We start from the raw sequence: 72,089 nt of genomic DNA, 5'->3' as shown, positions 1-72,089 counted from the left end.
ACAATAACAAACTACAAAATCCTACGAGATTTAAGGCACCAACCCCAACAATACAATAAATCAAGTCCCTATCGGGCTAGTGCGAGGGTGAGTACCCTTTGTTCAAGACTTGAAATCAGCATTTAGAGACAGAAATCATCTACTTAACCTAAAGGCGAGAAAGAGTAAATTTCATCTTGTATAGCTATGTTACCAGCTCCCTATTTGAACATGTCCTGAAAATGGTAGGCTTATTGAGTTGGCGACTCGGGCCACTCTCACATACAAATCAAAGGACGAACCTATAGATAAGAGTCCATAACTCACTTAGGATTGAGATCGAGTTACATGGTTATCCTATAAAATATTAATCTCTTCAGTCAACAGTGTTACATAAAAAGATTAAGTATTTTGCGATCCGGTCTTATCCAATCTCGTTGTATAAGATACCCCCACTTGCATGTCTCCACGTGAACGATTCGGATCACATTGTTTGTAACTATTACAAAGTGAGTCATATTCATAGTGTTAACAAGATAAGGCACCCGACCTTATCCATATACTACAGACCCATTAGGTTTTATTTGAGCATGATCCACTTGTACGTCCACTACATACTATTCAAGTTTTCATGAAATAGCGTTGGATTTTTCCCGTAATGGAAAATTCATTATTGCATATTTTAAATAATCAATAACAAATTAACTACGAGGCTTTAGGTCATAATCTCAATATATACAAGCTCTAAGGATTCCTTGGCTATATAACCCTTTTCAGTAAAAGGTTTTCTAGTCATTATGTCATCAAGGCATGACTCACATACTGATAAAGTGTCTATTTATAACTCATTTAGAAGTTCACTCTTTACCAATCTCTTAATCCTATTGAGATTAATGTGACCTAATCTTAGATGTCAAATATAGCTATCATCTTTAAGAGAAAATTCATCTTTTAGTCTTTGATGTTGTTGTTTTAAACAATTCAGTATTAAGAAGTGACTTATATACTAATGACCTTAGCACATACAAGTTATTTTCTAAGTTAGCTGAACAGATCTCAAATCCATTTCTTGAAACAAGCACTTTATTATTAACAAATGAAATACTAAAAGATTGTTCGATTAGGCAAGAAACTAAAATAAGGTTCCTCTCAATTTTAGGAACCAAATAAATACTATATAATAATAAAATAACAACTTTTGCTATAAAAAAAAATAACGACACTTCCTACCGCAACAATTGAGCCAACCTCCCCGTCCCGACTTTCATGGTCATCTCTCCAGCCTCCAACTACCTCCAAGAATCAGTTTTCTAAAATGAAGAACAAACATGGAGAGTGGCTCGTAAATCAAGTATCTAGGCAGAATCATCATTCTTCATTAAACATGTTTCCAGTTTACCTATTTTAGCCTTCTTCTTTTCAATCAAGGACTCTTCTATGATAGCTCCATTCCTTTCAGTAAAATTGATGTGAATCATCATACTAAGAACATGTTCCCGAAAATATGTTCTTTCTTCCATTCCTGCATTGTGAATGTGCTTGAGCACCTCATGTTTGATCTGAATAAAGGGTTGACCAAACATTTCGTACAACGATTCCATCATCTCATGAGTAGTCTGTTAAGGTTTATGCCCTAAATCTCATGGTTGATTGAATAAAACAATGAGTTATTTTATTCGATATTTAGACTTGTATAACTTAATCCAATGAACTAAGATCCAAGATTATTTAGATTATTTCATGTAACTTGAATTGTATGTGATTGACACACAAGTGGATCATGTTCAAGTGATAATCTAAATAGTCTATATTATATTGATAAGGTTGGATATGTTATCTTAGTAACACTATAGATATGGCCCATTTTGTAATCGTTACAAAAAATTTGATCCAATTCGTTGTAGAGACATGCAAGTGGAGGTATCCTGTAGAAAGAGTTTGTATAAGACCGGGTCGAAAAATAATTAATCTCTTTGTGCAATACTGTTGATTGAAGAGATTAATATTTCATAGAATGACCATATGTAACTCAATCTCAATCCTGAGTGAGTTATGGACTTCTGCCTATGAGAGCTTGCCCTTTGACTTATATGGGCGAAAGTGGTCCATGTCGCCAACTCAATAAGCCTATTGTTTCAGGGGAAAGAACCATGTGGGGAGCTAGGAACATAGCTATATAAGATGAAATTCACTTCTTTCTGACTTTAAGGTAAGAAGATCTGTTGTTCCTTTAAATGCTAACTCGAGGTCTTGAACAATCAGCCTCTTCTCTCATTGGCCCAAGAGGGATTTTGTTTATGGTAGAACCATAAACAAGTTGTTCATTAGAGGATCAGTGAGACTTAAGGAACAAGAGGTAATTATAAGGATAAAATGGTAATTTGACCCATTGCAATTATGAATGACTCGTGAAGGATCGACTTACTGGTAATCGTTATATTCATGGACAGAAATATTCTACAATGCGAAGAATGCAACTATGAGACTTTAGCGGAGCGACCATAGTTAATTAATGTTGAATAATTTAATTAAAGAGTTTAATTAATTAATCTCAAATCATTGAAGCTTCCAATCTGTAGGTCCATTAGGTCCCCTAGCTAGCTCGCTAAAGATAAAATAAGGATTAATTAGTTTTGGAAGAATTTGAATAGTTCAAATTATAAGGGAATATATGTTAATTGTATGTGATACAATAATATAACATATATAGATATATTATATTATAAAGTTAATTTTGAATTAGATTCAAAATTAAACTATAGAATATGAGAGAATAATGTATTTGAATAAGATTCAAATATTAAATAATATGAATGGGGTTCATATTAAAACTATAGGCTAAATTTAATGTGAATGGGATACACATTAAAATTATAGGTTATGAGAGGGAAATAAATTTGAATATGATTCAAATGTAATATTAATTAAATATATGATATTTAATTAATTAATATTAATTAATAATTATTTAATTTAATTAATTTAAGTTTGAATTAATTTAATTTAAAAGACTTTGAATAAAGTTCCACTGCAGTTATAGGGGAGTTGAAGAGAGTAGGATGAGAGAAGTTAACTCCCTTCTCTCATGCTATGTAGAGAACACTCTGTATTTTTTAAACAAATTAGTAAATTCTCCAGGTCTCTCTCAATCAACTCTCCCACTCTCTCACTCTCTCAATACTCTCATACAACTATTACGAAATCGACAATTAAATAATACAAAAGAAACGTAAAGAAATGTCGACATATAGATATATATGGTTCACTAACAGTGTGTAGCTACGTCCACGGGACAGAGAAAGAACAATACTATTAGAGAGAATATTTTCTGAATATAAAACAACGCCACTAGGGTTAGAGAGTTTATATAGCGCACTTCTATAAACCCTAAAGTCATAATAGTAAATATCCATTAATTAAATATGTTAAATATGAATTTTGAATAGGTTGTTCGAAGCGCCAGCTAATAAATTCAAGGCATTCCAACAACAACAGAGAAAGTGTTTTTCTGCAAAAATAATTCATCCCTTAGTCTTCCTGAAGGTGGTTCCCACAACCAAGTCCTTTCCGGAGAATAGCGAAGAAACCCTTGTGGTGGTGTCCTATTCGAGATCCAAGAAGAGAAGAGAGCTCGTGTTGTTTTGTAGAATTGGAGAAGGTTTGAAAAGTTGTCTTCAAAGGTAATCATTTTTCTTTGTAGTTCTCCTCCGTAAAAAGCATGCTTAAGTTTTTTGTTTCCCTTTTCTGTATTTTTTATTTCTTAATCAAAATTAATGACAGACGATCAATCGCTTCCGCTGGAATTCGATTCCTTCATAGTCTGCATAGGCTCAAGCTTCTTGATCAATACTAGATATACTTGCCAAGAAGTAGACTCGGGTTTTTTTGTTAGCCTTCATCCATTTTTCATAAACCTCATGAACATTTTGTATGATATTCGGACTAGGGGTCTAAAGATATTCTTCAGATAAGACGAACTTCATATTGTTAACCACTAAGATCATATTAATGATATTTTATCATGTCGTATAATTTTCACTGATTAATTTATCGGTGGCTAAAAAAGAAATTATGGAACTTGACATAATCGTTGAAACTAAACAAAACTATTTATATTAGATATCTTGTATAACTCTTAAATACTAATCAAATCATGTTTTAGCAAAAAAAAAATAATGAACCTTAATATCATTCATTTTGCAATGATACTTTAGTGATTTATAATAACAATCATCATAGCGCAATCAGTTACTTCTTCACTTAATTGAGAAATTCTCAACCAAATATTACACCAGAATAACTTTTTTTCCTATAATATTTAGTTACCATTATTTTTATTAGAATATCATTAACAAACTTAATGAATTATTGTAAGTGTAGCCCATCATTTTGGAAGTTATAATTTTTGCACCAACAAGTCTGTCATGGGGAAGGATAATATTGAGAACAAAAATTATAATCCTATCTTTGTCAAGATTTAACCTGATATCAACATGCAAACACCTTCCATAAGGGGACACTCCTATGGTATCACGAGACCAAGCATGAATCTCACGTTGTTAACTAATGATGAAGATCATGATACACATCCCTCTCCCACTTACTATAAATATTTTTTCTAATTCACCTTGATATTGATCCATGCAAACACCTTCCATAGGGGCTCCAAGGACGCCACGAGGCCAAGCATGAATCTCATTAAGTGAATTACCCAAGAACATAGAAGAACAGACATATCATATATAGCATTTTGTCCCATTAAGTATTTTAAAACCTAGGGTTTATTACTTAGGTAAATTAGGCTAATTCATTTATCTAAGTTTGTTTGTTTGCGTAACATAACACTTATGTTGGATAGTTGAACAATATTTGATTAATATTCATTACACTTTTAATACATTTAATCACATCATTGCTTACTTTAAAAAAAATGTTGACTAATTCAACTCCTAAGTCAGTTCCCAAGTAGAGGTGTTCCCTTATGGGTCAACTTAAGTACTCCAATCTTAGACAGAACCTTCCTACTAGCCAATATTTTATAATTAATCTTTTATTCTCTTATTTTAAACCTATTTTAAAAAAAAAAAAAAGTTTTCTATTTCTAATCTCACTATAAATTTTTAACACAAAGTTTTAAATACTAAATTTTAAACACTTCAAAATTCAATTAGAACCTTATGTTAGTATGCAACACTTTACTATAAGTTTTAATTTCTACATCACTAAATATATAACTCTTATATTTTTTAATGATATTAAAACCTATAACTTGCATCTAATGATATTATGAATATAAATTTTATATTTAATCTTAATTAATGTCATGCTTCATGCATTATTCATTTTCATTAAATGATAAAATATTTATATTATAACTAATAAAAATCATACACATACCATCATACAATATAACAATTATATTTTAATGTGATACAGGATCATGCTTAATTAACATGCAATCATATAACATAACATTTATATTTAAATATGATGCATGATTATGTTTAACCTAAGGTGGAATTTTATTATATGGCATACATTATGCAACATATAATTAAAACATTACTTTATATATATATTTACATCCAATGCATAATAAATTAAATACAAAAGTATATCTAATTTTGGCATTCCTTAAAAATTTAATTAAATTAATATAATAAAATTATATTAATTTAGTTAATAAAAAAACCCAAAAATTTCTATGCCATGAACCCACAAACACGCGCATCTGCCATCCAAAACTGAAGCGTCGCACCGCTGCTGTACATTTGTCAAAGCACAAGACTGCACTACAAAATAGCACAGTAGTGCTGGTCATGAAACCCTTTGCAGCACTATGCCACAACGTTGTGGCATTGTGGCCTTGCGCAACGAGGTATTGTGGCGCTATTGCAGAACCAGCATCTACAACTTTTGTTCTTTATTTTTCTTCACCAATCTAATCAGCCTTTCATAGCAAACACTTCGTCAGGAACGACCCAAACTTACGGACTCGATTACAGAATTAAAATGCCCAAAACAATTGTCCCTTACATTGATGATATGAATGAAAAACTGAATCTAAATGCCAAAATTCGAAAACGCCTATTTTGTAGACCCACATACATTATGCAGTAAAGAACTGATCTTCTCTGTTTTTCAATCCAAAACGAAATAGCACAATATGGCTCTAATATCAGCGGAAAGTTTTGAATTCTAACGGAAGCGATTGATGGTTGTACCATTAATTTGATTAAGAACTCCAAAATAAAGATAAGACAAACATAAAACTTAAGCATGCTTTTTATAGAAGAGAACTACAAGGAAAAGGGATTACCTTTGAAAACAACTTTTCAAACCTTCTTCAATCCTACAAAATAGCATGAGCTCTCATTCTCTTCTTTGATCTCTAACAGGATACTACTACAAAGGTTTTCCCACCATTCTCCAGCGAAGACTTGGTTTGTGGAAACCACCTTTTAGAAGACTAAGGGAATAAATTATTTTTGCAGAGAAACAATTCCTTTATTATATGAGAATATTGAGAGAGTGAGAGAGTTGATTGAGAGATAGCAGGAGAATTTCACTAATATGGTAAAAGAATACAGAGTGTTCTCTGCATAGCAAGAGAGATGGGAGCTAACTCCTCTCACCCCACTCTCTTCAAGTCCCCTATAATTGCAGGAGAATTGTATTTAATTTAATTTTAGATTAAATCAAATTTAATTTGATTTAATTTAATTAAATTAATCAACATTCATTAACTAAGGGTCACTCCCCTCAAGACCTATAGTTGTACACTTCGTACAGGAGAATATTTCTACGTCCATAGATATAACCATTACCAGTAAATTGATCCTTCACAAGTAGATCATAGTTACAGCTAATTCAAATTACAGTTTTACCTCTATAATTACCTTTTGTTCTTTAAGTTCCATTGATCTTCTAATAAACAACATGTTTATGGTCCTACCATAAACAAAATACCTTATAGGCCAATGAGAGGAGGGGCCCAATTGTTCAAGACCTGGAGTCAGCACTTAAGGGAACAACTCGTCTACTTACTTTAAAGTCGGGAGAAACAATGAATTTCATCTTGTGTAGCTATGTTCTCAACTCCTCACTCGATCATGTCCCCAAAATAATAGGCTTATTGAGTCGATGACACGGGTCATTCTCACCCATACAAGTGAAAGGACAAGCTCTCACAGGTAGGAGTCCATAACTCACTTAGGATGAAAATCGAGTTACATATGGTCATCCTATGAAATATTAATTTCTTGAGTCAATGGTGTTACAAAGAGAGATTAATTATTTTGCAATCTGATCTTATACAAACTCTTTATATAGGATATTCCCACTCGCAAGTCTCTACATGAACGTGGATCAAATTTGTAACGATTATAAAATGAGTCATATCCATAGTTTTATCAAGATAAGGTACCCTACCTTATCCACATACTATAGACCATTTAGATTATTACTTCGAACATGATCTACCTGTATGTCAACCATATATTGTTCAAGTTATATGAAATAATCCTGGATCCTAGTTTCTTAGATTGAGTTACACGTATAACTATCGAATAAAATAACTCCTTATTTTATTAAATATATGAATTTTGTTTAAACATTACAAACCACGAGATTTTATAAAGGAATCCCAACAGTTATATCTCTTAATATTTCTCCTTCTATTGTTAAATCAAATCTATAATCCCTAAACTTCTCTTTCTGTCGTCAATATGCCACACTTCTGTTTTATTAACCACTAATTTTGCCTTATTTTTGCTTTATGCCCAGTTTTGAATCAATAAACATGGGGTTTACATAATATTTGACACCTCAACCATCCACATTTTAATTTTTCGATGTCATATAAGTTTAAGTTAAAGATTAACCGTCCACATCAGATTTTTGTGTTGTTAACGTTGAGGATAGTTTTGAACCGTTTTAAAAGTTCTAAAGTATTTTTAAAACTATTCAAAGTTCATGAGTAAACATAAAACCCAAAATTTAGAAATATTTCTAATAATTTAGCCTAATTCTTTTAGTCAAATATCTGACTTCTAGAAAAAGAATGAATATTAATAACAGTTAAACTAACTCAATTTCACCCAGAGTTATTTTTGCCATAACAAGCACAAGTCTTCGAATTTAAATGCATCTGTTGAATGAGAAATTTTGGACCAATCACAAGTTGTCACATCATTTACTAAATTAATGACGAAATTCCAAATCATTAAATTTAGACTCAATTAGGAGTTGACATATGTCCTGAATTGAGGTTGAAGACAAATTTCAATGACGCTCCGTGGTTTTATCATGACCGTTGAATCAGATAAGATTAATTTGGTCCAATTTGATATTATTATTTGGGTCAAAATCCCCAAAAATAGGCTGAATTTGACTCAAATGTCAAATCAGGCTAAATCCGATTAATTGGGCCCAAATGCCAGACCCATGAACCAATCAAGCCCAAGTCCAACTAATTGGGCCCAAAGGCCAAGCCCATGGATCAACCAAGTCCAAGCCCACTTGTGAACTCTATAAATAGAGAAGCTCTCCTCATTTGGAGGGGTCAGCAATTCTATACTCCAAAGAGCTTATAGGAAATTTTTTACAATCAAAAGACTCCTTGACTCTTGAAGCTAACCACGCCTGAAGACTAAAGTCCACTGAAGTCCTTCGAAGATACAAGCAATCTGAAGACTGGAGTCCTTTAAAGATGCAAGCATCCTGAAAATTGAAGTCCTTTGAAGATACAAGCATTCTGACCACGCTTAAAGAATGAAATCCTTTGAAGATACAAACATTCTGAAGACTGAAGAAGTCCTTTGAAGATACAAGCAATTCTACATTCAGAGAGTCCAGAGAGAATTCATCAACAAGCAGAAGACTCCAAAACTCCAGAAGTTGCACTCCTAGAAGACAGAAGACCCTTGAAGACACAAACACTCTTCCAAGACTTCTACTTCAAAAACGTTCGGTGCTTTTCTTCTTCAAGACAAGAACATCCACCCAACCGAGAGAGAATCAGAGGATCAAGTACTAAAGATCGAACCACATCACATCAAATCAACCTCAACATCAACACAAACTCAAGTTCAACTCCATGAAACAAGTTTCTCCAGAAACCTCATATGAACACTAATCTTCTAAGAAAATCAAAGCCCACGATCGTCCAAGAAGGTCAACAAGCCAAGGTCAATCATCTAAGAAGATCAACAAGCCCAAAGGTCGATCATCCAAGAAGATCAACAAGCCCAAGGTCGATCATCTAAGAAGATTATCAAGCTCAAAGGCCGATCATCCAAGAAGATCAACAAGCCCAAAGGCCGATCATCCAAGAAGATCAACAAGCCTAAAGGCCGATCATTCAAGAAGATCAACCAGCTTAAAGATTATAGTTTATTTTGAAAGCATCAAAATACTATGTATTAAAGATTGTACTCAAAATATGTATTATAAATTGTACTCACTTTCCATAAAATTAATACAAATACAAAGTTCAAGTTCCATGAAATAAATTTCTCTTGAAATCTCGTGGGAATAAATTGGCACGCCCAGTGGAACCTCTCTACCTCTCATCTTTCTCTCGTCATCCAAGTCAATAAACCTACAAATGGCACCAAAAAAAGTTGTATCCAAAGCTACCGTCGTAAGCTACATAAGCTCTGTCATCTCAGAAAAACTAATGGAATCTACTAAAGGCGGGATCGTTATTAGAGAAAATCCCTTGTTCGACGGCTATATTTCTTCTACTGATCCATCAAATAAAGAATCCTACTTTGATGTAGTATCTGTCATGGTGACTAACGTAACGGCTTAGTCAGCCATGGCAAAGATGGAAAGGAAGATAAATTTCCTAACTAAAGCTATTGAAGAGTGAGATCATGAAATCGCTGCTTTAAGAGATCAAATACATGCTCGAGAAAGCGTCGAGTCGAGTCAATCTTCAACTACAAAAGCCAATGACAAAGGAAAGACTGTCTTGCAAGAAGACCAGTCGCAACAATCTACCTTTGTCGCCACTCTGTCAATTCAACAGTTGCAGGATATGATCACAAACTCCATAAGGGCTCAACACGAAAAACCCTCACAGTCCTCCTTTATGTACTTCAAGCCATACACCAAGAGAATCGACAACCTAAGAATGCCAACTGGGTATCAACCTTTAAAGTTCCAGCAGTTCGATGGAAAGGGCAATCCAAAACAATATGTTGCACACTTCATTGAAACCTACGAAAATGCAGGAACCAAATGAGATCAGCTAGTCAAGCAGTTTGTCCGTAACTTGAAAAGAAATGCTTTCAATTGGAATACTGACTTGGAGCCAGAAGAGATTGACAGTTGAGAATAGCTAGAAACGGATTTCTTGAACCGCTTCTACAGTACTGTAACTTGTAAAGACATAGAGATATATATCTTCTATTGCCATAAATGTATTCTAATCGACTCCATCTTCAAGTTCATGGTTGGTGTGCATGGCTCGACTCCATCTTCAAATGTCTCCATCTTCAAAGTCTGGTGTGGCTTGCTTCATCTCCAAAGTCTGGCATGGCCCGCTTCATCTCCAAAGTCTGGCGTGGCCCGCTTCATCTCTAAAGCTCCAAAGTCTCGCGCGTGGCCCGCTTCATCTCCAAAATCTGGCGTGGCCCGCTTCATCTCCAAAGTCTGGCGTGGCTCGCTTCATCTCCAAAGTCTGGCGTGGCCCGCTTCACCTCCATAGTCTGGCGTGGCCCGCTTCACCACCATAGTTTGGCGTGGCTCGCTTAATCACAATAGTATGGCGTGGCTCACTTCATCTCCATATTAAGGTGCGACTTCACTTCACCTTCACAAGTCAAGGCACGGCTTCGCTTCACCTTCACAAGTCAAGACGCAGCTTCCCTTCACCTTCACAAGTCAAGACGCGACTTCGCTTCATCTTCACAAGTCAAGGCGCGACTTCGCTTATCTCCACAAGTCTAGCGTGGCTTTGCTTCATCTCCCAAGTCAAGTGTGGCTTCGCTTATCTCCAAAGGTCAAGTGCGGCTTCACTTCATCTTCAAAAGTCAAGTGCGACTTCGCTTCATCTCCAAAATTCAAGTGCAGCTTCGCTTCATCTCCAAAATTCAAGTGCGGTTTCGCTTGGAAGAAAAAAAAAAGGAAGTTAAAAAAAATGAAACAGAAAAGATCAAAAGAAATAAAATAAAAGGAAAATAAAATAAAAGAAAGAAGGAAAGAAAAAAAAAAGAAATTAAAAGGTGAAATTAAAAGATTAAAAAAAAAAAAAAAAGAAAGAAAACGTTGGGAGAAGAATAGAAAATGAGAGAAGAAAGTAGAAGAAAAGGAGGGGATGAAGATAATGAAGGAGTTTAGGGTCCAGGTTCCCTAGGTTCCATAACAAATTAGGAAATCCAAATCAAATAAAGGTTTGATTCAAAATATCATATTTTTTATTAAATTTCCTAATTTGATTCTATCCTAATTTCAAATTTAAAAAAATTAAATTAAACAAATTCTCTATCTAATTTAATTTTGTCTTTAAATTTATCTTCAAAATTTGGATGTATTCCAAATTTTATTCAATCAAATTTAAATTGTGGATAAAATCACAAATTAAAATTTGGACACATTCCAAATTTTATTCGAAATCAAATTGTTCCTTAGATTATAAATAAAATCTCAAATTAAAATTTGGCCATATTTCAAATTTTATACCAAATCCAAATCTTTTATCCTCAAACCAAATTATTAAGTATAAAATCTCAAATTAAAATTTGGGCATATTCCAAATTGTATCCCAAATCTAAATCACCAGACTTTTATCCTCAAGACAAATTATTAAGGATAAAATCTCAAATTAAAATTTGGACATCTTCCAAATTTTATATCAAATTTATCTAAACTTAGGTTCTTATCTCTATTTCCAAATCAAGTGGGAAAACTTTAAAACTCATCCCAAATTAAAATTTGGCCATATTCCAAATTCAAGTATCCTATTGAGTTTTTGTCTTCAATCAAAATAAATTATAGATAAGAAAAAAAATCTCAATTGATCTTTTATTAAAATTTGGGGATATCTCAAAATTTATCTTAAATACAAATCAAATTAAATTAGGACAAAGCTCAAAATTTTTCGTAAATTTGGCGATATTCCAAATTTTATCCCAAATTCAAGTTAAACTTATGTACTAAATTCATAGTTTGACTGAACATCAATTGAGGTCAAATTCAAGAACAAATATATTTGGATTTTTATTCCAACTTTATATTTTTCGAGATTCATCCACCCATATATGTGCATAAATCTCGAAGGGGCATTTGTTGAATGAGAAATTTTGGACCAATCACAAGTCATTTACTAAATTAATGACAGAATTCCAAATCATTAAATTTGAATGATACCCCGTGGTTTTATCATGACCATTGAATCAGATAAGATTAATTTGACTCAACTTGATATCATTATTTGGGTCAAGGTCCAACTAAGCCCAAAAATAGGCTAAATTTGACACAAATGTCAAATCAGGCCTAAATCCGATTAATTGGGCCCAAATGCCAGACCCATGGACCGACCAAGTCCAAGTCCAACTAATTGGGCCCAAAGGTCAAGCTCATGGATCAACCAAGCCCAAGCCCACCTGTGAACTCTATAAATAGATAGGCTCTCCTCATTTGGAGGGGTCAACAATTCTATACTCGAGAGAGTTTATAAAAAATTGAAGCTGACCACGCTTGAAAACTGAAGTCAAGACTGAAGTTCTTTAAAGATGCAAGACTCTGAAGCTACACTCCTAGAAGACAGAAGACAGAAGACCCAGACTTCTACTTCAAGAACGTTTGGTGTCTTTCTTCTTCAAGTCAAGAACATCCCGAGAGAGAATCAGAGGATCAAGTACTAGAGATCGATCAACAAGCCAAGGTCGTTCATCTAAGAAGATCAACAAGCCCAAAAGTCGATCATCCAAGAAGATCAACAAGCCCAAGGTCGGTCGATTATCCAAGAAGATCATCAAGCCCAAAAATCAACAAGCTCAACCAACTTAAAGATTATAGCTTATTTTAAAATCTGAAATACTATATATTAGAGATTATACTCAAAATACTATGTATTATAGATTGTACTCACTTTCCACGAAATTAATACAAATATAAATAAATTTCTCTTGAAATCTCGTGCGAACAACGTCGATTCAACTTCAAACCTTAATTAATTTATTTTGCTGATTTGGTAGATGGAAAAATAGCTACCACTAATGAAATAAAAATCTTAGCTAAAGTAAAATTTCAACACATCAAACGTAAGGGAAATCTTATTTACCTCTAGAAAAAACACAACCATTTTGTTTGACTAAGGCTATTGTTCAAACCCCATTTGCAATAGTAAAAAGTGATTGGGAAAAGATCTTAACTATAAAAGTAACTGTAGAAAAATCTTACTTGCCTTCACTTGCCTTCAACATTCGGTAAATCAAATCACTTTTTTAAATTGTAGTAATACATTTTAAATTCAGCTTTTCTAAAAATCTACTATCATCATAATCATTTAAATAAATATATTATAATAATATCATTATTTATTGATAAATTTTTCACATATAATTTCAAATATTAGTTGATTCAATTTTTTATAACAATTATTTTTTAATAACTTAAATAAACAAAATTAGTTGAAATTCAAGTCGTAAAATTTAAAAATGAACCGAGTTGTTTACAATAGATATGGATTATACCAATATATATATATATATATATATATATATATATATATATATATATATATATTACAATAGATATGGATTGTTTTTCAATTAGAGAAAATTGAACCAATTTATTACAAATAATTATTTATTATTCAAATACAAGAAAATTAATTATTAATATAAAAAATTAAAATAATAATCTACTTTCCTTCATATAATTAAATTATACCAATTTAGTATTAATTTATCTGACACTATAACTAATTTTTTCGATTTAAAATTAAAATTTATCAAACACCATTTTTCTTCTTTTCACAACCGATTCTCATAAAATAAAGCTAATAACAATTATTTGAAAAGCTACCACAGTCATTCCCCATATTTCCCTCTGTTACGAAACAACCCATCATTTTCATTCAAAATAGTCCTTTTCCCTAAATTCAAACTTTTCCCAAATCAATAATAAAATCAAGCTAGGTAAGTATGTGATGTTGGAAGAACACATGCAAAGCTGTTTATAAAGTTTAAAATAAACGTTTAGTCTCACTAAACTTCCAAATTAAGTTTGAATTTACTCCCTTTTCTAGATATATATGTCTTGTATATACATTATATACATATATAAAACAGTGCAACCGTAATCAACTGGACGATTTCTAACTCCCAAACCAAAAATCTAAACTGACTAAAATCTATCAACCAAAGCAATATTAGACACAAAAAATAAAAGATAAAAATCCCAATTAGAACCATTAATAATTTGTGATGAGGAATTCAAAGCATAGATATTGGTTAATAGCTCTCCATAAGAATATAATTAGAAACAGAATCAAAATTAGAATAGTCTTTCCTCTAAAGCAGCATTCATAAACAATCATACATTGCTCTCTTTTCACTTATTTAAAGGGGAAAAGAAAAAGCTGCCGCCATACACTATATATGCCAAACTGGCAACCGATCATGTATACATTTTTCACAGTCCATAACATCAATAATATTTCACAGCTCTTCTCAATGGTGTTATAAAAGGACAAAAAGAAAAAAGAAAAAGTAATAATAACATTAATAAACATGCAAAGACCAAAAAAAAAAAAAAACAAGAGTCGAATTATAAATTACCCGACGGCCGATGAAATGGGAATTCTCCAAAATATCAGCTCTTGTTGCCGGTGCCAATGCTCTCGTAGAATAAGATGTAGCCATGATCAGTATTACTAGAATATTCCTGTGCAGATCCAAAGAATGTCTGCACGACAGACTCATCAATCATTTCCACATTTTCGTCGTCAAAAAATAACCAGTGGTTATGGCTTTTCACAAGGCTAACATAGTGTCCATGGTTGGGTCCACTTCCAACATGGACCACAACAGCAAACAATGAGTACTCAGAATCTGCATCCTCCATCGTGTTGCTAAGCTTCAGCTCGAGAGGGAAAACAACTCTGTATAACAGCTTTTTATAGCGCCCAAGCTGCTCGATGTATTTAAACCGCTTCAGATGAATAACAAGGATATGAGGTGGTTTCTTAATCTTCATCCTCTTCTGTGCTTCTTGCAAACTGCACATCAAAACAAGTCCATCTTTCAGCACTCCCTTTTTTTGGCTTTTGTTGCTTAGTCTTTTGGGTTTTAAATGGTTAGTTCTTAATATTTTTGTAGTTTAGTTAGTACCATACCATTATTAGTATATTACCACACTGTTTTTAATGATTATGGGTGGGTTTTAAATGGTTAGTTCTTAATATTTTATAGTATAGTTAGTACCATACTATTACTCACATTCAATATTTTTCTTATAAGAATAGCATACTAAATACACTAGTTTTACATTATTCACATCCAATATAAAAATATGGATCCACGCACCACAAATAATAGTATGCTTGCGGCTGAGAAGATAATGAAGACAAAAAAAAAACATTAGAATAAGGCAAATTGTCTAGCTGTAAAGAATTAAGTGAGCCTACAATAGATTTTAATTCCATTGCTTCGCTAGGATCAAATAAGCGGGGGCACACTTGGCTTCTTTGGAAACTTCCTCCATAAAGAAATGGACATAAATGACAATTCCTGACCTAAAACATGCAACTAGAGGCAACATAGAATCATGTATACCAACCTACCTGCAGCACTTGTCGCAGAAAAACTTGTCCTCGGCATTCAATGTCTCAGTGGAACTGAAATTTTTTAAACAGCTAGTTATTGAACTGTTCTGTTCAATATCAAGGCTCAAGTCTAGAAAAGTTTCATCCCTTGCTGTAACTGTCTCACACCGCAAACACCTTGTCTCGTTAGTTAGTAAACCCTGAAATACAGATTGCAAGTCACTTCGGCTGCAATTAAACATTTTTCATGCACAGAACAAAGTTACTTCTGAAGGCTCAAACACTAATTTGGCATGGCCTGGACGAAGAACTCTATAGGGATCGTCCTAGAAAATAGACTTCTATTGGAAGGGATTGGGTCTTTAACAGACTTTATGGTTTGCTTAAAAGAGGATTGACAATCTCCACACTTCCCAACAGACACTTTTATATTTGATGGTGAAGTCTTTAACTCATAAAGAAAAAAGGTATAGTCTTTAACAACAAATTTACTTGGCATCGTCAAATGTCTAATATTCGCAAGGGTGCAATGCATTCATTAGTGGAAACATCCAGACGGTCAGGTGAGCCTACAAGTAGGTTTCTAACTCTCTTTTGAAGGTCAGAACAAAACAATTCTCTTATATTTTCTAAGAAGGGAAGAGTTAGGCTGAGAAGAGCAGGTGAGAGGGCCATACTAGATTCGCTTATGGGTTTTTCACTAAAAAACTAAAAATTTAAATATAAAAAGGGAGAAAAAGAAAAAGAAAAATATACAACAATGACGAAAACATAAGTTAATGTTATCCACATGAACAGCTGTCTTTTAACATATTTTTTATGTACTAGCAAGCAAGGGCTGAAATAACATTTATCTAGTTAATATTTCTAAACAACAAACAAATTCCATCCCATAGCAGAGAAGAAACAAAATACTAAGTTGGATAGGGAGTATATAATCAAAATGGCTAACCAAATCACCTGAAAATTTTTATGCACCCAAGTCACAAACGGCTCTTTTTGAGCACCATTTGCCTGTCCAGTGTTGGGACCATTTGAAATTTTTTCAGACGGCGATGAACTTTCTGCATCACTTTTAGTAGCATGTGCCTCTTTCTCCAGTATGTCAACAAGTTCGTTGAGCAAAAAGTTCAAAAATTCATGAGCATCCTACATCAGCAGTTCCCAAATAAGATAAAAATAGAAGTAGGTGAAATTTGAATACCATTTTTTTAATTAATTACAATATCGACTTGATGAGTATGGATAGAAATTTGCATTTCATACATGAACTGGAAAGGAAAGGAAAACGAACCGAAATAAAACTAGGAAAATGAGTCCATGTTAATGTAAGAATCAAAGTGGGGATATTCAGAAACTAAATTCAAAACATACTTGGTGCATGTAGCTACGAAAAATCTCATTCTGCTTTTTCAATCTCTGAACAAAGCGCTTTGGAGCAATGACGCCAGTTTTTTTCTTTTGGGAACTAATCTGCAATCAGAGATGGAATAAATGACTATTATATTCCGACCTAGCCATGAAAACAGTTCCTCTTTAAGGTCATAAAGAGAGAAATATCTTGAAAACCAAATAAGATAAAAACATGAAACTTCAATGAGGATTCACGAAAGGATATGTAAAAAAAAAATCTAAAGACAATTTTAATCATTTGGTAAATTGCAGTCTGTATAGAATTCTTCAAGAAGACATAGCCAATGACCTGAAGTGGAAGAAAATATAGATATATGTACAGGACTCACAACATCACCTCTTTTTTGTTTTATCTCCTATCAGTGAAGAAAAGAAACTATATGTCAACCAAAGTAGATCTCTTAAGAAGGAAGAACATACAAACTTTATTTAAATTTCGTTGTCTAAGTGAAAGAATACCAATTGACCTTTCTTCTTTTCTTCTTTTCTTCTTTTTTTCTTTTTTTTGGTGGGGTGGGGTGGTTAAACCAACATAAAAGGAGCGTAAACAAGACTCTAAAACTAAAGTTTACAAAAAGATTCCAGTTGCTAGAAATAGAAGACAATAAAAGAAAACAAACTGACCATACAAAAAAGTCTATTATGAAAGGAGGCTAAACAAAAACTGGGAAGAGTTCATAAAAAACGCTCCATATAAGAGAGGAATACCAACAGAACTCTAATTCACATAGAGAGGTATTGGACCCAGCTAAAGACTCTCAACATCTCTAAAATTTCTTCAATTCCTCTCGAGCAAAATATTCCACACGCAAGTGCACACACAATGGGACAATTAAACCTCATTGCTTTCCATGAAGGTTCGTAACTTGTTAAGGTGTATATATTTTATACATAGTGTACTCACAAGAATTAATAACTATTATGCTAGGTTCATAAACAATAAAGGCACAACGAAGCAGAAATAACACAATTCTGTCGGGTAAGGACATGCAATGAACCCAAGTAAAACACACACCACTTTACTCCCCCATAAAATTACCTGGGTGAACAAATCTGCTAAGCATGTTAAGAGGTTTTCTTCCGCATCTCCAATACTTTTGTTATTTGAGTAATAATCTAACAATTGCTCACGAAAAGGAACACAAAAATACAGTGCCTGAGTATTAAAGAAAAATGGTGAGTATGATACAATTGACAATTGAGAGAGTTATTTGACAAATCAAAGAAAATATCAAACTGGATATTGAGCAGATGCATTAGGATCCAACATAAACACAAGGATAGATGATAATAAATAAGACTAAAATGTCATTTGTTGCATCAGTAAACTATGGAAACTCATAAAATTCATGAACATAAGTACCATCTACGGTTAACACTCCTAATATCCCGCTATTGGATCTAAACTTCTGAATAAGAGAACATAGTTTTTTTCTGAAATTGTAAAAAATTAGCAGAAGATGATCTTTCTACTTTTCACAGTGAACATACTGCATTTGAATAAAGTGAATTCATACAAGTTAACAGCAATATAGTAAATCACTGCAAGTATAAAGCAAAACAGAAAATAAAATAAAATAAAATTTGGACATCCACAAATGATAAACTTTCAACCAAAGGTTAGTGTAGTTCTTCACAGGAGGATGATCCGTCTAATCCATGAATAGTCATTTACAAAATAAGCCAGAGGGAAGTACCCACTTAAATATAATCCTATAACTAACGCAACTCTGAAAAGAACAACACCATAGACCCATAAAATACATCCAAAAGAGAACAAAAAAGAAAATTTGGTAGGAAAAAAGTAAGACATACACGTTTATAAGAAAATCAAAACGTGAAATGATTAATCAACTTCTCACAATTGAGTATATCTAATTGTAAACCCATTGAACAACACATGCATGCTGCATGCAAATTAAAAGGAAGAGATATATAAATATATAACCAAAAATTTCAAAGATGGTGTGAAATCAAAAAAATTGTTAAAGTGTGCACTTTGTAAAACATGTGTAAAACAAAATGAGATTAAGATGTACTCGTGATATATATAAAATAATACAGAATTTCAAAAGATAAGAGGCAATGAATGCATAATACAAAATTTCACAACCGTATTCTTGTCCCCCCAATACTACAAATATGAGCGTGGATTCCAAGACAGCCAACAGATAATTCCACAAGGAAAAGTTATAAGGAAAGGTAGAGAAATCTTACCCTGCAGACGAAGAACCTATACTACTACTTTTAGGTTAAAATTCCTCGTAGTACATACTACAAGTTAGAAATGCAATTACTTGATTGATGAAGAATGTTTACACCAGGATCATTATCCAATCAAATGAATAATCAACAAAAACATATACAGCAAAGGCTCGCAAATCCAATCCATCGACCACCATTCTAGCCTTAAAATAGCGTTGGATGCATCGGAAAATAAACAAAACCCTAGCACAAACTAAATAAGATCCTAGGAGAGGGAACAATAAAATTGAAGGTAGAAGCATCATGCATCCCGTAGACAAGGAGCAAACCTGCAAGACGCTGTTACAGTAGCAAGTATTGCCAAAATTTTCAAGGCCGAAGTAGCGTTCGCCTTCAGGGAACTGGTCACCGAGAGCCTTCTCGAGCTTTGAGCCCGTAGCACCCATCCGCGTGGTCGAATGAAAGAATGAAACGCGACTCAGATCTTAATCAGGAAACTGGTCGCCATATAAAAGAAGAAAACCAAAGAAATCTCTCGGTTCAGAGACTGGTGGGTTTGTCGATAGTTTGAATGGAAATTCTAGGGTTTTTGCGAGCGTGATTGAGTTCAGTTCGTGATTTGTTCGTCGTTAATTGTGGTTGCAGAGAGTGAAGGAAGATGGAAACGAGGGTTTGGATGAAGAAGAAGAAGCAGAAGAAGAAGAAAGGGAGACGAAGGAAAAGACGGGAAGGTCTGGTTTGGAATTAAATCAATCGATGGCTTCTCTTCTCAAAAACGGAGAGCAACATTTTCATGCCACGTGGATCGAACTAAACTCCAACAATCAAAATTTAATTGCCTTTTTCGGATTTCCCTTTCCGCTTTTTTCCCCTTTTTAATTTTTCCTCTTTTTTAATTAAAAAATACTATTTAGTCCTCGTAATTTTTTTTTTTTAATTTTAGTCACTACATTCTATTAAATTTTGATCGACGTATCAATATCTTCATGGAGAATTAGAGGATATAATAAAATTTAGGATTTTATTCTGAAAAATGATAAAATAGGCCAATAATAAGATTTATGATAACTCATGTCATATGCACATGGTCATAAATTTTCAAATTTCTAATATGTGCTTGTCTGGTTTGTAGTTGTTGTTATTGATGAAATTACAAATAGATAGTAACGGTAGAAGGTAATTGTTAGTTTTTCTCAAGAACAATTACCATTCTTCAAGAATAATCGACCTTCTGATTTTTCTTTAGTTTAATCCGCATATTTTATTATTAATTTAGGTTCTGTTTAATTCACTTTTCAAATTAATCTCACTCAATCAAATATCCAGATTTACCCAATTTATATTTTAAATTTTCATATATTATCAAATTTCATTTTATCTAATCAAATTTCAAATTTATTCTAATCTTTGAATTCTTTTTCATTACTTTATACATATTTAAATTTATTCAAATCTTTGAATTATTTTTCATAATTTTATATATTTTTTTAATAAATTAGCTAAATTTTTTTCATATCCTTGAAGGTTTAAATTGTTTGATATTATTAGATTTTTATATTATTTTAATGATTTGGAAAAAAAACATCCACAACTATCACAAAAAATAGTCATCACTTTTGTTACTCACGCGAAGTGTTTATTGATTTAGGTTTTGTTGTGGTTCTTTTTTAACAAGCTATTGTTTTTGCAATGGATTAGTCTTCTCTTTTCCTTTTTTCCTCTTTCTATATATCTATCGATTTTCCTCTTTTCCTTTTCATTTGTTCGTGTATGACTTGTTCTTGTATGACGATTCAATCTTTTTTGTTTCATTATTATAATCAACTTTCTTTGTTTTTCAGCCAAAGAAGATGAAATCTTGTTCATCGGAGAAAATCAAGGTTAGACACTACAATAAATCGAGACTTCTTCGGTTGCGGGAAACACCAAAAATTGGAGTTATGATTTTTTTTCGTGGTGGTTGACTATTTTCTAATGTACCTATGAATCTTGCAAACATACTGTATATTTGAATAACAATTCAGCAGAAATAAACACATTTTCTTCAATCTCGTGAGTACATTATTGTTAATTTTGGTTTATCTAACTATTTTTCAAAATGTAATATAAAGTTAAACATATTTCCATTTTGTCCTCGATAGGACCTAAAAATTAACTAATTTACATTTACAAATACAGTGTAATTGTAAGTCATCCGATTTAACTTTCATTTTTTGTGTTTATGGATTTAAATTAGAGATTCTCCCTAATTTGTCTATTCAAATCTACCTTTTGTTATCATATTATGTTTTATTTCTTTTATTATTTGTTTATGCATTCCATTATTAAATTAATTTTTTGTGTATATTATTACTATTTATATAGTTTATATATTTTAAAATGTAATCTAATGATATAACAATATATCATTGGTATATAAAATATATTTATATACCTATTTATTATCTTGATAAGATTTGTTTTTATATTGGTTTATTTAAAATAAAAAAAATCTAATCCTTATTTTCAAAATTTGTGTGAAAAAAAAAATTAAGCACTTTCCTTCCTACATATTTAAAAATATATTTTTTTTTTTTAAAAAAAAAACCTAATTCTATCTTACCTCCCTTTTATCCCATCATTTTCTCTCTCTTTCCTATTTTCCGCAGTCAGCTTTAGCCATAACATCTCTACACCTTTTAATTTATGCTAGCACCCTCTCATGGGTCACTTTCTTTACAACCTTCATTTCTTTCTTGCATGACTGTCAAATTTTCTTTTGCTAATCATCATCTGGTTTTCTAAGTAGCCGCATGCCATTTTCGGTGATTATCGCACCACAAACACACCATCATGATTGTCCATTGAAGAATCCGTTGCCAATTGTTTCTTGATGAGGACCATATTGACAAACTTTTAGATTTTCGAACCGTTACTATGATTTTGACCCAGCTATATGTTTTTAAGTTTTTGGTTGAGATTGTAGTATATATATATATTGCTTCTAAAAGTTTAGATAATGCAGTTTTCTAGTTGTTTTTGAAGCATTGTCTATTTGTACTTAATTTGTTAGTTTTTGGGTAGTTTGGTCATTTACCAATTTGTATTTTCTATTATTTAAATTTGTTTTGCTATTTTTACAATTTTGAAACCTTTTTGCCATTTTTATAAATGAAACGTTAACATTTTCTATTTCTCTTGTCAACTCTATCTTCATGGAAGTTGAATTAATACTTCTATTATATCATAAAAATTTAATGAATTTTATAAAAAGAATAATAAAATATCATTAATATAAATATAATATAAATAATAGACATATTAATTTATTTATAAATCATAAAATATTTATTTACTCATTTAAAATTTATTCTCAGCAATTGGTGCTACCCTTGCTTGAGTTTGGGTAAAGCCTTTTAACTTCTTTTGAATTTCTTTTATAATTTTTCAGGAATTTACGTTGTCATCAATATTTTGTCGATATTTTCATCTTCATCAAAATTTTAAACCTTGACTATACTTTCAATTATATAATTTTAATCTCTATATTTTCCATAAATTTCAAAATCACTCCAAATATATTTTTAAGAAAATTAATTAAATAATATTTCTATGTAAAAAATACAATATAGGAATATATTTTTAAAATTTATATTTAAAATGTTAGGTAATAAAAAAAAATTAAAAATCCAACCATGAAATAATAGTTTAATTAAATTTAAAATTTATTGGAAATAGAAGAATTAAAATTGAACAAACTAAATATAAAAAAAAATAATAGAAAAAATAAGGACTTCATGGTTTTTTTGCTTTGACATTTTCGAATTTGATATTATCTATAAAATTTGTTTTGAAAACTTAAAAAAGGGTTTAATTTTGATTTGGTCGGTTGATAATTAATTACATTTTTTCTATTAAATAATTATATATCCGCCTCTAGACTTTTTCTATAAAAATAAATAAATAAAAATCCGTTTGTAGACCTAAGCTTCGATCCCAATTCGACTTAAAAGTCAAATGTATGATCGATTTTTTTTTCTTTAGTTCAATGTATGGAATTGGAACACATTATATAATAAGACTAAATTATCTATTTTGAAGTTAAATTATTTGGCTTAAGTTTAATCAATTGCTTAAGTTCATTGATTTGATCTTCTTATTATTTAAGTTATATCAAGTCGATTAATATTTCTCATATCTATTAAAAATAAAAAGGTAAAAGATACACTTGAGTATAATTCAATTAATTGAAACTATGCTTACCATCAATAAATCAGAGATTTGGATCGCATCACGGTGAAATTTTAGAAAATAAATTTTATAAAGATTTTTTTATTACTTATTTAACTGGTGAGATATTTTAACAATATATTTATTTTTTTTATTTTGGAAACGTATTTTAACACTTTTCTTCTATAATTCTAAGACTCCATTCATATATTGGTTTTATGTTTTATATTTTTTAATTTTAACTTATAAAAACTAATTATTTTATGTCTTCCAATGACAATTTCGATTTTTTTTTCCGAAACATAAGTTTGTTTTCATGTTACAAATAGGAAAAAAAGGTTTTTTTTTTTTAAAAAAAAAAATATATATATATATATATCTTTTTTAATCTAAAAGATAATCTAGTAGGATTTGTTAAATGAAAAGGATAAAAGAATATTTATCTTTCTATTTATTTAAATTAAAAAAAATAGTTAGGATTTTGAAGTATGGTTTTCTTTATAAAGATCGCTTAGCCCTAACTCTATTTTCAAAAAGCTTTTGACAGTAAAGAAAAAAGAGAACAAGTGCTTGATTTTTCCTCTAAAAAAAATATAGTAAGTTTTGCTTTCAATTTGACTATTAAAATTTTTGTTAAAGGTAATTATGGGTTCTAATTATTTTGTTAATTGGATTTGAATAATTTTTCATATTTTCTCTAAAGAGTTTTATTGTAGTTTTGTCTATTTTTTCTGGATCAAAGTTTATTCTTCTAGGTGATTAAAGTGTTAAAAAATGTGGGTTTTTTCAGAATTTACAGCTTTAAATTTCTTGCAATTTAGGGACTGTTTTAGCATTTAAATTGGATCTTTTTGCACAAAAATTATCAAACAACTTCAACATTAAAGGTTAACTTTAGTTCTTAGTTTTGCTTTTAAAAGGTTGTTTTTGCACTGTCTTACAACAATTTAAATGGGTTTTATAAATCTGATATTGGGTTTAAAAGTGTCAATTATTTAGTTAAATGTTTGTAATCTTGGGATAAATCTTTTATGGAAACCAAAATTTTCATAATTAATTTTTCCTTAATTTATGAATGTTTTTAAGGGTTTTGAAAAGTTGAATTGGAAAATTAAGTGGTAAGTGTGGAGCATTAACTCGTTTTTAAGGTTTTAAGAGAATTTAAACCCATAATGTTTAGTGCTTGTTTTTTTATGGTTCGAAAGTCTTATTTTCCAAAACTCATTACGTAGAAAATTACTTAAAGTGGGAAGAATAATAGATAGGTAAGACTAGTTATCTTGGAATTAGTTTTAGATCCGTTAAGACATGATGTTAGTTTCTAATTAGTAAGTTTGGATACGTTTAGGCGTTTACAAAGTTACCATTCAATTGTTTGAATTTGAAATTTTGGAATGAGATCGTGGGATTGGTAATTGAGATAAGTAGTTTCTACATCCTTTCCAAAATATAAATTTTGACTATTGTGGTTTGATGAATTTTGAAATATGTCTGAAAGCACATTTGAAGCATATTTTTTGTGATGTGAGATTTAACTGAATGTAATTTACATATTTTTAGTTGATTTTATAAAATAAAAGTAAATGAATGTTTCGATGATTGAAAATGTTTTTGACTAATCTTGAATTGGAAGGGTTACTGTTTTGGTTTTGGTTGCTTCTGAAAAAAATTTGAAAATTTTGAACGATTTGATTTGACGAGGTTTACTATTGAAATTGGTATTTAAAACTACCTATTTTATTTCAAATATTTATGACTAATATGATTTGGGCTATTTGAGTATGTCAGTTTTGTGTTATGGGAATTGTACGGTAATTTTATTGGAGGTTTTGTGTTATGGGAATTGTATGGTAATTTATTGGCTCAGTTTTGTGTTTTAAGGATTGTATGGTAATTTGTTTTAGCCAATTTGAAATTGATAGTTTTCTGTTCTGACTAAGGCTTATTTGCAAGAAGGTGCAATTTTGTGGTTTGACATTCTTCGAAATGAAGATTCATGTGTATGTTACACTCACATGGCCTCACACTTCATAATTTTTGTTCTGATTGGTTGCCAACCAATATTTCTATTGTTTCTAGTCAGTTGTTAATCGAAAAATTCGGTTGTTCTGATCGATTGATATTTGATGTTTCTGACTGGTGTTACGTAACCATTTCTACTGGGCTCTGATTATACATCTTTCTTTTGAAAGTTCTGAATGATTGAAAGTTGTTTGATTTGAAAAGCATGGATTGATTGAAAATTCTATTCGATTGAACGTATTGACCAACTGAAAATATTTAAAGTATTGAAAGATTTGTGTTTTAGAAATGTACGAATGTTCTGTTTATTAAAGTTTTGAAAGCTTACTTGAATGTTTAGGTTAGTACTGCAAGACTTTGATTAAAAACTAAAAAAAAAAAAGAAAAAAAATTGTTTGAATGTTTAAATTAAACTTCTATGTTTCAATACGTTTTGTTTTTTTATTAAAAAAAAAAAATGTGAACTTAATGTGGAAGTTGCTTATTGAGTATTTTTGTACTCATTTTTGTTTTCCAAAATACTTATGAAAGTGCAAGTAATAGTTCTGACAGTGAATAAAAAATTAGCATTCTGGTATAACACAAGAAGCTAACTCTTGACTTCGGAGTATAGGCTTCTGTTGAATCTTTGATAGTCATAATTGTTCTTAGTTGTTAGTCTTAGTGATTTCTAATTATTTTTTCTTCAGACATTGGTTAAGTACATGTATAAATTGTTAATTTTGGCTTGTGATCTCAAGCAATAGTGTTAAATTGTTAATGAGATTCTTTCCTCTAGTCTTGGTTATGTTTTATGCATTTTTGTTATTATAGTTGTATTTGAAAATATGGGTTGTTACATTTCACCTAATTTATTTAATATGGTTTTTCATTTTTTTTTAAAATTAACATTTGAAGTTTTAATTAAATCCTAGAAGTAAGATAAGTATTTAAAAAGAATTAATTTTCAAGTTAAAATATTTTAGAAAGTTGATAATAAAATAAATAAACTTAAACAAATAAATTTAAGAAAATACTTTCGAAATGTAGTATTTATAAACTATTACTTTTAAGAAACTAAAAACTAACAATCAAGACTCCGTTTGGTAACCATTTGATTTTTTGTTTTCGTTTTTGAAAATTAAACATATTTTATCATATTTCTTAGAATGATTTGCATTTTTTTAAGTACAATGGTTGAATTCTTACCAAAAACAAAAAAACAATTTTTTGAAAGTTATTTTTTTTAGTTCTCAAAATTTGACTTGGTTTTTTAAACCATTGGTGAGAAGTAATAACAAAAAAAGAAATTTAGAGTTAGAAGTAATATCCATAGGCTTAATTTTTTTAAAAAAAAAGAAAAAAAAGAAAAGATGATTACCAAATGGGACTCAAATGATGTATTACCAATTTGATTTAGATGCTTATTAAAAAACAATTTGATTGAGATATTTAGAATATTTAAAATTTAATGCCAGCAATTCATTTTAGCACATAAGATTATTTTAATTTCAATAAAAATGATAATAGACAAGATCAAGTATAAACTATTATCATTATTGTTATATTTGAAATATGAAATTTATATTAGGATAAATAAATTTTAAAATAATTCTCAACTATCTCACATGATAATACAACGAAGATAAAAATAAACCAAACTCGAAAAAAAAAAAGTATTGTCCAAAGTAAGAGACAAAGCCCCATGGGTGGGCCCAAGCCCAAAGGGTATCCAGAAAAGAGCATAGGAGAACGTGTGTCCCAAAAGGAAAATATCAATGCCTCATGATTTGGAGCGACCAGCTGAGCCAATAAAGATATATCAACTAGGAAATAAACAATCCAAGATCGGATTGTCACCTTGCAACCTCTAGCACCTGAAAAGTCCCAGACACCTTTTACTATCACATGCAATATTAGGCATGTGTTAGAGGATAAACATATAAATAGTCTCATTTGACCATCCCAAAAGGAAGAAGTAAATACTCTCATAAGAAGAGAGTCGAACTCAAATATTTTAATACTTAGTTGAATTATTCACTTTTTGTACTAACTTAGGCATCAGAGTATAGTAGGCTCAGCACCACAACATTTCGAGGATCTTTCATGCAAGTCACAGCTTGGATAAAATCGATACAGACGAGGAGAAAGTGAGTCAAAGGTCAAGGTCATCAGGTACCCGCTAGACAATTCGAAGCAAACGAGATCCAAGCACCGACAAAAAGAAAAAAGAAAAAGATAATGATAAATCACATTACAATGCATATAGTATTAAAACTATCAATTACAGAGTTTGTGTAAAATTGCCTAACATTCTAACTCTTCATATAGTAAATAATAGATGATCTAAAAGATGATAAAAATAATAATAAATAATAATAGTGGTACTCAAAAAAAGATAAGATAAAAGATCTATGTTTGTATATTTAAATTTTATTTTATTTCTTAAATTAGTATAGATAGTCATATTCACATTTAAAATCTGAAGATCGTCAATGTTTTAGATATTTAAATCCTCTAAATTTTAAAGTATGTAAAGTGTAGCACGAAATGTTTTTGACGTACCTTTGACTAATGAATCCTATTGCTTATATAGGCTTACTTTTATGTAACTGACACTCGCAAAAGTTGTTACTTTTGGGTGGTTACAGTACCATTACTCGAAAATAGTAGTTGATGCCTCACCTGCTAGGCTTTCCACTAACTCCTTTATGAATTATTCATTATGAACTTGGACCACTACCATTTGGCCTAGTACAAAGGTCCAAAAGTCTTATTTGGCACCCTTATGTTGTTTCGCTGGGGTATGTTTATTGGCTAAAGTGGTGTGATATAATATATTGATCAAGCAATTTCCTCCATAAGGACACAAGTATAAACCCTTGAAGGAACAAGTAATACTTGGTGAGGAATTAAGGTTGAACACAAGAATTCTTGAATGACTCAATATGAAATTGGCAAATACTCAATGTAATGCGAACTGAAGTGTCATGCAGAATCAAGATTATGTTGTCAACATCAACAAGTAATAGAAGAAAGTGTAAAGATGAAATGATAACTAGGTAAACGATAGGGGCCAAGACGTTATCACCAAACTTTCTTTCAATTTGATCCTAAAGAATTAATTCACTTAATTAAGTAAGACATCTTTTCTTCTATTACCCATTCTTTTCAGACAAGATTCCACCACTACCATATTTCAATGGTTTTGTGGGAATATCTTATACTCGTGAGAGATTCCTTTATGTCTAGAAGAATCTAGCGGGTACCATCTTCACTTTGCTCATGTCTTTCCACAATTCCTCCCTTTTTTGAATTATGTAATTGCTACCAACTTCCTCGGTTGGCCAATAGGTCTTGTAAAATATTATCTTTTCTATGATAAAACCCTAAATTCTATCATAATTGTTTGTTTAAAATGTCTATTTTTGTAGGTAAGCTCTAATCCCAACTCAACAAAACTATTTCGGAAGATTTAGAGCTAATTCAAGCAACACCAAAAGATTACTTAACAAGAAGATCTATGATAAATTACCACTTTGCCCCTCAAGAGGAATAATTTAACCCTCTTCAGCAATGCTTGCAGCATCGCGATGCTCCTTATAACACTGAGCCTGACACTAGCTCGATGCTTGAAGACAGAATGCATCTATTTGCTGCAAAATAGGGCAGCGTCGCAACGCTTGACCCAGGTCGCAATGCTCAGAATATTCACAGAACAGTCCACGTGCACACTTTGCGTAACCAAGCGTCAGCACAATGTTGCAATGTTAGCCCAACACTTCTTGGCTTTTTTACAATTTAGTGTTGCAACGCGACGCTATGCCTGTTTATATAAATTTTGTTGTTTCATTTTCATCGAAGGAGGGAAGAAAAACTTAAACTTTTAGAAAGAGACTTTAGATTTACAGAGCTATTCTTGTAAATGTTGGAGAGATTCAATCAATTTATATTCAATCCTTGTACAAAATATACAACTATCAATGGATTTCTTGAAGAATTTCATCATCCATGAGTAGGTAATCTATTTGTAGGTCTCTACATACTTGTTTAAATTACATAAAATAATCTAGTATCTTAATTTATTGGATTGAATATATGCTTATAAAATAACACTTATTTTCATAAAATAACACTCAACAATATGTTTATACAAAGTTTACAAACTACGAGATTACAAGAGATTTAGGACACCAATCCCAACATCATCAATAACTCTTGTTGAAGGACCAGCTTGATCAACAACCGTTATTGATTTGTTTATAACTTTTGTGGACATGTCACTTAATACTAGCTTACTATGAGGTTGATGATTTTTTATTTGGCCTTCCTCTAAGAATGTTGCATTTGTCGATACAAATACCTTTTCATCTTGAGGATCATAAAATATACCACCTTTTGTCGATACAAATACTTTTTCATAAATTGAACGACGTTCCAGTTTCTTTGGGTTCTGTACCAGTACATGTGTTGGATATCCCAAAATTATGAAGTGACTAAACTACCTTTACGCCCACTCCATAACTCATAAGGTGTTTCTGAAACACTTTTTGAGGGAACCATGTTTAAAATATACACAACAGTCTTTACTGCATGTCCCAAAATGAATTAGGCAACTGAGCATAACTCATCATTGGACGAACCATGTCCAACAGGGTTCTATTTCTCCTTTCTTTTACACCATTCTGTTGAGGTATTCCAGGTGCTATGAGTTGAGACTGAATTCTGTGTTCTATCAAATAGTCATGGAATTTTTGGTCCATTTATGCATCACCTCGATCTGATCGAAGTGTTTTAATTTTTTTACCTAATTGGTTCTCAACTTTTGCCTTATATCCCTTGAATTTTTCAAGAGTTTTAGATTTATGATGCATTAGGTAAATATAGTTATATCTAGAATAATCATCAATAAAGCTGATGAAATATTCATACCCTCCTCGTGCTCTGACATTCATCTAACCACAGAGGTTTGAATGTACGAGCTCTAAGAGTTTTTTGGCTCTAAGATCTTTTCCCATAAAAGATCTTTTGGTCATTTTACCTTCAAGACAAGACTCACAAAGTGGTAGAGAGTTGTCTTCTAACTGGTTAAGGAGTCCACTCTTATCAATCTCCCAATTCTATTGAGATTAATGTGGCTAAGTCTTAACTGCCAAAGATAGGTATTAAGAGAAATTTTTCATTTCTTATTTTGAGTTTCAGCTATTTAAACATCTCTATATTTAAAACAACTTTTATCTCAATTGGTTTTAACACATATAAGTTATTTTCCGGTTTTGCATAACATATTTTAATACCTTTTGAAGATAAAATAGTGAACATTTCATTATCTTCAAAAGAGACTTTATACTTTTGTTCTAGCAAACATGAGATAGATATTATATTCCTTCTCATGGTAGGAATGTACTAAATATTTTCAAGTAAAATGAATCTATTTTCAATAAATAACTTTATATCTCTTACTGCTTTAGTTGAGACAACCTCCTTGATCCCTACCTTAAAGGTTGTTTCGCCTTCTGTAAGCTACCTTCATAAACTAGTTTCTTGAGTGAAAGCGCAAAAATGATTAGCAACATTTGAGTCTAATATCCAGGTTAATTTATCATTTTCCACTAAATACGTCTCAATGACAAGTAAATCATATTTACTTTGTTGCACTTTCTTAGTTTTCTCATGTATGACATTCGTGTTTATTACTTCTAACATATTTAGAACTTGTTAATTAACAGAAGTTCTATCGTTTATGTCATAGTTATAAACTTCTTCGAGAATATCGTTCTTGATAAATTGTCCAAACAATGTCTATAATGGATTCATGATTTCTTTAGCATAAACCATGTTCTCGAATTTCTTAACTAGTATATCGGATATATTTGCTAAGATATGGATTCGGGCCTTTTCATTTGCCTTAATCCATATATCATATGCATTCCAAACTCTTTGGTTTGTAGATAAGTTAGAAGATCGAGGACATTCCTATGTTAAAACGAATTTTAAATCATCATCTGCTAGTATTATGTTTATATTTGATTTCCATGTTGAAAAATTAATACCGTTAAATTTATTTGAAGCAAGTAATTTAGAAGAATACGACATGCTGAAAAATATAAACAAATTCTAATCAGTAAATTGTTTTTAAACCCAATAAAATTTTAGCAAAAGTAATAATGTACCCAAATTTCATTATTTATTTACAACAATAATTTAGTGAGTCATAATAGATACTACCGAGGGGTAATCAAATACTCGTTCACCAAAGCAAAACATTCTTGACTAAATACTAACTCCAGAATAACTCTTATTCATATAGTCCTTTAGTTACCTTTTTTTTTTGTCAAGAACTTACTAACATTTAGTAACTCTTGCAAGTGTAATCCTCCATTTTTAGACCTTAAAGGTCGATCTCAATGATGCTACCGAATTGGAAAGCTAAGGTTGGGAATGGACCTAAGAAATCCTATCCATTTCTGAAGCTTGAGTTGTTCTGAATCTCATGTTACAACCCTCCGAGGGAATAGCCGCCGGAAAAACGACTAGCTTATGTCGCCTAAAAACAACAAGTAGGCGCAACATAAGAATCTCATGGTCCAAATTAATGGAAGAGACCGCAAGATATGTTGACACACATCCTTCACCCACTTACTATAAACTACTTCCCCTATTCACTTTGCTATTGACCCATGCAAACACTTTCCGAATAGAGGTCACTTACTAGGTGACACGAAGCCGAGCATGAATCTCAAGGTGTGAACTCTTAGGGAAGTGAGAGCTAAGAATAATTGTAACATCCCACACTTTTTTTTTTATATAATAATGTAATTTCAGTAACGTTATCCTTGGTAATTCAATAATTGCTTGGTCGAAGGGCATTTTTGAAATTTTGGATCTCAAGTATAAATGCGGGAATTTAAGTTTGGCGGAAAAATTAAAATTATTAAATTTTGAATTTCAATGTGAAGGTTATGGCAGGAATTAATTTTCCTTTCGAAACGGAAAGAAATTATTATAATTACACTTTTCTTTTTAATTATTATATTTTAAAACCCCATCAATTATTATATTTTAAAACCCCCATCAATCCTACATTTATTATTATCTTTTTTTTTTTTTTTAAAAAAAAACCCCACCAACACTTTCCTTCTTCTTCCTTAAACAGCAAAACCCCCCCAATTTTTTCTTCTTCTTTCCTCCCAACACTTCTTTCCTCCCAAACCCACGAACGTCGTTTCCCTCACTGCCCAGTTTTCATCGCCGCGTCTCCCTCGCTACCATTTCGAACGACGTGCGCTTCCCTCACTGCCATTCAAATCAAACGTCGTGCTTCCTTCACTGTCTCATCAGACCCGCCGCCGCGCGAGAGAGATTCCTCGTTAATCGCAGCACCTCACCGGCTCAGATCTATCCAGCTGCTGTTCCCTCGCACCTCACCGGCTCAGATTCGACCAGTTGCCACTTCTTCACACTTTGCCAGACCCAGAACCGTCGTCGGTCGTCTTCCTTGTCGCCGTCGAACCTGTTCTAGGTAAGGTTGTGGTAGCTTGGTTTGATCTCTTAGCCATTAACGTTGGGTTTCGTCATTTTGATTCACAGTTGTTGGGTTTTTATTTGAAGGTGAGTTTTAGCGAAACTTGGAATTTAGAGAGAGCACCGTTAAGGGAAATTGGAAGTGACCTTCATCCTTTGGTAAGTTTTTGAATATTTTGGACTTATGTCTGAAGTGTTGCTGTTTGGTTGAACTGAAATTGTTTGAGTTGTTTTCAGTGTTAGGGCCGCTACTTCTAGTTGCCGTTATAGTTTGGCTGTTGGAGCTTCGTTATCCATAAAGTTTCGATTGAGGTAAGTAATCTTACCACTGGAATTGCCCACGGGCCAGGCTTTAGTTATATGCTAGCGTGATGAGTGTATGTTATGGTAAATGTTAGCATGTTGATTGACAGTATGACCTGAATCAAAGTATGTTTTGGCACGAGTTCTGATTTGTTTACATACACACCTAAGTACTTGATCATTAGTATGTGATAGTATGTGTTTTCATATGTCGATGTCTGATCTGCTGGTGTTGAGGCATACTTGCATGTTGTGGAATTATGGTGTAAGGTATACATGAATGTTGTATAATATGTTGTTAAGAATCATGTGTATGTGATGAAACCATGGTATCAAGGATTTTCATGTATGCTTTAAAATTGTACAATATTGATTCTTAGAACGTTGAGATTGTGTGAATATCCTCATTGATTAGTTAGATGCTCACATGTTTGTGTTTCCTTCGGGATTCACAAGTTTTGTGTTTCCTTCGGGATTCACCAGTTAGTGGGCATACTTAACTACAATAGGATAGAACTTAGTCTCTTGTTTGTTCCATATGTTTATATGCCATATGCGGGTATCTAGAGGACATAGATGCCTAGCCTGACCCTAGTGGTGGGGTTACTTACTGAGTATTTCATACTCATTCTTTCTTATGCTGATATTTCAGGAAAAGGTAAAGATGTACCGGCGATGGTGCAGTGGAATTTGTGATCGTGTCACTAGGATTAGACCTTTTTGCTTCCGCATCTTGAAATCTGTTATTTGGTTTTACTGTTTAAAATTTATTACTAAGGATTATTTCTTTTATATGCCTTTGATTAGCCTTTGAGAATTTTGGGTACCCTATTAACTGTTTTAACAATTGCATTTAATAAACGCCTTATGAACTTCTCTTGTTTAATTAGCATTTATTTCAAATAACTGAGCGTCGTTTTAAACTCTGTGCATGCATTTATTTTAGTAACGGCCTTACCTAAGTCCTAGGGGGTCAGGTCGTTACAGTTGGTATCAGAGCCCATGTTTTGGGTTCTGTAGACTGACTTACTATGTAAGTCTAGATTGTCTCTGTGGCCCATGAACGGATTCCTCGTCATCGCTAGGCACGTCTTATCAATTACAAGTTTTATGATAGTTGTGCATTAAAATATTTGTTTAGCTTAAATGCACCAGTTATGTTCTAATACTAGGTCAGTGACTCGTTAGAATTTATTATAAGAGGATTATCAGGTACGACACTACAAAAGGAGAAAAGTAAAATAGAGTAAATTATGAGGTCATTTGGTACTAGTTAATCTCATGGAAATTATGTTAGGAACGAACAAATATATGCCTCGGTTTAGAGATGCTAAAGATTTATGAAACTATGTAGAGTTATGATAATTTAAGAATGAAGGTATTTAAATGTTTAAGCCAATGAATAAAATTGTCGAGACAAGAATTGATCAAGGACTAATGTTATGTTTTTGTGTTGGATAGTGCAATCGGTGGTAGTATAAATCCACAGGCCAGTACTCAAGTATAAGGTTAAAAGTTGTTTATGAATAAGGAGGAAAAGAAAAAGAGTCTATAAATTTATTGAAAGTTTTGAGGTATTAAGAACCCAACATTTCGAGAAGAATTTTAGAGAGGATTCATAAGTCATAATCATTTGGGTAATACTACGACTTGATGGGGTAGGCAAAGTATATGTGATGATATGAAGAATTCTTTTGGAATATCTAGCTAAGTTGATATCATTAAAGAAAGTCAAAATAGTTAGGCATGAATTTGGACTTAAAGGGTATAAAAGCAAGGTGTTATTTGTTTGGGTTGAAGGATTATTTTAGAGTACCTAGATTAAATTCATAGCGTTATTGTGATGAGATCCAAGTTGGGCAAATTTGAACAAACAAAAGTCTTTCAGAGTCTAAAAGCATGAAAATTAGCAAAGGAGAATTCTACAAGATGGAAATTCTTAGTGAGAGATATAAGATTTATGGAGGAGTTAAGTAAAATATAATTTAGTAAAGAGATTATGTTTCAATTGGACAGTGGGAAAAAAAAGTGTCTTGAATTTAGTGGTTTTATTAAAGATAAGTGTAAAGGAGAGAGAAGTATCCAAGGAAGTTTACTTTTTGGAAAGAGAAAGGAATTTAATGTGTTCGAAACACCTAGTTAAGTATGGTTTGAAGGCTTGATAAGAGGGTTACAAGGTATTTGTTTTGGTGTAAAAGAAGAATACCTCATTGTCATGTGGAACTTTAGGACAATATGTTAACGATGGAAAGATAGCTTAGGTAGGTGATTGGTATGGAACTTTGTTTTAACACAAGAATCTGTTACCGAAATAAAAGGTTGAGAAGGGATAAGTTAAAATAGAGTTACTAGTAACAGTAGATGATCGAGAACTATTGAGATGGTATGTTGAGGCTTCATTAGTTAAGAGGTAAATCATTGAGGGCATTAGTAAGCTTTAAGGGATTTTGAGTTTGTGTGCTAGTTGGAAACATGAACTAGAAAGACCATCAAGTTGATTGAGAAAAGAAAATAATCCAACTCGAGGTAGACAATAATAGTATATGCACAAAAGTAAGTAAGTTGGATCTTCCAATATAACCATTGGTGTAAGGGATAGACTTGGCAATAAAGTTGAGTTGATAGTTAGAAGTTACTAAAAGTGGGTTTGGAGTATTACAAGATAGTATATATTCTCTTGTATGGGCAATGAGTTAACTAGCTTTAGGGAGTATGAGTAATCCAAGCTAGGACTTATGAATCAAAAAGGTTTTATCGCTAAAAAAAAAATGACTTCAAGGATCAATTACGGTTATTATGAGGTTATGAAAATGTATTATCAATTGACTTATGCTTTAGCATCCAGGGACTTTAAAACCTCATTTTCGAGGGAAATTCCAGACTCGTTCGCAGCGGGGTCTAAGTAATGATATGTGATTGTTTCAAGACTAAAGAATAATATGAGGATGGCTCAAGCAAGTTTTATAGCCCATGACAACATAGAGCCTCATGATGAGTTTCTCATGAATGTGAGACTTAATTAGACATAGTTATTCTAAGATATGTAGACCTTAGGAAAGACATCACAGTTGGCGCTTCTAGAGTAGAAGCAGTTTTCAGTTGACTAGATTTATTCTGGTATGTATCTTTAGATGATGCATTATATAGTATGACCAGTTTCTTCACTGCACATATGAAGTTTTCCTGGTGAAAAAATGGTAAGTTCAAACGTATGTTTTTAGTGGATAAGACTTTCTTAACTTCATGACTGTTTTCACAGTTCTCAGCTCGGACGTGTAGAAGTGTTGCTGATTTTCAACATCTTAAGTTTCATAGTTATTTCTGGAAGAGGTTGTTACACCTCTTTTGGTACTAGTTTTAGCTATGTCAAACGATGACCCTCGTTTTGAATCTAGTTTTTGAAAAGTCTTCAGTTAGCATTGGGTACTCGATTGGATTTTGGTACAATTTTTTTCACCCATAGATTGATGGTCAAATAGAACGTCTGAACCAGATATTGGAAGATATGTTGTGTGCTTGTGCACTAGAGTTTTCAGGGAGTTGGGACTCTCACCTGTAGTAATGGAATTCGCATATAATAATAGCTATCAGCCTGCCACTGGCACATTGCCATTTGAGGCCCTCTATGGAAGGAGTTGCAAGTCTCCAGTATGCTAGGGTGAGGTTGGTGACAGGAAGTTGTTAGGACCTGAATTGGTGCAGACCACGAATAAGGCATTACAGAAGATCAGGGCTCATACGCAACAATCTTAGAGCAAAAATAGAAAAGCTATGTCGATGTAAGACGTAAGGACTTGGAATTTGAGACTGGGGTGAAAGTGTTCTTAAAAGTGGCACCCATGAAAGGTATTATGAGGTTTGGCAAGAAAGGGAAGCTGAGTCTGAGGTTCATTGGGCCTTTCGAGGTCTTGGCGTAAATTGGCCCCGTAGTTTACCAGGCTTTGCCCCTAGCATTGTCTTTAGTTCATGATGTCTTCCATGTTTCGATGCTAAGGAAGTATGTGACAGATCCGTCCCACGTAGTTGACTACGAGCCCTTACGATTGAATGATAACTTGAGCTACGGGGAGAAGCCCATAGAGATCCTTACCAGAGAAGTTAAGACATTGCGCCGTCGGGAAATTGCTTTTGTGAAAGTTTTATGGCAGAACCACCAGTTCAGGGAAGCCACCTGGAAGCGAGAGGATGAAATAAAAGCTCAGTACCCAGAGCTTTTTTCAAGAATGAACTTTCGAGGGCGAAAGTTCCTTGAGGAGGGAAGAATGTAACACCCGAAGTGTTTTAACTTTCAAGGACAAAAGTTCTTTGAGGAAGGAAGAATGTAACATCCCACACATTTTTTTTTATATAATAATGTAATTTCAGTAACGTTATCCTTGGTAATTCAATAATTGCTTGGTCGAAGGGCATTTTTGGAATTTTGGATCTTAAGTATAAATGTGGGAATTTAAGTTTGGCAGAAAAATTAAAATTATTAAATTTTGAATTTCAATGTGAAGGTTATGGCAAGAATTAATTTTCCTTTCGAAACAGAAAGAAATTATTATAATTACACTTTCCTTTTTAATTATTATATTTTAAAACCCCCATCAATCCTACATTTATTATTAATTTTTTTTTTTAAAAAAAACCCCACCAACACTTTCCTTCTTCTTCCTCAAACGGCAAAACTCCCCCAATTTTTTTCTTCTTCTTTCCTCCCAAACCCACGAACGTCATTTCCCTCACTGCCCAGTTTTCGCCGCCGCGTCTCCCTCGCTACCATTCTGAATGACGTGCGCCTCCCTCACTGCCATTCAGATCCGAACGCCGCGCTTCCCTTCACTGTCTCATCAGAACCGCTGCTGCGCGAGAGAGATTCTTCATCAATCGCATCACCTCACCGGCTCAGATCTGTCCAGCTACCGTTCCCTCGCACCTCACCGGCTCAGATTCGACCAGCTACCGCTTCTTCAAACTTCGCCAGACCCAGAACCGTCGTTGGCCGTCTTTCTTGTCGCCGTCGGACCTGTTCTAGGTAAGGTTGTGGTAGCTTGGTTCGATCTCTTAGCCATTAACATTGGGTTTCGTCATTTTGATTCACAGTTGTTGGGTTTTTATTTGAAGGTGAGTTTTAGCGAAACTTGGAATTTAGAGGGAGCACCATTAAGGGAAACTGAAAGTGACCTTCATCCTTTGAGTAAGTTTTTGAATATTTTGGACTTGGGTCTGAAGTGTTGCTGTTATGGTTAAACTGAAATTGTTTGAGTTGTTTTCAGTGTTAGGGCCGCTACTTTTAGTTGCCGTTATAGTTTGGCTGTCGGAGCTTCGTTATCCATAAAGTTTTGATTGAGGTAAGTAATCTTACCACTAGAACTGCCCACGGGCCAGGCTTTAGTTGCTAGCATGATGAGTGTATGTTATGGTAAATGTTAGCATGTTGATTGACAGTATGACCTGAATCAAAGTATGTTCTGGCACGAGTTCTGATTTGTTTACATACAAACCTAAGTACTTGATCATTAGTATGTGATAGTATGTGTTTTCATATGTCGATGTCTGATCTGCTGGTATTGAGGCATACTTGCATGTTGTGGAATTATGATGTAAGGTATACATGAATGTTGTATAATATGTTGTTATGAATCATGTGTATGTGATGAAGCCATGGTATCAAGGATTTTCATGTATGTTTTAGAATTATACAATATTGATTCTTAGAACGTTGATATTGTGTGAATATCTTCATTGATTAGTTAGATGCTCACCAGTTTGTGTTTCCTTCGGGATTCACCAGTTTTGTGTTTCCTTCGGGATTCACCAGTTTTGTGTTTCCTTCGGGATTCACCAGTTTGTGTTTCCTTCAGGATTCACCAGTTTGTGTTTCCTTCAGGATTCACCAGTTTGTGTTTCCTTCGAGATTCACAAGTTTTTGTTTCCTTCGGGATTCACCAGATAGTGGGTATACTTAACAAAAATAGGATAGGACTTAGTCTCTTGTTTGTTCCATATGTTTATGTGTCATATGCGGGTATCTAGAGGACATAGATGCCTAGCCTGACCCTAGTGGTAGGGTTACTTACTGAGTGTTTCATACTCATTCTTTCTTATGATGATGTTTCAGGAAAAGGTAAAGATGTACCGGCGATGGCACAGCGGAATTCGTGATCGTGTCACTGGGACTAGACCTTTTCGCTTCCGCATCTTGAAATTTGTTATTTGGTTTTACTGTTTAAAATTTATTACTAAGGATTATTTCTTTTATATGCCTTTGATTAGCCTTTAAGAATTTTGGGTACCCTATTAACTGTTTTAACAATTGCATTTAATAAATGCCTTATGAACTTCTCTTGTTTAATTAACATTTATTTCAAATAACTGAGCGTCGTTTTAAACTCTGTGCATGCATTTATTTTAGTAACGGTCTTACCTGTCCTAGGAGGTCGGGTCGTTACAATAATATATCGTATATATTATTAATTTTCCACTGAAGTGTTCTATTTGTTTTAGGTAAATATTTACTTAGGTATATTCCAACTAATAAACACCTAAGTCTAGGTGTTTATCCAAGTATAACATTTATATTTGGATTTAACCTACGATGTCTAGGTGATAAATCATTTTTATTACTTCACATTTCTCACACATGCTCATAAAACCGTGTTAACAACACTCAAGAACCAGCTAAAATCCCTAGGTAGCAGGTGTTCCGTAAATTGTCAACTTAAGTACCTCCAGCTTTAAACAAGATTTTAGCCCGGGTGAGTTTGTAACCAAAATTTTACAAGACAACGACCTATTTTAACTATTTAAAACAAGTTGTTATTTGTTAACCCTAGGTGAACATGCATCTTATCTTTGTTATGGATTTTAAATGTCTAATTCACTTTTATAAAAAATTATAAAATTGTAGTATGCTTTTCATCCATAACATACATCAAGCAGTTCACAATTAGCACTTTATATTAAAACATGAAACCCTAATACATGCATACTATATATTATAACCATTTAGAACATGCTTTCAATGCATGTCATATACTTCCTATGGTGGGATTTCAAATATACATGGCATACAATATGCACATACAAGATTTATTTAATTATAACATACATTCATAATGCATAAATAATTAAACACACTGATATGGACCAATTTTGGCACCCTAAGCAAGCAAACAACCTAAGAAATATTACAATAAAAATTAAAAAAAATCTTCAAAAGCCTCTAGACCACACGAACCAACCCAACCTGAACCTCTAGGGCTCAAAAATGGCCTGAATCGGTCTAAAACTGGTTGAACCAGACCTCCTTGACCTGAACTGGTTCAGGTGAACCGTCAGTCCGTTCGCGTGCACGTTTTGGGCTGAGTAAAGCACAACATTGCAACACTTCAAAATACCATTGTAACACTTTGAGATGTTTCTCCTTTTTGTTGGGCTATCTAAAGAATAGCGTTGCAACGCTATAAGGGCAGCGTTGCAAAACTCTAAGGGCAGCATTGCAACGCTACTCCGCATAAGCTTCAGATCTCCAAATCTGCTATTGAGCTTGCTTCCTTCTTTCTTCAATTACAACCTAATTGCAACTCTATTAACTCCAACAAATTTACAGCCTCTTAATCACACATTAAGGCCCATAAACAAAGAGCCAATTACAACAATTATAATTGAATTGAAGAGGAATCTAATGCCAAAACTGAAATTATCCATATCAGTATTCACTTCATACAACTTATGAAAAACACCCACCAAGCTGAAATTAATATGAATTGAGTGCTCAAATCACGCTTTAATACCAACTGTTAGTGTTGACAATCAACAAGCGAAAGCAATTTGGATCTTAAGCACTCTAATTCTACCAATTAAGTAAGCATGTACATATTAAAGAAATAAAGTTTATGAAATTCATACCTTTGAAGAATCCTCCACAATTTAGCAACTCCTTGCTCGAATTGCCTCTTCAATGGTTTGTAAACCACCATTTGATCTACTCTTATATCTCCACATAAAGCCCAAGTACTCATGTAATAGCCATGAATCTTAGTTTATTGAATTTAGGCTCTTTCTAAAATGAATTGAGTAATTCATACATTCAATAACAACTTTATTGAATAAACCTCAATAACATCTTTGTTGATAACAAAATAAGTTTACTTTTACAAACTGCGAGTTTTAGGACATACGACCCAACATGCGACTGATTTATGGACCTTTAGGCTACACATTGTGATGAATGCATATTCCTTTGGGTTCATGTTTACGACTAATTTGTGGACCTTCTGTTGGGGTTGATGCCTTAAAGTCTCGTATCTTGTAGTTTGTAAATTGTTTGTACGAACGCTTGTGTTGTATAATATATGATATTTTACTTCACATCTTGGTTTTTGCTCAGTTGCATGTTTTATTTGCTTTACCACAAACCAATAAACTTAAAATCTCTGGTTATCTGTATGTAACTCAAGCATGTATGTGGTGACATACAAGTGGATCGTGTCTTGAGTGATAACCAAAATGGTCTGTAGTATATGGATTTAGGAGGAAAACTTTATCTTGTGAAACTTTGGTTTCATTCGGCTTCTTTATGGAAGATGGATAAATTCCTAAATATAAGATGTAAACAAAAAAAAATGCCACCCATAACATCTATGTCAGCCTTTCTGTCTGAATGCATTCAAAAGGACCCGCTTTATAGATGGTCTACCCAATTACATCTACATCGTTGCTCGACTGACTGCGCTACGGATGCGGCCCGCTTTGTGGAATGATCACAAGTGTTGTGACTTGTCACAGATGGTCTGATCCTGATCATTCGTGTTGGGGACAAGCGAGCGGGGGCATCCTATACAAAGAGTTTATATAAGACCTGAACACAAAGTGTTAACATCTCGTTATATAACACCATTCATGACAGAGACTTCACTTCACTAGGATGACCATAGGTAACATGACCTCAATCCTAAGTGAGTTGGGAGCTCCTGCCATTGAGGGAGGTCCTTTGATTTGTATGGGTGCGAGTGGCCAAGTTGCCGATTCAAACCTACCATTTTGGGGATTCATCTGATTTGGGAGCTGGGAACTCAGCTGCACAAGATGGAATTCACTCATTCCCCGAGGCAGGGGTGAGTAGATAGATAGCTTTCTTAAGGACTGATTCCAGGGCTTGAACGATGTGGCGCCACACATCTTCTCTTGGCCTGAGAGGTGTTCACACATAGTTGGACTATGTTGTATTGTTCATTAGAGGAATCAGTGGTACTTAAGGAGTGAGATGTAACTATAGGGAAAAAACGGTAATTTGGCCCAACTGTACTTACGAGCATCTTTGAAGGGTCATCGTACTTATGATTGGTTATATCCGATGGACACAGAAATATATCTGTGGTAAGAAGAGTTCAGTTGTTGGTCTTTAGTGGAATGCCTGATAGTTAACGGATGGTGAATCTCGTGGCTAAAGAGTTTAGTCAGCTATTCACGGACCGTTGGAGCTTCGAGCCACAGTTCCATTAGGTCCCTTGGGTAGCTTGGATAAAGTCGAGAATCAGTATTTGGGTTAATTCGAAATGTTCAAATTGACAAGAGGAAGTTCAATTATATATGATATAATTGGATTAGTTAATTATATATGATACAACTAGCTAAATGTATGAGATACATTATTTTGGAGAAAATTAGATATAAATATGATTTATATCAAGTAAAGGAGAAATTTCTATAGAAGATATGTGATATCAAACTATAGGGTAAAAATATAATATGATTATATTTATTAATAATTTAATTGGTCAATTATATGATAATTAACCTAAAATCTCTCTCGGACGTGCGTTAGTGGAAAAACAACATCAGTTATTATAATCAATGAATAAAAATGAGATTTGTTTCATTTTGAAAGGTTTGAAAAAGATCGGAATGTTTTGCTTTGGTGTGGAAACGTAAATGATCGCTTAAGTTGAGAGCCTATACGATAGTCGCTCAACGCCTAAACGATTGCATACCTCACGCCTAAACAATCGCATACCTCACGCCTAAACAATCGCCTACCTCGCGCCTAAACGATCACACACTAATTCCTAATCGATCGACTAGCTTTCTTAAAAGATCGTATAGTGTGCTGTGTTTGTTAAACGATCACCTACCTTTTTCTAAACGACCGTTCAGTAAAACCTACACGATCATGTAGTTTCTTCTAAGCGATAAGCATCTAGATATGCGATAGCTTCATTTTCTCTCCCACTTGCTTATCGTCTACACGATCAGTTCTTCCCCCTACCTCTACCAATCTCAACAAAGACCACATTTTGGGTTCTCACTTTGAGAATATCTAGGGCTCTTTTCTGGTGGTGTCGTCCCCACTGTGTTCGTTTGTTTGCGATTGTTCGTGTTGCTGTAACCGACGCATCTGCTGGGCGTTTGTTGATCGGGTAGAGGTCTTCCGCTGCGTTGAGTTCCAAAGCTTGAAGAGCGTCTTCAATTGGTATGATAACTCTCCCCCTTGTTATTTCTTGTTCAAAGCATATTGTTAATTATTGTATATTTGCATAACTGTTTATTCGGATATATTTGGTGTATTTCGGTCACAGTGAAATTGGAGCGATCCAAATGCGCTCATGGAACTCTTCGTTAAGAGATCCTTCACCTTCGAGTTACAAACTATGACTGATTCATGTTCCTTCGGGTTCATGTTTACGACTGATTTGTGTGCTTCCGAGATACACACTATGATTGATGTGTGTTTCTTTGGGATCGTGTTTATGATTGGTGACCTTTCGGGATCACTATGACTGATATGATATGGATGTACACTGATGCCTAGATAAACTAATTAACAAGTAACCTAGAGGGCCTATTAATGGATTACTTATTGGGTATTATTATACTCACTCTTTCTTCTTTTATGTTTTTTAGACAACAATAGGAATGGACCGACGAGGGACAGGAGAGACCCGTGATAGAGCCATACAAGGACAATAGAAATTGCTTCCACTCGGTCTCTGTTTTTTTAGTCATTTGAATGTTTTGAAACTAAAGTTAAATGTCAGACAGAAAATTTTGATGTTTTAAACGATTTCTTTGTAAATATTTTTAGGGGACCTCAGATAAGTATTTTGCTTATTTGTTTTATTAAATTTATAAATTGATTTTGAAGTTGTCTCTATTTTTTTATTATTGAATTTTACTTCAGAGGTCAAAAGTTTTGAATATGAAAGTGTAATTATGAAGTAATGGCTCTTGTCAGAGTTCTAAAAAGGTCGGGTCATTATACATCTTGTATCCCTGATTAGTTTATCCATCTCCTAAGCAAGAAATATTATTAAATCTTAGCATCAATTTTCACGATAGAGACTAAATATTACAAATTTTAAAATACAAAGACTAAATTTGTTACATACTAAAATTTAGATTCTAAAATTGTTACAAAATTAGCATATGAATCTAAATTATTACAAACTAGATTTTAGATTAAAATTGATTTGTAATTAATGGACAATAAAAGTGTAAAAGGGTGCTTTTAACTTTGAAATTATATAGGTTAAAAAACACTTTTGGTCCCTAAACTTTTATGAAAGTAATGATATCATTCTTAAACTTTGGTTTGTAACAATTTAGTTCTTGAATTTTCAATCTTGTAACAATTTAGTCTCTAAACTATGATAAACTTTTCAATTCATAACAATTTAGTCTCTTACGTAAATAAATTTATCAAAGCTAGATATCATTTTTTATTATTTTATAATGTAAACTTTGTATTTATTAAAAATTTTGAGTATTTAATTAATTTATCGATTTATTTGAGTAAGAAATCTCATTAAATCTTAACATTAATTTCTATAATAGGGACTAAATTGTTACAAATTTTAAAGTACAAGGACCAAATTATTAGAGAGTAAAATTCAGAGATTAAATTATTATAAAATTGAAAGTTCAAAGACTAAATCGTTACAAATCAAAATTTAAAGACTAAATTATTAGTTTTATGAAAATTTAGGGAATAAAAGTGATGTTTAACAATAAAATGGATGGATCAGGGGTATTTGCGTAAATAGAGGCAACTGAAAAGAGGATCGAAAAATAACAATAGAAGGGCCAAGCGAGCTTATCTTCTTCTTCTTCCTGAAGCGTTGTGACTGAGCGAAACCACACTGTACACAGACTCTGAAGATGATAAACCTTTCAATTGCTTCGCCTTCGACCGTTTCTATCCCTTTAAAAGTTCTTACCTCAACCTCCAAATCCTCCTTCAATGGCCTTCAAATCCGTTTCCCATTTTCGTTTCGCGTTCCTCCTAAAACGGCATGTACCGGAGGCCGCAATTCGTCAGTGGTAATGATGGCCAAGAGGGAGGAGGAATTGAAGGAAATCAGAGCGAAAAGTACTGAGGAAATAAAGGAAGAGGTCGTCGATCTTAAGGGTGAACTTCTTATGCTTCGGCTTCAAAAATCAGCTCGCAATGAGTTTAAGTCTAGTGAATTCCGCCGCATGCGTAAACGGGTACTTCTTTTCCCTCGTTGATTGATTCTTAAACTAATTTTGAGTTCAAACATATACGTTTTGCCGTCTCCCATCCTCCACATTTTTGCTTATCTGATGCTAAATTTATTGTTAGGATTAAATTTTGGAGCTCAATGGCTAGTAATGGGAATTTGTAGCTGTTGGGATCTAAGATTACTGACTATTGTTTGCTGTCAAAAGAGAAGAAGTGTAGGAATAAGTAAAATCTGCAGAGTAAAATGATTATAGAACTATATATTTTTGTAGGAATCAATTTAGGATGCAGATTTGAGTCCACAATCCTGAGAAATTAACCAAAACAATATTTCACCATGTTGGGAAATTGTTACAAAAATTACATTTAGAGGAAGAATGGAAGACAGATCCAGTTAGGATGTGCTCTGAAACGTAGAATCCAGTTAGAATCAGAAGATGTAATTGAAGTTGGGATTTCTAACGCTTAACAACTTCATTTTCAACTAAGATCAACTCCAAATATGACTCATTAGAAATAGCTCCCTCATAGATTTTACATTTTTGACAAGATTAGCACTATCTTCTAAAACTCTTAAATGTCTTAATGCTAACATTTTGTTTAAGATTCCCAAATCCGCTGAAGCTTGAATGAGTCTAGAAATGTGGAAATCATAATTCCTTTCTGGTTCAGAATCACTTGTCTTTTTATATGAAGTTGGTTAATGTGAGAAGCTAAACCTATTCTGATCATGGAAGCATCACAATTTTTAACGCATAAAGGAGAGATTTTGTCATTTGAACCATATGTAGCCTTCTCATGACCTTTATACCAAAACTTCTGCATATGTAGCCTTCTCATGACCTTTATACCAAAACTTCTGCATGCTTGGTGCTTGGTATGGATATCAGAATTATCTGCTGGGCTTGTCTCTGTTGCACTGAACCAAAGCCCTGAATGATGAGAAGTTGTTGATCAGCAAATAATTTATTTACACATTATGAATTCTTATGATCATGATGGAGAGATGTTTAACACTGCAATAGTGGTAAGACTTGCCTATGCTCATAGTTTTATGGTATCAAGTCTGAGATTTAGATAGCAAACTTTTTGCATCTATAGTCTAATCTCACGGCTTCATCATAAGGTCTCGAGTTGTTTGTAGATACCATCTAAAATCTTGGTTAAAAGCCTCCAACTAGGTAACTTAGTACTTGATTTTGACTCCAAGGCCCACTTTAGGAAAGATTATTCAATGAGGTCGCGACAATGTGATAACTGGAGGTCTCATGGAATAATTTCTCCACCATTAAACTAGGAGCCTTCTTGGAGATTAGTGGTGTGGGTCATAAACATAGGAATGGAGCTTGACAATCCCAATTCTCAATAAAATGGGTGGAAAATAACTTCTTAGCAACATAATATTGCAGAGATCCACTGATATATATGCAGTAGTATGCTGATATGGGACAGTCAGGAAGTTTATATTACATATTGTTTCTCTTCTCTCTTTAGTGTTATTATTTTATCTTCACATACTTTCAGATTGCAACATCGTGGGTAATACATCCAATGTTTGGACTTGCCTAACAACTTTCCTTTCGACTTGGAGCATCGAACGGTTTATGTAACTCGGAGTTTTGAACTATTTGTTGTTGTTTGTTCAATGACAGATTGCTCGGATGTTAACAGTAAAACGCGAGAGAGAGATTGAAGAGGGAGTGGGGAAAAGGCTGTCAAGAAAGTTAGATAGAAAGTGGAAGAAAAGTATTGTTGTCAGACCACCTCCATCTCTGAAGAAGTTGCGAGAGGAAGAAGCAGCAGCTGAAGAAGCAGAGAAATCTGCTTGATCAAATCAGATAAGCTCTCATCCAATGTTGTAGCATTATGAGTTTGAAGTTGTTGAGAATGCCATTTAAACAACTTTTTTTTAAAAGATTTTTATTTTTGGTTCTAAAAATTCTGATTCTTGTACTTAGCTTATGCACAAATGGAAATAGATTTCAAGTGGATGGATCATGTTGAATTTAGATAAATCCATGCAAACTGAACTGCCCTTATCTGTTAGAGGGTAAATTCCATTCCATTTATAGGCACTCAATTGATATTTAGGTTAAATTTAAGTTTGGTCCCCAAACTAAAAGGTCCTTAATTTTGCGTCTAATATATAATAGATCCCTCCACTCAGGATCATGAACCTCTTATCTATCCCTCTTTTTTCTTTTTTTCTTTTTTTCTTTTTTTTTTTGGAAAAAAAATAATTTAACCACTTGACAAAAAAAAAAAAAAAAATTAGTGAATTTGCAAATGAGTAGCAATTTAAGAATATGGTTTTGCAACCACGTCTCCTACATTTGAGATTTCACTGATGTAGCAAAATTTTTAGCTTTAATATGAGCTCGTTTTGGAGCTCCATCACAGACCATGGCCTCAACTTTCCGTGTGATTTTTTTTCTTGAAAAAAAAAACCATGACCTCCATTTCAATCAATTTCACCTCCAAATCCAATGGAAGAATCATTGATCCACAATATATCAGATATAAGACATGAGTATATCAACATCAATCAGTAATAAGACTTGAGTGTATCAACTATATATCTAACAATAATCATCATTCTATGTGTATCAACAATATATCTAACAACAATCAGTATTTAATCAGTTGCTTAGTTTGAAATAAAACATGTGTTTCATTTTATAGACATGATATTTCAAGTGTATCGGTAGTAGTATATTAGATATAAGATATGAGTGTATTAGGCACCAATCAGTAAATTGATTAACTGAAAATGAGTATATCAATAGTATATCATCTATATATATTCAACATTAGGTATATCCCTTAACAAATGTACTCGAGATTGAGTATATCCACAGGAGAGGGTATTTTAGATTTTTAACTTTTTAATACTTGAGCTGGGTCGAAATTTTGCTACAATTATTTGAACCAAAAGTGAAGGCATGCTTGAAAGACGTTAAATATGTCAAAGACTTGCTACATGCAAAATTGATCCTTCAGTTACAAATGATCAATAATTGGGAAATATACATATACCAGGAAACTTTTACGTACATGTGTAATTTATGTTAATCCATGTTTATTGTTTAATTTAGAATTCCAAATTTTCATTATAATGTTTATATTAAACACGATTGTAACACAAATTAGGATTGCCTGAAAAAATCTTGATAGTTATAATTATTATTATCTAACATGTTAGATACAACTTTGAATACTTTTATGTTTGAACTTCAAAGAATTCTCGTTCTATTTTGGATGCGCTTATCTTTATCCTTCAAAATGTTTGATAGAAAAATTATTAGAATCAAATATCGATCGTTGCTGGGTCTTACAAAATCCACTGCCTTGAAAGCAAAATTCGGCACGACTTCGGTGCTAAATCACCTATGTCGGTTGCTCACCAAAGTTAACACAACTTCTAGGCACAAGCATGCTCTCGCTAGAGAAAGTAATGAAATCGTTGGAAATTAAGTTCAGACCACAGAGAAAACAAAGAAGACAAGGGATCGATTTTCTCATATTTTTTCCAATAATGAGAACTATTTAAAGTAAAGGTAAGATCGGTTTTAAAACAAAAAACCGTTTTGAAATTAATTTTAAAAATGGTTTTAGAATTAATTGAAATTAATTCTTCGAATTAATCACAAACAATTAATTATTAGAATTAATTTCAAACGGTAATAAAACTCTTTTTTTTCCCATTTTCTTTTCATTTGCTATGTTAGTTATTCTCAACAATCCCCTAGGAATGATTGGTATAGCAAATAAAACAAAGGACATTTTATAAAAACATGTTTTCTGAGCAAAGTTAGGATGCAAAACTTAAACATCAATATCTTGATGATTTGAATTGATGCATAGTGAAATGGGACAATAGAGAGAGTGAGTTATCTCTTGAACTTCCAATATCTATGGTTGAGACCCCCACAACACGTTTTACTCCTTAAATTTTCATTGATTCCACGATAAAAGTATTCTATTTAATGCACATAGAACCTCGGGTCGACATGAAAGCTCTAGAAAAATATCTTTAAACTTTTTCATAGAAGAAGGTCATACCTTCACATTCAAGTTTATTGCTTCATCAAGTCTATCGCAATAGACCACTAAAAAAAATTGAGTTATGAAGACTTCATATCTAGTCCATACCAGGACCAAATTCATCAAGTCTGTCAAAGATAAACCACTCAAAACTGAGCTATGAAGATTTTACAATTATCCACTAAGTCCATACTAGAACCACCAAAAGAAAGGGCTATGGAACTTTTAAAAGTTTTAGTTTTGTCCATCAAATCCGTACTAAGACCACCCAAATAAAAGGCTATAGATCATTATAAGGATTTGAGTCCCATACTTATTCAAAATTTTAGAATTACTCTCCTTATTACTGTGAAACCCGGATTTCCATTATTCCTACTTAAGCAGGTGGTTAAGAAATTAACTAGGTGAAAGTTAAATCCTATGTTGAAGAGAAGAAATTTTCTAAGTGTTGAATAGTTTTTTCTTGAGTAATTTTGAGTTAAGGTTTAATTGATGAAATTTGGCTAAGTGTAAGGTCAAAAGGACCCATGTGTTGAGAGTTAGGAGACATTAACGCATAAGTTGAAAAGACAATCATGCGTTTGTAAGGTTGGACGCATGATTGGCCGAAGTATTGGCAAGAGGCATTGCCAAGAGTAACCATGCGTTGGAAGTCAAGGAGAAAAATGACTAAGTGTTGGACTATGCGTTGATATGGTGCCATGCGTTGGCCATGAAGTATTGAGAGGTTATTTGGGCATGGAGAGAGGCTGAAGTATGGTCAAGAATAATGCAGTGGCGGCCAAATGTTTTGAGAGGTTAGAAAACGCTTGCGGCAGCCTCAAGTTACGCATCCAAGGGCGCTGGACGTTGGATACGATGGATGATGGATAGAGGCATGTGGCGATGGAGGCAGGCGCAATGGATACGTTGGACGTGACAGTATGCGACCGAAGGGTTACGTTGGTAGCATGCAGCAATGGATGGCATGCGGTGATGGGGGTATGCGTCATGGTATACGATAGCCTATGCGTTGGTGGCACATGGTTATGCTATGCGTTGATGACATGCGGCGGTGCTATGCATTGATGACATGGGACGGTGCTATGCGTTATGCGGCCGAAGGCATGCGGTGCAAGGGTATGCGGTGATGCGAGAGCATGCAGTGCAAGGGTATGCAGTGATGCAAGGGCATGCGGTGATGCGGCCGAAGAATGCGTTGGTAGTATGCGATGGCGTGCAACGATGGATACGATGGATGCGGCAGTGGCATGCGGTGATGCTGCACGATGGATGCGATGGCATTCGGTGATGGATGTGATGGATGCGGCGGCCTTGCTAAGGTATAAGCTATGCGATGTAACGAGCTAAGATGGATGCATGGTGATTTGTCCTTGCGTTGTTAAGGCTTGCGGTAACAAGGTTAATGAGGTGGGTTACGTTGGTCATAAGAGATGTGTTAGCAAGAACCTAGGTGATGGTGATCCATGCCTTGAGGTGTTGAGTTGAGAACCAAGTTGACCCAAGGGTTGCTATGCGTAGGGATATGCTATGCGTTGGTGATATGTTATGCGTTGGATATCCGAGGCTAGTAGTATACATTGAAAGGGGTGTTGGTCATCATCCTAGTTGAATTCATATTGAGTTGGATGGGCGCATGTGTGGTTAGATGAACGCATATGAAGGATGGACACATTCAAGGACGTCATCTGGACATATGGCTTGTTGGGAAGAAATCTTAAGCCTTAAGCAAATTAGGTGGATGCATAAGAAAACATGCAAAGTTGAGGGCTATGTGTTGATAAAAGGGGAGCAAGACACCTTGGGTTGCGCTGATGTAAGAATGCGTTGATGATGTAAAGAAAAGACACTTGGACATGCGGCCAAGTAGGAGGTGTCGGCCTTATAACAATCTTGGACGCATATAAATAGGGCCAAGGACATCAGATGAGAACTCAAATTCTCTTCAAAGGACATAAAGAAGAGTGTGGGAGGAAACTATGCGTTGGTATCAAGACCATGCGTTGGTCAAGAGGTTCCAAGAGGGGGGATGCTATCGGACAGAAAGGACAGGAAGTAGCATCAACGTGGGACGAGGAGTTCTCCCAGAATACTCGTGTGTTTGGAGTGATTCCAAAGCCATATGAAATCTAGGAGAGTCTAGTTTTTAGGGTAGGGCTGCCGAAGAAGAAGCTCTAAGGAATTAGACTGGAGAATGAGGACAAGACAGAGGGGTCGAGCTGTAGGGTAAGCTGGGTCAGTCTTGATGTTTTGATGTTTCCGGCCAAGACACGAGAAGTTATGAGCTAATATTTTGAGGTAAGCTTCCTGAGACATTTTAGAATATGTTTACAGAAGAAAGGATCTTAAAATAAGGTCTGGAACTCTTAGTAGTCTAAGCTTTAATTTGAATCTGGAATTTCGGGTTCAAAAGAGGAGCCCGGGAAGATCAAGGAACTTCTAGAAAGAAAGGTTCCTAAACGACCAAGGTGAGTGGTACTTTCCTTTAAGTCTTAAAGCATATCTTTTAGAGTAAATAGTATATGCTTATGTTATGAATGAGTATCTAGCATGAGAATGAGATTATGTGATCGGGATAGTCAGGCGGTCAATAGTCCTAGTGCCTGAGCCCGTAAGAAAAACCTCATGGGATGGTTAGGGGACTGAGAGGTCTAGTTTTTGAGCCTGTGGGAGGATCCTCGTATGGGATTGTCAGAGGGCCGACGGGCCTAGCTTCTGAGCCCATGAGCGGGGAGCTATGTGCACATAAGAGACATAGGAGACAAAGGAAACGTAAAGAGTAAGTGTTATATTTAGTAACAGTTATCTATCTACTGTGTGTGTAGGTAGACAACATACTCATTCTAGTTAGTTATCAGTTTAGTTATCTAACATGCGCATAGATAGAAGTTGAGACCAGACTCGTTCAAGGCTGAGGTTTGAATGTAACCTCGTATTTATTATATGCGTGTTATTTATGAGTTGAAATAGACTCTAGAAGTTGTTTACCACTCACTGAGCTTTGTGAAGCTCATTCTGTTATTTCATGTTTTTCTTCCCAGGTAGCGAAAGGTGAGGAGTTCTAGGGTGTTGCTAAGGTCAAAATCTGCCACAAGCCACAGTTACACTTCCGGAGGGTTTTACAGTTATTGTAAACTTTATAGTTAAGTCTTGGAGTTGTATAAATGATACATTGTTATAATAAAATGGGCCTACCTAATAAGTTGCTATTATCTCCTTGACTTAATCAGTTGATTGTTGAATTTGTTCATTAGTATCAGAGTTATTTCCGCAAGAGTTATTAGGCAGTAAGTTTCAACAAAAGGGTCGATAACTGCTGCAGTCACATCCTCTCCTAGGCTGAGAGGGTAGTCTGGGGCGGGGTGTGACAATTACGCCTTTGTTTATAGGATCCGCCAAGTTCCTCTCAAACCTCACAAACTCCAGGGAGATTATTCATTCTTTCAATAACTGTTTCACAGCTCCATGTCTAAGATATTTTGCCATTATACACACTATTCTTGTCAGTTCCTATGGCAGCTTGTGAATCACAGTGCAAAGAGACTAGTACTGATGCCCTCCATAATGGTACATCTTCGGGTAAGCTTCTAAGCCACATAGCCTCTTTTCTTGCTACATTCTATGGTAGACATGGCTATGCAAGTCTGTTTTGCAAATTTTCATGAAATAGCTCCCCCGCCTTGTAAGAACACATATCCACTAGTGGCCACTTTGTCGTTATCTGTTATCCAATTGGCATCACAATACGCTTTGGAGATTCTATGGGATATTGGTAATGTCAAAGTGAGTTATGGTTTATAAATAGGAAGATTAGGAGATAACAGGCAAATAGAGTAGGAAATTTATCAAAATGTAAACAATAGTCTATTGTACCTTTAAGATACCTCAATAAACGATGAAGAAAAATCCAATGGTTTTTATCATGATTATGTGTATATCTACTCAATCTGCTCACAACATATGCATATTAGGTCTTCTGGTGTAGTTGATCAAAAACATAATACTTCCTATAGTCTTTACATATTCAGATTGAGAGATACTATAGTTTTTTTTATGTCAATCACACATTGACAAGTCTTTAACAGTTTTCAATGTGTGATTGACATAAAAAAAAACATCTTCAATAATACCAAGTATCACATTAGCCTCAACTAAATCTTTCATTTCAAATTGTGAGAACATAGATAACTTAGTATCATTACTTACATCTATGTTTGTACTAAAGATCAGAATATCATTAACATAAAAACAAATAATCACACAATCAGTCTAATATATTTGAGTACATACATGTATCAAAGGATATTTACTAATGTATTGTTAAAGTCATGCACCATTATTTGGTATCTCATTTGATGTATTATTCAAATGCTAACCGGTTTATTTCCTCTGAGAAATTCTATTAAATCCATATCACTTTTCAAGATCCTAGATAGGCTCAATAAAATAAAGACTTTATACTTTCAATCAATTGAAATTATATATATATATATATATATATATATATATTCATTTATATACCCATTTTCATCTCCTTATCTAACAAATGTGGGACTTTGATTGCATCCTCAACATTTCTCCCCTTGAATAAAGGACCACTGAGCCTCCTCTCACATAGTCATTCACCTGTCTAACTCTTATATACTAATTTTGAGTCTCCTCTCACCTTATCCATATACTATAGACCCTTTAGGTTATTACTTGAACATGATTCACCTGTATGTCAACTACATACTATTCAAGTGTCATGTAAATAACCTTGAATTTTGTTTTATTGGATTTAGTTATGCAAATGTAAAACACAAGACAACAAATTATTTTATTAATAATCAATAAATTGTTTATTATTTACAAACCACGAGCTTAGGGCATAAAACCCAACAGAGACATGTGAATGAAGGTATCCTATACAAAGAGTCTATATAAGATTGGACTGCAATATATTTAATCTCTTTTTATAAATTTATTAATTGAAGATATTTCACGAGATTATCACCCGCGACTCAATTTCAATCCTTTGTGAGTTATGAATTCCTGCCCGTGAGAGCTCGTCCTTTAATTTGCATGGGTGAGAATAACCCTAGTAACTTGTTTAATAAGCCTATTAATTTGGTCACTTGATCAAATAGGGAGCTAGGAACGTAATTTCACAAGATGGAAGTCTTCCCATGTAGGGTAAGTAGATGAGTATTTCACTTAATTGCTGATTTTGGAACTTAAACAATAGGGTCCCACCCTCTCATTGATCCAATGGTTTATGATTGGGTCGTAAACATATTAGTCATTAGAGGATCAATAATATTTGAGGTGCAAGATGTAAGTACTAGGGTAAAACAAACATTTAACTCAATTGTGATTAGGGACAACTCATGAACTATTGACTTGCTTGTAATGATTATATCTATGGACACAACTTGTCCTATAATGCATAAGAGTGCAAATTTAGTTTTATGGTGGAGTGACATATAGTTAATAAATGAAAATTGAATAAAAAAAAAGTATAATTAACTTTGGATCATTAGAGTTTATATTTGATATGTCCATAAGGTCCCATTGCTAGCTCGTACGAACAATTATGGATCAATTTAATCGAAAGAAAATTTAAAATGTTCAAATTAATAGTTAACATATTCGGTATATTAAAAGATAGTGTATTTGATACATTAAATAAAATTATATATATACATATAACTTGAATGATATTGAAATAAAAATTATATATTAGGAGAATTAAAATATTTGAATTTGCTTCCAATAATTTAATATAAGATATTAAAATATAAATATATTATTAGAGTTTTCCTATTCAGGTCATTGTAAATAGAACCTTTATGAGCTGTTGAAAAGTTTTATTTGCTTAACCCTTTTAATTTAGGTTTAATTTTAAATATAAACAAAGTGTCCATTCCTTTCAAGATCAAGATATTCTATCAACATCTACACTACTTACATTGACACCCACAAAATTTTTATGATTGACCATGGAAGGAAACAAGTGATGATCAGGAGGAAGAAAATATTGATGAAAATGATGAGTTGTATGATGGGAATGAAGATATGAATGTAGGGGGTGATGCATATGATATAGACGAACTCCTTGATGATGCAGATGATTCCTGATCATCATGCATTATATTTAGTGGAGGGTATAAAACTAATTAGATTTTCAAAGTTTTCAATGCTTACACCATTTCCATCATCAAGAGGTTCAAAACGGGTAATACTTAGGTACAATCCAACTCCACTCATCTTCATGCATCACTTTCAATTACAAAAAAGAAAAAAAAATCTTTAAAAAGTATTAATTTTAGAAAAAGAAAAGTTGTGATTCGACATCCTTAAGTGAACTGCACAAAGATAGAAACAGTTCCGAAATACTTGTTCAAAAAGGTCTTTTTGTCAAAAGCATCAAAGCATTACCCTCACATGTTCAAATTTCCGATGAATTTGTACCACAAGCAAAACGTCATTCATTTTGTGGTTTTGATAAATTGAAAAATTATGGCCTACTTCTCATCTCCAAAAGTCTCCAAAACGTCAAGCTCGTTGAAGAAAAACAAATTAACTACATTGTTTGATTCAATGAAGCAAAAGCAACTACAAAATTCGCCGTAAATTATCTTTTTAGCCTCAAGTTTTTAAGAATATGTTTAAAGAGTATTTAAAAGGTCTTTGAACTATTTTTTATTTTACTTTATATAATTATATGAAAGATGCATACAACGAGGATATATACTTAATTTTCAACCTATTTCATGCAAAAAAAAAAAAAAAAAGGATGAGACGACCAAAAATATCCATATGAGAAAGCATCATCAATGGATAGATTAACCAACCCATAAAGCTTACCAAATTTCAAGGGCTCTATTATTTGGTTAACTTAAGTGAAATCAAAGGCTCACCATTTCTCTCAGATTTCACATTGAAATGGTATGGTAGCCAAAGACAGAGGTAGGAGCAAGATTCAAGGAGACCCATCAAGCCAATCAGGATAAACATGCTCCTCAAAAGAATGCTCCTCATCATCCACACTTCTGTAATCTTCTCCCCAAAACTCCAGCATTTGAAATTGATCATCTATTTCATCAACCACAAAATCCCAAGTCAAGTAGCCAGAAGAATCTGAGCAACCATCCCATCTGATCGTCTCTGAAAACTCTTCCAATGGACCGACCAACTTCACTTTCGAAAACTTCTTGAACTTTTCATCTAGTATCACATTCCAACACCCTTGCACATCTAAATACTCAAGCTCTGGGCAGTTCTCGAGGATTTTCAGCACTGATTCCGTATTTATGAGCAAATAGGCTATCTCGAGCTGCTTGAGCTTATGCATTGTCGATGCAACTGCAAGAGCCTCATCATCTTGAGAAGACCTGTCAATAGCTTCAAAAGGGCACATAACTCTACGCAACCCTGTAAGATTCGCACAATGCTTCCCAATCGCCTCAAGGGCTGGTGCCCCGATGTTTTTACAAAAGCTTAAATCCAAAAAAGTTACAGCAGAAAGCCTCTCAGCAACCTGTTCTACGATTGAATTTGTTATTTCGCTTCTTGGTACCCGTAAAGTATGAAGAGCTTTACCACTGTCAATCAGGAATGTAAGATATTAATCTACAGAAAATACACACATTCAAGCATACAAGAATTTAAACACAACCTAGTACATGACTCCCAAGCTTGTGATGTTGTTTTCAACCCTCATTCCAAATTTCTCTATAGACATTTTAAACCCTCTGCTCCTCCAGGTTGAAACTCCAAACTTAGAAGATGAATGTTTATATTTTTTTCCACTCATCTAAAGAAGAATGGAAACTTTTTTCTGCCAAACTTGACCATCCAAATGTACACAACTTAAAAGAAAAGACCAAAACAAAACAGAGATGGTCATAATTTTAGCAGTCATTTAACTAAACAATACAATTCCTAAACAATGATCTTCAAAGATGGAAAATAAATCTCAATTGTTATAATAAAACAGGAGTAGCTGAAACAACAATGCATTAAAGAAGCCGACAAGAACAGGGGGTTATTATTGGACTCACTGTTCTGCAATCAGGGACAAACTAGAGTCATTAGGGAGACAACTAATGCAGAGCTTGGAAAGGTAACCAGAGCTCCTTGAAATCAACAACTGAAGCATTTTATTGACGCTATCGGGATCCCGAAGTAAGCTCCAATCCATAATGTCTATCTCCTGCCAGCAGTAAGGCCCCAACACTGTTTTTCTCCATGACTTGCAAACCCTTGGAATTACAAGTAGTATCTCTTGGAGTGACAAATTCTTAAAAATAAGACCCAGTGCATCAGGGAATAGCTCATCCCAGCGTCGGCTATCACAATCCTCCATCAAAGATTACTACCTTTCCTTTACAAAGGTGAAAAAAAGAAAAGAAATTAAAAGAAAAAGGCGTCATAGAAAAGCTAAAAAGAAAAGACTTCGAAACTAAGCATCATTTTTGGTGTTCCTTAATATCATTATAAAGTTCAAGCAAACAAAGGTCAACTTCTCCTTTTCAATCAAATTAAAAGGGACCCATTTCACTCAAACTCAAATATCCGATGTCAATTATTCCTGCCGCTGGGGGGAAAACCCTGCAAGTTAAGCATTTTGGTCCTAAAATTAGCAAAAATTTCATAGCGGAGCCCAACAGGAAGCAATTATTCTTTAAAAAATTGATATCAACGATAAGTAGTCCGGATCTTCGGATAAAATTGTCAGTTCAATCCCCAGAAAACAAAGATTCAGAAGCCTAGAATTAGAGTAAACAACCAATCAGAGATAATTTTGAAAATCAAATTGGTTAGGGTATTAAAATCCGGGAGAGGTTGACGAGAAATCCGATGGCTAAAATCAGCTACCACCGAACGAGTACGAACAGGAACCAAAAAAATAAAAAAAACGGAACGAACAAAATTTCGAACTCCTAAAACGAATCGTAAAAAAAAAAAGTGCACATATATATTTGTTATGCTATATGAATTTATACAGCTAGAAAACGAAGAAGCATGTGAAAATGGTACAGTAGCATTGAATTGAAGGAAAAGGCAAAGAAAAGAGAGAAAAGTACCGGTAAAAAGATGGAGTTCAGAGATTAGCGAAAATCAGAGATTTCGGATCTCCATAGCCGAGTTTCTTCAAATAAAGACGGAGAAAGAGTGAGGAAAGAAGGCGACTGTGAAGGAAGCAGGTGGAGGAGGACTAGAACACACAACAAGGTTTGTTTGGATAATTATTTGCGGTTTTTTTTTTTTGTACGATGGCCTCAATTTGAAGGCCTAAATGAAAGATGGTTGGTTACCTATTCAAAAATAAATGGAAAGTGATTTTCTTGCATCATTCCTTGTGATTTTATTGCTGTGTCCCTAAGATCCACTTGTCGCTACCAAGGGAACTTGCTCCTTGAGGCCTTGTCACTTCCTCGATGACGAGTCACTCGATACTTGATGCATGGTGTGCAACGACTCTCGATAGGTGCTATATCCACCATACTCGATCATGTCATGTCATACTTGATACTCGATGGAGTTATACTCGATCCTCGAAAACTTTGTGAATTCTTAACTCCAACTTAAAATGATTGAGTTCCATTACTTCACCACTTTAACTCATTCACTCAGACTATTTGTGCAAGTTTTCTCTCGTCTTCAGAGTCTATATCCCGAGACGACTACACCTCTTGAATCACAATTCTCTCTTGATCCTTTCTGCATTAGGTAAAATTTGTCTCTTTGTTTATATTTTGGTTCAATGTTTTTTTGCATGTTCCTCGATACTCGATCGATACGATTTTCCTTCTTTTTCATTTCGATTTTCATATCTTGCATGTTTGGTTGGAGTTGGAATTTTTTCCGTTTCGATTTTCATATTTTTGGTATTTTGAATTGTCTAAGGTTTAGGGCTTGAGTAGGATTAGTCATGAATTTGAAAAATCAAATCGAATGCTCGATAATCGACCATCGACTCAATGTAGCGAGCAACCGACACTATGTAGCATGTATCGTGTATTGTGTATCAAATATCGAGTATCGTGTATCAAGTATCGAGTATTTAACAGAATGCTTACTTTTTGGTGTTTTTTATTCTTATATGTAGTATAGCTAGACAATTTAAGATTCTTCCCCAGTATCGTTTCCCGAGCAAAGCAACCAACCTATCTTCTCACATTGGGATGACTAACAAGATAGTGAAAGAGGAGGTCACCTCCACTCAGCTTGCCCTCTTCAAAAAAATAGTATTTGGACGATTTATAAGCATGGACATGATCTTCAACAACCCATTGGTCCACTACATTCTATTAAGAGAGGTTGAAGGTGATAGAATGATGCAATGACGTTCAATTTGAATGGTACGATCGTAACATTCTCCAAAGAAGACTTCCTATTGGTGACGGGATTGTGGTGGTCACCTAATCCAGTAGTTGTGAGGAGGGTTGAAGTGCCTAAATCACTACATAATAGCTACTTCAAGAATGATTTTGCAGGAGACATTCACATTGCTACCTTAGAGTTAGTATACAAGGAGATGACATGAATGCTGTAAAGATGAAATTGGTCTATTACATTGAATTGGCTATGACGGGCAGGGAGAAGATGAGGGCCAATGTCGACAAGAACTTATTAAATGATGTGGAGGATTTGGATTACCTCAACAACATTAATTGGGGAAACGTATTATGAGAGAGGACGTTACTTGGACTGCAAAGAGGATTGAATGGTAAGGCCGAGAACTACAAGAAAAGGTCCAAGGACAATAAGAATTACATCGTCAAGTACAACCTATTGGGGTTTCTGCATGCATTCTATGTAATATCCATTCCTTGGCCTTTTAGTTCCAATGTCAGTTACTACTTTTTCCTGCTTTATAATTCTTTATTAATTATGGTAGGCATGGACACATGAGATCATATCAACGGTTACCAAAAAAGTTACAACCTGATTGAATAGTAATATCTGAGGTCTAGTACGACCGTACCATAGAGGAGGAATTGGACATTAGTTGTTGGAGTTTATGTCCTAAATCTCATATATCTTATGGTTTGTAAAGATAAATTACATGTTTAATAAAATAAGAAGTATTTTATTGACGTTTAGACTACATTAATTCAATTCTAATAAACAAAGATCCAAGGTTATTTGATGAAACATAAACATGTATGTGGAGACATATAGATGGATCATGTTTAAGTGATAACTTAAATGGTTTGTAGTATATGGATAAGGATGAGTACCTTATCCTGGTGACACTATGAATACGACCCGCTTTGTAGATGTTACAATTATTGTAAAGTGCTACAAATAATCTGATCCTGATCATTCATGTAGAGACATACGAGCGGGGTATTCTATACAAAGAGTTTTTATATGATCGGACCACGAAATGAAAAGACTCTCTATATAACACTATAGACTTACATTTAACTAGGATGACCATATGAGACTTGACCTTAATCCTGAGTGAGTTGTGAACTCCTGTTTATGGCGACAATCCTTTGATCTGTATGGGTGAGAGTGGCCATGATAGTCGACTCACTAGCCTACCATTTTGAGGATTTGTTTGATCAGGGAGCTGGGAACACAATTACATAAGATGGAATTCACTCATTCCCATTCATTGAAAAAGTAGATAAATTGCTCCCTCAATAGCTGGTTCCGAGTCTTGAACAATGAAACTTTAACCTCTTACTAGCCCGAGAGATGTTAATTGTTGATTGGTTATATACATGAACATAGAAATATATCTATATTGTGAAGAGTGCAACTATCTGTTTTTAGTGGATTGATCGATGATTAATGAATATTGATTAATTGAATTAAAGAAGTTTCAATTAATTTCATATCATTAGAGCTTTTAATCTGTAGGTCCATAAGGTCCCTTGTTAGCTCACTAAATCATAGTAATGAGCAATGATTTAATTTCTTCAAATCAAATGAGGGAATTTGATATTAATGAGATTAATATATGATGGTTAATTATAGATATGATCTATAATCAAAATTATGTAAGAAAGATATATTTGAATAAGATTCAAATATTAGATTTATATGAATTGGGTTTATAAAGAACTGTATATATATAAATATGTGATATTTATACGTTAATTAACTTCATATTAAATATGATTCAATATAGTTATTATTGATTAATTAATGGTTAATTAATTGATTAAGAAATAATGAAGATTGAAAGTTAGTATAAATATATGATATTTATGATAATTAATTAAATGTATATATTAAATAGGATTTAATATATGATAATTTAATTAATGTGTCAATTAATTAAATAAGGGTTATTTAATTAATTAGCACTAGAGTATAAAGGGAAATACTTAGAGAAGGGGTTAATCTTTTTGCCTATAAATATATTCTTATAGCCCATTTAAGGCAAGAGATTTTTATTACACAAAATTCTAGCCTCCAACCTCCACCTTCTCTGTAACGCTCTCTAGAAATTTTCTTCCATTTTCCTCCTAAAAAGTTCTTGGAGACTACTCTTCCAAGTTCTTTTAGAATCTTAGAGAATAACAAGGTAACTTTGTTGGTGGTGTCTTTGTTTCTGGAGAAGTTCGAAATCACGATAACGGTGGAAGAGAAAAGCTGGAGGAATCAACAAATATGAGTTTTGATGGTTATCCTACATATTCATGGTTTTGTTTGAATGTTTATCCTACAAATGAATGTTTTATTTTACTGTTTTTATTTCCATAAGAAATAAATGTCTAAATGCAAGGCGTTCACAAGCTTCCACAGGAATTCGATTCTTTTAATTGGTATCAGAGTCAATTATTGCAATTTTGTTTTTCAGTTTTTAGAAAAAAAAAAAAAAAAACATGGTGGGTGCTTTTGTGTTTTCATGAGATGAGTTCAATAAATTTCATTTGGATAATTTTTTTTACTTAATAGATGTTTTCGGTATTTAGCACATAGATTTGTCTTATTTGATTTGTTCATGTAAGGGCCCGTTGTTTTTTGACATTTTTAATGTAAATTGAGTCTGTAAGTTCGTTTTGTTCATGGCAAAAATTTTCTGTGAAAAGAATCCGGGAAAACAAAAGCGAAACAAGAGAAAACGGAGAGAAACAGTGCAGTTCGATTTTTCAGGGACAACTTTTACTAATTTATCGATTTCCGGAGTTCTAACCGTTGGATCAAGCTGAAATTTGGTCAGTATGTTCAAGACATCTAGGACCATGTTTGGAATGGTTGGATCTTTGTTTTGATTTCTGGTTTATCCGTCGTCACCATCGAACAGAAGCAATTTTTTTTTTTGTTTTTTTCTGTTTTCTTTAAGAATTTTCTAAATTCTAGGGTGCCAAACATCGGTCTACTAATTTTTTTTATATAATTGAATATGCATGAGATGTATATTTAAATTATATGTTTTAGTAATATGCATAATATATGTCACATAGTTTTCAATCACACCTTAGGATAAACATGTTTCATGTAGCAATTTTAATATAAGTGTTACATTATATGGTTGCATGATTAATTAAACATGCTCATGCATCATAATATAAGTGTTATATTATATGGATGCATGTTTCATTAAGCATGTTATAAATGTTACAATGTATGGTGGAATAATGAATATGTAAGTTTAATTTTCATGGATGATAAATATAAGTGATATATTTTTAAATGAAAATGAACTTTGCATTGAGTATGACATTATTTAAATTAATATAATTATTATATTTAATCAATGTCACAAGATGCAAATTATAGATTTTATGTTTCATTACTTTATAACGGTTAAAAGTATAATGAAATTAGAATTAAAATCTATAATCAAGAGTTGCATGCAAATATAGGTCTAAATTAATTTTCAAATAGTTTAAAATTAATTCATCTAGACTTATGTTAAATGCATTTCTAATAAGATTAGAAATAGATTAATCTTTTAATTCATTTTAATAGGATTAAAATGAACTCCGATTAAAAGATTAAAGTTATAAAATGATTGCACATAAGGGACCTTTGTCTAAGGAGCATTCTGCCTAGGCTGAGGTTTTTAAGCTAGCGAAAATGGAACACTCTACCTTAGAACCGACCTGAAAGGTGAATTGGGTAAATATTTTATAAGCATTCAATAGGTGATTAATTTCATTAAAGAGTTTAATGAATAAAATCACATATTATTAAACTATTCAATATAAGCATTATATTAAGAAAATTTAACGAGGACTTAGATAAATTGAATTAGCCGAATTTACCTAAGTATAATACCCTAAAATTTTAAAATACTCAGTGGGAGGAAAAAGATGTATACGATATATCAATTTTCCACTCACGTTCTCCAAAAAAGTTCATACAGTGAGACTCATGCTTGACCTCGTGGCGCCCTGGGAGCGTCCTCCTTCCGATGATGTTTAAATGCGTTAATATCAAGGTGAATGGAGGGAGTGTTTATAGTAAGTGGGAGAGGGATGTGTGTCAACATGTCCTACGGTCTCCTTCATTGGTTTGCATCGTAAGACCTTCTTGTATGACCTCGTGGCATCCTGGGAGCGTCCGCCTCTGGATAGTTTGTGCATTTGTGCATTAGGTCAATATTAGGGCGAACTCCAGAAATGGTTTCTGGATAGGATCATTTTAATTTTTGTCCCGATCGGCTTTCCCCTTCGGTTGGTTCATTGGGATGGAACTCTAGAGTCTAAAATGAAGGGTCACACTTACAAGAAATTGTTAAGCAAGTTAATGGTTTCTTGACCAAACCAATGGTGACTAATCGTCATAGGAATACGAGTTATTCAGGTGTAATGATTGGTTAAGGAGTGTCTCAATTTAGTAAAAGGGTGACCGACCACCCTTTGGTGGCTTTTTTCCTAAACCCCTAAAACATCATTGCAAAATGGAATAATGATTGAGGTTCATTATTAAGGTTTTGCTAAAATCGATTGGACTAAAATGATTTTTTGCATAAATGCCTAAAAATGGGTAATTTGCTTTGTATCAGCAAACATGTCTAACGTTTCAACGAACCTTCTTAAAGCTAAAATGTTGACTAACTTGTCACATCTCCTCCCAGATTATCTATTTAACCCAAGAAGAGGTGTGAAGACAGCAGATGTCAATTCTCTTATGATATCTTCGGCCAATTGAACTTGTAAAATATCATAACCGTCACAGAAATCAACTCAAGTTATCATCATATTATATTATTTCTACATCTTTTCTCAAGAGATATCTTATTACAGACCAAACGCTAACTCTAATTCTATAGGGCCTAACTAACTATCACCCACTTCCAGATTCACACTTGACTATCAAACTCTTTATAACGGTGGTAGATTGAACCATCTATGTCAAGCAAACCACAATCCTTGAATCCTGGAACTCTTCTGCTACCTGGGGGAAGAAACAAAACATAGGAAAACATGAGTTGGGAAGCCTAGTGAATGGTATACTTAAAAACATATGCTTTTACCATAGAAATCTATGTTTTCAAACAACTATCGAAAATTAAATTCAAATGACTCAAATAACTCTTTTAAAAATCATGCAACTCTTCTAAAGCCCAGGGTTAATTAAATTAAAGAAGAAATTTAATGTTAATGTTATTTTAAAGAAGAAATTAAATTAAACAACATGATTTCAAGTCCAGGGTGGTATCTTTTTGTTAATGTTATTTTAAATAAGAAATTTAAAGGTAAAAGAAAAAGACTTTTCCTTTAATTGTTTTTTCTTCAAATTTTTTAATTAAATTAAAGATAAAATATATTAAATATATTAAAAAGTAAAAAAGAAGTAATATTAGTTTTTCTCATCTTTTCCTTCGTTCTTCTTCAAATCCTTCCCCATTTCTTTCAACTCACTCCCCATTTCTTACTTTCCATATTTTCAACAACCTCAGATAATTTAAACTTTACTAAGGGCTTACAAAAGGAATAAACACATGCATGAGAGGGGAGGGGGGAAGAACCAAAGAGACAAATTGTGAGATAGAGAGGCAGTGGAAAACAAAAGAAAAAAAGAGAAAATTTCCTCGCGGTGATTCTAGCCACGAAGACTAGAACGGTGGTAGCTCCGGCGAAGCTTAACACCTATTGCAACTTCCATGGTCGAAGAAGAAGAAAAAGTGAAGAAGTTGTGAGGTCAAAAAAGAAGATAAAAGAAAGGGGGAAATCGTGAGAACAAGTATAATACCTTTGGTAAGTGATAGGCATTAGGTGAGTGATTAGGTAGTGAATTTGGTAAGCGATGGGCATTAGGGGAATGATCGTTTAGAGATGAATTTGGTAAGCAATGGGCTTGAGGTAGGTGATCGGGTGAGGATAGATTTGGTGAGCGATGGGGTTGGGGTAAACGATCAGGTATAAGGTCGTTCCGTGGGCAAGGATTTGGAATGTCTGAGATGGTCTAAGGTGGAAGGACAGGTAGGATGAGGTTGGGAGAGGGTATGTGCTGGTGTTTGAGATTTTCTTGAGATAATTGGGTGAAAGAAAACTCATCCTCGTTAAAGGAGACATGTCGAGAGATAATGCCATGACGGGCTTTGGTTAGGCATTTGAAACCTTTATGTAGTGGACTAGGACCCAGATATACACATTTTTCAGAGTGGAAATTGAACTTGTTGGGCTGGAAGGGGCAGAGATATGGAAAACAGGTGCAACCAAAAACTTTAAGCTCTGAAAAGTTTAGTTTCTTGTTGAAAAGAACAAAGACAGGGGATTTACCTTGTAGTACCTCTGTAGGCAATCCATTTTTGAGCATCGTGGCTGTGAGGAAAGCATCCCACCAAAACTCAATGGCAACCTGGCTTGGGCTAGCAATGTGAGATCGGTTTCTACTACATGTCGGTGTTTTCTTTCTGCTTGAACGTTTTGAGCAGAGGTGTAGGGGCACGACAGTCTGGTTATAATACCTTTTGAATTACATAGATGAAGCATTTTTATCGTTTTATTAAACTGATTCTGAACATAGGCAAGAAAATACTGAAAAGCTTTAATGGCACCGCTCTTTTGTTTTAATGGATAGATCCAAGTATATCTGCTAAAATCATCAATGAATAAAATGTAATATTGGTGACCGTCCATGGAGACAACCGGGGTTGGTCCCCATAAGTCAGAGTGTATCAAATCAAAGGGTTTTGTTGCGTGGCTTTCAAATATAGGAAAAGGCAGATTATGAGCTTTACCCATTGGACAGGATTCACAAAACAGAGATTCTTCATTACATTTAATAGGTAGATTACAATCTCTAATAACAAAATTCAAAATTGTTTGTGAAGAATGTCCTAAGTGTCTATGCCAGAGAGATTTAGTGCTGTTTTTCCAGAAAAAATCAATGCAGAGGTGTTTTTATTTTTGTCCATAAGCCTTCTGTGTTTAAGACAACTGTGCTTCAACTTCTCATTCATCTTCACAGCTACTCGATCTAGATGATATAGCCTATCCTTAAGATTTTCTTTCAGAAGAGTTTGACCCATACCCTTGTCCTTAACAAAGCAATGAGCATTATGAAACTCAAAGTAGATGTTGTTATCTTGAGCTAACTTTGACACACTTACTAAATTCTTTGTAATTTCAGGCACACACAATACATTTTCAAGCAGTACAATGTTGTTTCCATCAGACGAGAGATGTTACCAATATAAGAGATTTGTAGTTTGTTACCATTTCCAACAATAACATTTTCATTACCTGAGTATTCACCTGGGTTGTTTAGATTGGAATAGTCGGCTGTAACATGATTTGTGGCTCCACTATCCACATATCAGTTTGGATCCATGACGATCTCAGGCCCGGCAAAAGGGTTCGAATTCTGAGTTGCTACAAGGGCAGCGAGATTGAATCCGGTATTGTTTCTAGTGTTTGTGTTCTGTCCATCTCTGTTTTGCCCAAAATTTCCGACAAACTCTTTGTTAAACCGATTATAGCAGATGAGGGCTGAGTGTCCATACTTACCACAGACTTGGCATGTGGGTTTGTTTCCACGACCACGACCTCGTCCTCGACCGAAGTTAGCATTACCATTTTCTCCTCCTTGTTGTTGATTAAACTGAGGTCGAAAATTTGGCTGGTGATAGTTGTTCATTTTTCTGGCACCGTTGGGATTGCGACTCTGGGCTACGTTCACAATAGGTACAATGTTGCCTAGGTTCCTTTGAGAGTTTTGATGTTCTAGACATTTTTTAAAGATGAGGAGCTCAAATTGCATATCCAGCCATGAAATGTTTGGTTTGCCTTGTATAACTGCAATCACCGGGTCGTAAACTTCTTCCAAGCCGAGAAGGACCTGAGAAATTAATGAGCGTCTAGGTACAAGGCTACCGGCCTATCCTAAGTTATTTGCGTTAGTTTTCATAATACACAAATAATCCTCCATTTTTTAGTTACCTTTCTTTTTCGTCTGAAAGATGTGACGAAGGAAGTCCTCCTCTGCTCTTGACTGAACACCGAAGAGATCTTGAGTGGCTTCCCATAAGTCCTTCGCATTGTTGAAACCCATCAGTTGCAGAGCCACTTCAGGGGTCATCGAATTGTACAGCCATCCGAGGAGCAGAAGGTCTATCGTGACCCATTGTTCGAACAGAAGATTGATTGTTCCGAAATAAACGGAGCTTGACGAGGCTTCTTCAACACTTTCGGTGATGTCTCCATCTTGAAGAAGGCCCGATTCTTCAGTTTTGTAGTGATGAACTTTGAGGGACAGGGTTTTTCACCTATGAGATGGTCTTCCTACCACACCCCACCCCAGACTACCCTCTTAGCCTAGGGAAGGGCGTGACTGCAGTAGTTATCAGCCCTGTGGCTGACACTTACTGCCTAATAACTCTTGCAGAATAACTCTGATACCAAAATATAACTTAAGTACAACGGAATGCCTTTAGGCCCACAATTTTAGAAACATAACATATTTAGAGTCATTACAACATTAGATTTACAAGTCCCAAAGCCCACGAACCCTAGTCCCCATATGAACAACAGTAATATGTGTACAATATTAACAGTAACCACCTAACAGACATATATAAATCATTTTTCAACAATTTCTCACACATGCATACGTTTAAAACACAATTCATAGCTTGCTTGGAAATCACCTCATAAAACAAGTAGGCATGAGAATATTCTTCTTTAAAACACGCTTTCTATAACACGTTTTAATCAAACATTTTAAGCAAAATGTTTTAGTCAAAACATTTTAGTCACTCACCTTGATTGCTTAGGATCTTTTCACTCTAGTAGCTCCCTTTTCTACCTTGGGCTCCCTTTTCACCTCTAGAATCCAGATTCAACTTACAACTCAATTTACTCATAGTTCTAGATCTTATTTTGAGATACTTTCTTCTAAAAACTTATTCTAAAATATCTCAGGAAGCTTACCCTAAAAGTTTAGCTCAGAAACCCTCGTGGTTTGGCCGGAATCACAGAATCTTTAAGACTGGCTCAGACTGATCTGACAGCCTGACCCTTCTGCCTTCTTTTCAATTTCCAGCCCTATTCCTTTGAGCTTTTCCTCCAGCAACCCCATTCTGAAGACTAGACTCTTAGAGATTTCAGATGGCTTTAGAATCACTCCAAACGCACGAGTAGATTGAGAGATCTTTTCGTCCCAAATTGATGCGTCCTCCTCAAACCTCACTGTGCAATGCGTCTACTATGACTAACGTATGGATTTGGCTCCAACGCATGGTTTGCTCCACTCTCCCTCTCTTTTCACGGTATTTTTAAGTTTGTGATAAAAAAAAATGAAGTCTCAAGACTCTATTTATAGGCATCTAGACCTCCTCCGGTGTTGACACCACCTATTTGGCTGCATGGCCAAGTGTCTGCTCCTTCTTTCATCAATGAAATCATGTATCATCTTAACCCAAGGTGCCTTCTCCACATGTGTCCACCTTAATTGCTTAACCCTTAAGACTTTCTCCCAAGAAGACACATGATTTTCCTGACGTTTTCTTTGTGACCTCACCCTTGTATGCGTCCAACTTTTGCCTAGTTTATAAGCAACGCATAGCATAACAATTCAACTTAGCCATTGCAAGGAGTTATCCATCACCAACGCATAGGGTGACCTTCCATCCCTCGACGCATGGCTCACTTGCATGGCTTACTTGACATGGTGCATGGTGCTGGCCACCAACGCATAGGTGTGTTTGGCCGCTCGACGCATGGGGGTGCTAGGCTGCATGGGCTGCGCGTGGCACCTTGAAACTTGGCCGGGTGCACAGGCGCATGGGCAACGTTGCAGGCGCGTTTGGCTCACTCGGCAGAGCATTTCATCGCTCGACATATACGCACTCGACATACGCATGGGCGCTCGACAGCGCATGGCATGGCTTGACGCATGACATGACCGCTCGGAAGGTGTGTGCAATGCATGGGGCGTGGCCGCTCAGTAGGTGTGCACAACGCACGACGCATCCCCTCAACAGTGCGCTCAGCACACGGGCGTGCCTACTCGACGCATGGCCTAGGCGTCTGGCCGAGGCTGCCCGACACATGGCATGGCGCTGGCCGATGCTACTCGACGCATGGCCTGGTGCTAGCCGATGCTGCTCGACTCATGGCCTACCTTCGCCTACCCATGTGCCTTCCAACGCATCACTCTTTTTGCCTTCTTCAGCCATATGCCTTCACTTCCAACGCATCACCACCCTTCCGAACGCATTACACACAAACTTTTTATACTTAGTCAAATTTTCCAAATTTTCTCCAAAATCAAACTTCCACATTTTCCTTTCAAATTTCCATTCCTTTCTTCACTCTTCCATACTAGCTTTCTCATCAACCTACTTATCACACAAATTTCAATAGGGAACACACCTAAGTTGAAAATTAGGATTTGGGGTTCACACTTCCAACTTGTAGCTTCTTAGGTTGGTAGTGCTAATGTTTTCCATAGTAGATAGTTGCTCCGGTCAAGTTTGATTGTAGTAATTTGATTCAGCAACTAGTTTAATGGTGGAGTGCTGAAGGTGGTGGATGAAGAAGAAGAATTGGTGGAGAAGGCGTTGGCCATTGATGGCTCTGATACCAAGTAAGAAAACAGAAAGGAGAGAGAAACCGTTGGGATTGAATATGCCTCTGTATATTTTCACTGTATATTGTATGGTAAATGATACAAGGCTTATATAGCCGTTGGAGAAGAAGAATGCAAAAAAATGAATGGAATAATTTCAATACAGATGTACTGTGATTGGTTGAATAAAAAATTCCTTCTAACCAATTAGTCTTCTAGAAGAGGGGTGATCTGGCAATGGTGCAACTGACTTGAGGTGTCCTTTGTGTATGTGGAATGCTGACTGAGCTGGTGACTTGGTTGTCTCTAACAAGAATAAGAAAGAAGAAAAGAAAGAGGAAAGAGAAAAGGGTAATGGAATTGGAAAAGGAAAGTGGTGGGTCTTTATTATTATTTTTTATTTCCTTGATTTATTTATTCTCCATTTATTACTTTTGTTATTTTCTTAATTCATTTATTCTCCAAGATCTTGTTTTCAATTCAATTAAATTTTTTTCATAAAACTATATTTGAATTTTTGAACTTTCAAATAAGTTCTAAATAAAAATTCCCATTTGGTTTTAATTACAATTTTTTTTTGTGGAGATTTGATTTAGTTTTAATTGAGTTTTGCAAACAAATATTAATTTGGCTTTTAATTCAGATTTTTTTTTTTTTTTAAATAAAACTGAATTCGACTTTTACAATTAGTTTCAACTTTCAATACAACTTTTCCAAATTTCATTTTAATTTCAATTTGGAGTTTACAAACAAAACTCCAATATTAATACTTGTCAAACCCTTCACTTTGTTTTAATGAATTTTTCCAAAGTTGTTTCAATTTGAAGTTTCTAAAAAAAATGAACATTCTAATGTCAACTTTAATTTTATGTTTTCATAAATAATTTTTAATCTTAATTCAAATTTGTCAATTGAATTTCGATGTTAGTTCAAGTTTAATTTCTAATATATTTTAAATTTATTTTAATTTAAAGTCTCTTAATAAAATTCCATTTTAATTTACCTGAATTTTGAATCATTACAATTTAGAATCTTTAAAAGCAATCTCAATTTCAATTTCAATTTGATTTTTTCATAACTGATTTTTAATTTGGTTTGAATTCAAAGTTTTCAAATGAATTTCAATTTCATTCATATTTGAATTCTTTAAATATAATTTCAATTTAGTTTTTACCTTATTTATAAAATGAATTA

The 72,089-nt window shown here is 33.8% G+C and overlaps 3 protein-coding genes across 5 annotated transcripts; 1 reads left to right on the top strand and 2 right to left on the bottom strand.

Moving 5' to 3' along the window:
• Positions 1 to 14,551: 14,551 nt before the first annotated feature.
• UBP3 (ubiquitin-specific protease 3) lies at positions 14,552 to 20,219 on the bottom strand. Its single transcript, XM_039050043.2, has 6 exons — positions 19,705 to 20,219; positions 18,210 to 18,326; positions 17,132 to 17,230; positions 16,718 to 16,906; positions 15,776 to 15,957; positions 14,552 to 15,211 (listed from the first exon to the last, which is right to left on the bottom strand). The coding sequence occupies exons 1-6, from the start codon at positions 19,819 to 19,821 to the stop codon at positions 14,806 to 14,808; spliced, it is 1,110 nt and encodes a 369-aa protein (XP_038905971.1). The 5' UTR covers positions 19,822 to 20,219; the 3' UTR covers positions 14,552 to 14,805.
• Positions 20,220 to 45,413: 25,194 nt separating this feature from the next.
• Positions 45,414 to 47,893, top strand: LOC120089889 (Ribosomal L29 family protein). The gene is made up of 2 exons (XM_039047316.2): positions 45,414 to 45,883; positions 47,531 to 47,893. Exons 1-2 carry the CDS (start codon positions 45,554 to 45,556, stop codon positions 47,705 to 47,707), a joined length of 507 nt encoding a protein of 168 aa, XP_038903244.1. The 5' UTR covers positions 45,414 to 45,553; the 3' UTR covers positions 47,708 to 47,893.
• An 8,829-nt stretch (positions 47,894 to 56,722) lies between these two features.
• Positions 56,723 to 59,247, bottom strand: LOC120092100 (F-box protein FBW2-like). 3 transcript variants are annotated; one of them, XM_039050306.2, is made up of 3 exons: positions 58,994 to 59,247; positions 57,968 to 58,517; positions 56,723 to 57,508 (listed from the first exon to the last, which is right to left on the bottom strand). In XM_039050306.2, exons 2-3 carry the CDS (start codon positions 58,270 to 58,272, stop codon positions 56,887 to 56,889), a joined length of 927 nt encoding a protein of 308 aa, XP_038906234.1. In that variant the 5' UTR covers positions 58,273 to 58,517; positions 58,994 to 59,247; the 3' UTR covers positions 56,723 to 56,886. The 3 variants fall into 3 exon arrangements, with proteins under 3 accessions (XP_038906234.1, XP_038906235.1, XP_090162958.1); XM_039050307.2 differs by having other exon boundaries at positions 57,968 to 58,290; XM_090306832.1 differs by having other exon boundaries at positions 57,968 to 58,285; positions 58,994 to 59,208.
• Between the last annotated feature and the right edge of the window lie 12,842 nt (positions 59,248 to 72,089).

The sequence above is a fragment of the Benincasa hispida genome, chromosome 11, assembly GCF_027475165.1.
Source record: "Benincasa hispida cultivar pf3 chromosome 11, pf3_genome.v1.1, whole genome shotgun sequence".
Classification (NCBI taxonomy): domain Eukaryota; kingdom Viridiplantae; phylum Streptophyta; class Magnoliopsida; order Cucurbitales; family Cucurbitaceae; genus Benincasa; species Benincasa hispida.
This window is presented reverse-complemented; position numbering and strand designations above follow the sequence as displayed.

Excerpts from the sequence above, each read along its gene's own strand:
- LOC120092100 (XM_039050306.2), bottom strand. The coding sequence starts at position 58,272 with ATGGAGGATTGTGATAGCCGACGCTGGGATGAGCTATTCCCTGATGCA. Across the intron at positions 57,509-57,967 it reads TTGTCCCTGATTGCAGAACA|TGGTAAAGCTCTTCATACTT; the intron begins GTGAGTCCAATA and ends CCTGATTGACAG.
- UBP3 (XM_039050043.2), bottom strand. The coding sequence starts at position 19,821 with ATGGGTGCTACGGGCTCAAAGCTCGAGAAGGCTCTCGGTGACCAGTTC. Across the intron at positions 18,327-19,704 it reads ACTGTAACAGCGTCTTGCAG|GCACTGTATTTTTGTGTTCC; the intron begins GTTTGCTCCTTG and ends TTTAATACTCAG. Across the intron at positions 16,907-17,131 it reads TTCGTAGCTACATGCACCAA|GATGCTCATGAATTTTTGAA; the intron begins GTATGTTTTGAA and ends CTGCTGATGTAG.
- LOC120089889 (XM_039047316.2), top strand. The coding sequence starts at position 45,554 with ATGATAAACCTTTCAATTGCTTCGCCTTCGACCGTTTCTATCCCTTTA. Across the intron at positions 45,884-47,530 it reads TCCGCCGCATGCGTAAACGG|ATTGCTCGGATGTTAACAGT; the intron begins GTACTTCTTTTC and ends GTTCAATGACAG.